The 60948-nt window shown below is 40.8% G+C and overlaps 1 protein-coding gene across 1 annotated transcript; it reads left to right on the plus strand.

Moving 5' to 3' along the window:
• The first annotated feature begins 53211 nt into the window (after positions 1-53211).
• Ccng1 (cyclin G1) lies at positions 53212-59978 on the plus strand. Its single transcript, XM_041676308.1, has 6 exons — positions 53212-53465; positions 54418-54678; positions 56391-56644; positions 57164-57242; positions 57323-57421; positions 57626-59978. The coding sequence occupies exons 2-6, from the start codon at positions 54418-54420 to the stop codon at positions 57815-57817; spliced, it is 885 nt and encodes a 294-aa protein (XP_041532242.1). The 5' UTR covers positions 53212-53465; the 3' UTR covers positions 57818-59978.
• Positions 59979-60948: the final 970 nt, after the last annotated feature.

A 60948-nucleotide genomic window follows, 5' to 3' on the forward strand; every position in this document is an offset into this window, starting at 1 on the left:
TCTTTTTTTCAACATTTATTTATTTAATATTCTGTCTGTGTGTATGTCTGCAGGCCAGAAGAGGGCACCAGACCTCATTACAGATGGTTGTGAACCACCATGTGGTTGCCGGGAATTGAACTCAGGACTTTGGAAGAGCAGGCAATGCTCTTAACCACTGAGCCATCTCTTCAGCCCCAGAGATCTTCTTTTGTTCATATGGGGTCCTTCAAAATAGTGTCAGGAACCATTGATCTTCAGCATTAAGGGCTGTGCAATGGACAGTTAAAAGCTTAAAACCTTTCTTCCCTTTACTGTTTAATAAAATGTTTCCTATAGAAATTATTTTACAACTATCAGAGTTGCCAGTCTTGACTGCTGGGTTGAATTACACATTTAGCATGCATGCTAGAATATATATGTCTGCAGATGCTTATCTACAAAATACTGTGTTCCCCATCCCCAAGAAGAACAGGCTCCTCATGCTTTAATGTAAAAGGATTTACATTTATCATGATAAAGACTGATTCCCTGTATACTCCTCTGTACCAGACACTGTCACAAACACAACTCTGGTTGCAAAGGAGAAAAGCAAGGATTCACTGCCCAAGGTCGCATAACTACCAAGTCACAGAGATGAGGTTTGAATTTGCCATCAGCTGACTCCACACCCTGCGCTATGTGTATTCCCGAAAAATGACCAGGTTCTGGTGAATGGAAATAAGCCCCAGGCAGAGATCCACTAGATAAAACTGTTCTTCCTTCAGCTGGGACACAAAGTGACTGGATAGTTTTGACCATGCCCCTTCTTTGGAATTCCACTTCCTCTTCTATAAAGAGTGGTAATTGGACTACTAGATGAATAATAAAATTGCTTCCAACACTAATATACCACAGATTTAAGAGCGGCCACTTTGCATCCATAGACAATGGGAGCCATCTGGATGTGGAAATGATGAATGGCAAAAGCGGTTGGAGGGGAGAGCCTCAGAATAACATTCTTTGCCAGGGACCCACACACCACACTGCCTCCCCTACAAATTGCCCGCAGCTGCACAGATCTAGAGGCCACTTAGAGCACAGAACCCTTAACAAACTGTTCAAGCCATTTGGTCTTGGGTTTCCCTGGAAGCCTATCGAGGGCTATGAAATTAGAGTCTTGTCACTTGGCCAGCTTTGCTATGAGAAGAGTACGAGAGTTCTTTTGTTTGTTGGAACTCAATTATCACTTCCTTCCAGATGAGAAGGTGGGGGAGGGCCTCCGCAGACTCTTTTTTTAAGTCCTTGGCTGGGGAAGATTTTCACATCCATCAAAATGTGAAAATCACCTAAAGACACCCATAATGATGTAACTGTAGAAGCGAAATTGCCCTAGACTCATAGCTTCTCTGCCTGTCCCCACTTTTATAGTGCTTGCCTCCAGCACTCTAGATCCGGAACCATGATGTGCAGTTCATTAAGGGCTTGCATCCTCATGACTCCTGTTTCCTCTGACTCACACATCCTCTAGAAGTCTTCTCACTCATACAGGCCTCCTATTCTTTTCTCTCTATTCCATATGAACCCAGGTATCTCCCAAACTGTTTCATTAATGTCCTTATGCAAAAAAAAAAAAAAAAAAAAAAAAAGATTGTTGCTTTTGCCCTCTCCTTCCAGCAGTGTCCAGAATCATTTCTCATTCTCAAGGAATCTCTGCCACCAAGAAAGTTCTTGTAGTTCATTTATTTCTATTCAGTCTTGGTTCAACTTTGTAACTTGAATTGAAGTGGGGGTCCATATTGCCCAGTCCCTCTACAGCATATTGTTCATGAAAAAAATTAAGTAATTCCGATGGTGACTCTGTGCTAAGTCAAGAAGCCTCACCGCTGAACATACAATTTCTCTTCTTCTTCCATTTTCATGCTATTGCTAAAAAGTATTCACCTTTATCTATGCTACATTTTCAGGGGGAAATATTAGCCAATATTCCTATCTCAACTGCCAGCCATTTCGACTTTTTGAGGGGGGGTTGGGGGCTTGGGTTTTGGTTTTGGTTTTGATTTTTGGTTTTCCAAGACAGGGTTTCTCTGTGTAAGAGTCCTGGCTGTACTGGAACTCGTTTTGTAGACCACACTGGCCTCAAACTCACAGAGATCTATCTGCCTCTGCCTCCCAGTGTTGGGATTGAAGGTACGTGCCATCACTGCCTGTCTTTAATTTCTCAATATGCTCCAAAATTCTCTTCTGTATTAGGTAGAATATACTTTATTTGTTGTTTTTCTTTATTTGACTTTATTTTGCATTTTGCATGTTTGAAGCAAGATATTCTTTATTTTCAGAACCCTGTGTGACTACCATAATGGGTAACGTACGTAATGGAGATTTGAGTAGAATAAGATTGTAATTTCCATATTGTGAGAAGGGAGTTGGAACTTTAAATACTTAACTACTGTGGATTTTGCTCCTTTCTCAAAATTTAAGATTTCTCAAAAGTTAAGACTATTTTAAATAAATGAAAATAACCACTTATTTAAAGTAAGTCTTGAGTGGTTGCAGACTCCTACAGCAACAAGGATCAGGCCTGAAATAAAGTCTTCTTTGACATAATAAAATGAATTATTGACAAGAGGTTGAACTAGAGAATCGTAGATGAAAAATGATGACTGTCAATTGGTTGGAAAGCGAAGGAAACTAAAAGCAACCATGTTCTGGGCATAGAAAAGAATCCTCTGAATGCTGTCTGTAGCTCGAGGCAATATGCAACAGCAGAAAAACCCAGCATGAAGGGACCAGGTCCAAGCCAGGGTTGACATCGACATGCATATGCACAAAAACATCTGAACTGATTCCAAACAAGAGATCCAAATGCTTTAACAGAAACAGAGTGTGACTATAAAACATGAAGAAATTAACAAAAAGGCTTAAAACTGGCCTTATTTCTCTCCTACCGGAAATTTTGAATTGCGTTTCTTCTACCATAAGCTCAAACTATGATGGCTTGAAATAGAATGTTCACCCATTGGCCCATATATTTAAATGTTTAGTCACCAGGGAGGGCACTGTTTGAAAGGATTAGAAGGATTAGCAAGTGTGACCTTTTTGAGGAGTGTGTCACGAAGGGTGGGCTTTGGGATTTCAAAGGTTATTCCAAGTCTAGAGTCTCTCTCTCTCTCTCTCTCTCTCTCTCTCTCTCTCTCTCTCTCTGTGTGTGTGTGTGTGTGTGTGTGTGTGTGTGTGTGTGTGCGCGCGCGCACGCGCGCGCGCTTTGTGATTTTTTTCAGTTTTGTTTTGGTATTTTTTGTCATATTCATTTTCTTTCTTTTGTCTATTTTAACCTTCATTTTTTTGTTTTGCTTTTTCAGTTTTTTTTTTTTAATTTGAGAGGTTTTTGAAAGATAGAGAACATGAAATTGGGTGGGGAGAAATGTAGGGAAGATCTGGGAGGAGTTGGGGAAGGAAAAAGAATATCATCAAAATAAATTGCATGAAAAAATGTTTTGAATTCAAAAACTTTTAAAAACCAATTGTGGTGTTTTTGAATGAGAATGACCCCCATAGTCACATGTTTTAATACTTGGTCACCTGTGGGTGGCACTGTTTGGGAAGGATTAGGGGGTATGGCCTTGTTGAAGATAAGGCCTCTAATGTTTCATTAGGAATGGTCTTTGAAATTTTAAAAACTGACACTGTTTCCAGTTAGCTATCTCTCGTTGTGAGTCTCTATGTAAGCTCTCAGTCACTGCTACAGCCTCATGCTTGCCTGACTACTGTCACACTCCCTGCCATAATGGTCATCAAATCACACTGTCTGGAATCATGAGCTCCAAATTAAATTCTTTCTTTTCTAAGTTGCCTTAGTATGGTGTTTTGTCATGGCAAAAGAAAAGTAACTAGACACTAACCAAACAATAAAACACACCTACATGACCATCCATTTAATAGGAGCAATTTTGAATATGTATTCTCATATTGCTATATTAATTGAAAGATGATAATCTTTTACATCACAGTCTACAGAGTCTAAAAAAATATTGCTTTGAATGCTTATACCACAAATTTTGTCTCTTATCTATTGTTTTTGTTAAGCCATAGTATAAGATCTCAAGAGCTAGAAGGACTCCTATTGGCCTAAGATGTGACAATTTGAAAGTGTAAAAGGAATAGCTCTATTTGATTGACATGTAGCCAATTCAGGGCTTGGATTATAGCTCAGTAGTAGAGAATTTCCCCAGCATGTACAAGCTCCTAAGTGTATTCCCTACAGTGATGGCCTCTCTCTCTCTCTCTCTCTCTCTCTCTCTCTCTCTCTCTCCCTCCCTCCTTCCCTCCCTCCCTGTCTCTTGCTCTCTCTCTTTCTCTCTATATCTATGTGTGTGTGTACTTGAAAAGCCACACTAACACCAATTAATACAAAGAACTCATTGTCACTGCAATTTTTTATCCCCAATCAATTACTCTGAGAACTGACAAGTAAAATCAATCATTTATATCCCAGCTTTCATGTATAAAATATACTTCAGCCATAGCCAATAATTGCTACAGACAAAGTCTCTTACAAAGCATTTTTAGATAATAAATGCAATAAGGATAATGTAGTTAAGAAAATCACTTCTTTGCAATGATCACAGAAGATGATAGAAGTATCAAATCAGATTTTATGAGGTTGAACTTACCTGCAAGTGGATCATACAAAATTCTGTGTCTCCTCATGTGGCATAAAACAATGAGGAAAACACTAGCTTTTGGGGAGAGGTGGGTGTAAACAGGACTCAAGAGTTCTGAAGTTCTTAAGATTTATTTTATTTTTAATTATGTATGGGTGTCTCTGGTTGAGGTGTGTACATGAGTGTAGATGCCAGCAGGAGCAGAAGGCTTCAGATGGACCTATGCTAGAGCTCTGGGCAGTTGTAATTTGCCCTGTTAGGGGGCCTGAAACTGAACTTAGATTTTCTGCAGAAGTGGTACTCACTCTCAAGCTGAGCCATCTCTCTGGTCTCCAGAATTCTAAAGTTTATCCATGCTTTTAAGAAATACAGGAGCTAGAGAAATCATCAGAAGAAGAAACCAATTAAACATATCTAGGATGTAGCAAATCTTGTAGAAAAAGAGGTTAAATTGATCCAATAAATGGCTTCCTTTAACAAAGAAAGCAGTTTTGGTCGAGAAACTCCAGTAAATTGAATTAATAACATGAAAAAGGAAAGTGACGGGCATACCTTCTTTGGTATTTCAGACAAACAAACAAACAAACAAAAACCTCTATTTATGTCCTCTATGTTGGCAACTGTATAGGCCTGTGGGGACGAGACTTCTAGGACATAAATATTTGTGAAAGCCTGTGGTAAAAAGCTATTTATGATAGCCATAAACTGGGTCTCCAAAGCCAAAGAGAGCAGATGACTCTCCTAAAAACTAGAGATATTATCACCAAGGATGAAACTAAATTCTTTTTTTTATAATATTTCTTTCTTTCTTTCTTTCTTTATTTATTTATTATGTATATAGCATTCCTTCCATGTATGCCTGCAGGCCAGAAGAGGGCATCAGACCCCATTACAGATGGTTGTGAGCCACCATATGGTTGCTAGGAATTGAACTCAGGATCTTTGGAAGAACAGTCAGTGCTCTTAACCTCTAAGCCATCTCTCCAGCCCCCGAAACTAAATTCTACTTGGGCAAGAGACATGCTAACATCTAAAATTGAGAAGAGAAAAAAAGAAAAGAAAGAGTAACTCCAGGTGAACAGGTGGGGGGGGGGGGAATTAATCTTTGAAAAAAGCTAGTAACCATGGAAACAGTAGCATCATCTGTGCCAAATTCCGAATCAAATTTCTCCTTAGGGCCATTTATTTGCAGCAGAATATCTGTAGTGCTGTTCCCTCGAGGATTTAAACTAACAAAAACTAAATTTTTTAAAAGTAGATTTATATTCTTAGAAAAATAATGTTTAAATCATCAAGGAAACTAAAAATGAACTCAAGATAGGCAAAACCAAGAAATGGATGTCAGCTGTGCGTGGTAAAACATGACTTTAATCCCAGCACTCAGGAGGCAAAAAGCCAGTGGATTTCTATGTATGTTCAAGTCCAGCCCAGTCTATATAGCAAGTCCCAGGCCACATAGGGCCTGTCTCAAAGAATAAGAAGAAAAATAAAAAGAGGAGGAGAAAAATGAAAATCAATTTAATTGGTATAATGGCTGTGTGGATGTATTTTAGATGTTATTTTATGACATGGATGTAATTGGGATTCCCCTCTGGATGCTGTGAATACCATTGATGAATAAAGAAACTACCTTGGCTTGTTGATAGGGCAGGATAAAACTAGGCAGGGGAAACTAAACTGAATGCTGGGAGAAAAGAGGCAGAGTCAGGGAGAAGTCATGGAGCCAATGCCAGAGACAGACATGCCAAAACTTTGTCAGTAAGCCACAGCCACATGGCAATACACAGATTAATGGAGATGAGTTAGTTTAAAACATAGGAGTTAGCCAGACATCACAATCCCTGACTTCAAACTCTACTACAGAGCTACAGTACTGAAAACAGTCTGGTATTGGTATAAGAACAGATAGGAGGACCAATGGAACTGAATAGAAGACCCGGATATCAATCCACACATCTTTGAACAACTGATTTTTGACAAAGAAGCAAAAAATATCAAATGGAAAAAAGAAATCATATTTAACATGTAGTCCTGGCATAACTGGATATCAACATGTAGAAGAATGAAAATTAGACCCATACCTATCACCATGCATAAAACTCACTCATGTCCAAATGGATCAAAGACCTCAACATAAAGCCAGCCATGCTGAACCTTATAGAAGAGAAAGTAGAAAGTACATTTGAAGGCATTGGCATAGGGAACCATGTCCTAAATATAACCCAAGCAGCACAGACACTGAGAGAAACAATAAATTGGACCTCCTGAAACTGAAAAGCTTCTTTAAAGCAAAGGACATGGTCAACAAGACAAAACGACAGCCTACAGAATGGGAAAAGATCTTCACTAACTCCACATGAGACAGAGGTCTGATCTCAAAATATACAAATAACTCAAGCAATTGAACATCAAAAGAACACATAATAAAATAAAAAAAAATGGAGTACATACCTAAACAGAGAACTCTCAACAGAGGAAGTTAAAGTGGCTGAAAGACACTTAAGGAAATGTTCAACATCCTTAATCATCAGAGAAATGCAAATCAAAACAACTCTGAGATCCCATCTTATACCTGTAAGAATGGCCAAGATCAAAAATACTGATGACAACTTACTCTGGAGAGGTTGTAGGGAAAAGGGAACACTTCTGCATTACTGGTGGAAATGCAAGCTGGTACAACCCCTTTGGATATCAGTGTGGTGATTTCCCAGAAAATTAGAAAACAACCTTCCTCAAGACCCAGTAACACCACTTTTGGGTATATATCCAAATGATGCTCAATTGTGCCACAAGACATGTGCTCAACTATGTTCATAACAGCATTGTTTGTTATAGCCAGAACCTGGAAACAACCTAAATGTCCCTTGAATGAAGAATAGATAAGGAAAATGTGGTACATTTGCACAATGGAGTACTACACAGCAGAAAAAAATGACATCTTGAATTTTGAAGGAAAATGGATGGAGCTAGAAAAGATTATTTTGAGTGAGGTAACCCAGACACCAAAAGACAATTATCACATGTACTTACTCATAGGTGGTTTTTAAACATAAAGCAAAGGAAACCACAATCCCAGAGAACTTAGACAACAATGAGGACACTAAGAGAGACTCACATAGATCTAATCTACATGAGAAGTAGAAAGTAGAAAAACATAAGATCTCCTGAGTAAATTGGAAGCATGGGGACCTTGTGGGAGGGTTTAAGGGGGGAGAAAAAGGTAGGGAGGGGAGCAGAGAAAAATGTAAAGCTCAATAAAAATCAATTTAAAAAACCTCAAAAAAACTCAATAAATAAATAAATATAGATAAATAATTTTTTTTAAAAAAGAGTTAGCCAGAAATACATTTAAGCTATTGGTCAAGCAGTATTGCAAAAAAAAAATATAGTTTCTGTGTGATTATTTCTAGGCTTAGCAGCGGGTAACAAACAAGTGGCTTCCTACAACATGTTTGCATAACTAGAAATACAAGTTAGGTGACGTGTCCCTTGGTGATTTCTATGGAATGTGAAATGCACATTAGCCAAAACAACAGGACCACCACCAATATTAGAAGTAGCAGGGATAGTCTCTAAAAGAAGGCTATTAAGGTGTTTATGTTGCCAAAAGTGGGAAACAAGAATACTGGAACATATTACCTGTTTGCTCTTTTAAATATACTTGAAAGTTTCTGTAATAAAAACAATTTACCGCTTGCCTCAAAAGCTGGATGCCTTGAGTTCTAGTTCTAGAACCCACATAAAAATTCCAAGCATGATGGTGCCTGCTTGTAAACTCATCACCTGGAGGCAGAGACAAGACGATCCCGGAGATGTGCTGGCCAGCCAGCTTTGGATAAGACACTGTCTCAAAAGAGGTGGGTGTTGTTCCCAAGGGTGACATCTGAGGTTTGTGCTCTGGCTTGCACCCTCAAGTGTGCACCCTCACATTCTCAACTAAGCACACAATTACACACAAACATATAGAAAAGCACACTTTAAACCCCAAATAATGTGGAGCCAAGTCTCATGAATATGATGATAGGTAATTAAATGTGTTATCCCACTTGTCTATAATAGTGTCTTTCTATACTGTGGTGAATGGTTGCTTTGTGTGTTTCTAAAGAGAATTTCAAAATAGAACTAAGTTTGAACTGTCACTCTGGGTGACCTTGGGCACCTCTCTTTCCCTATCCGTCAGCTAACAAAGGTGAGTAACTTGATCATCATGGTCTTTTCTAGAATGTCTAGAGCTAATTTGCACTTTGCTCAATTGGCAGAACGATCAGATAAAGGAATGACTTTTTAATGTCATAATAATACTTTGAATATATATTAATTTTTAAAAGTTAATTTAAAGGATGACTTCCTTATTTATAATGACTATATTTAATATTTAACCACAGTGGTTATATAAGGTCAGAAAATTTCTAAAATGATCAATTCTGGTGAGGAAATTGCTTTAATTTATAATTTTGCAGACAGGTTGAACTCATGCCCCTGAAAGCTCCTACCTACTAATGGAGATCTAATCATGACTTTCTGCCTCGCTCAGGTCACCAGCTAAAGCTTGATTTGAATGGAAGAGTGATAATATCGCATGGCAAAGGTTCTTCCAAACAGCAATCTAGCACCATTATAATAGAAAACATGGCTTCTCCTGCCCTTCAAAGCAGTTGTGTGGGTGCCATGTAGCTAACTTTATGGCTCAGACACATAAAACAAGTGAAATTAACTGTACAACCTCTTTGCATAACAAGGACTAAAAGTTGAGGCCAGCAACATAATCCAGTTTGAAGTTTTATTGTTGTTATCACATTATAGATGTTTTATACATCTTCTCTCTATACTCTTTGGTTCCTAGGAACATTCCTAATTTAAGGTTGGAAAAAATTTCCAGTAAGAGTAACGGTTCTGAAGGCTGAAAGAAGCCTCAGTCAATAAAACACTTGCCATGAAATCAGGAAGCCTGGAGTTCAATTCCCAAGCACCCACACAAAGAACAGGTCTGGTGTAGAGGCTAGTGTGTGAGCCCAGTGCTCAAGGACGCAGAAACTGGATGTTCACGACTAGCTAGCTAAACTAACCAAACTGATGAGTTTGGGATTTGGCAATAAACCTTGGCTCAATAAACTAAGTGGAGAGGGATTGAGAAAGACACACAGCATTAGCATCTGGTCTGTGTACAAATATGAACACATACATACATACCACACACATGTACACATGCAAGAAAGAGAAAAATGGAAGTGGGAAGTGAGAGATAAATAGAGAAGAACAATGGCTCCAGAGAGGCATGGTAACAGACACCTATAATTCTATCACTTCAGAGGCCAAGATAGGAAGATCATGAGTTGGAGACCCAGCCTCAAAATTAAGAGGATAATAGTTCTTACATGTATACCATTCCTTTTGACAACTGAATAAAATTACCAGTGACATGATTTGATTCTTCAGCTACTATTATAAGGGAGCGGTATTTCAAAGTTACTGGTTTTAATTGATTATTACTGTGTGGATGGATGACACGTGTGTGGACAAGATGTATGTGTATGCACACATATGTCACAGTGCACATGTAGAAGTCAGAGATCATTTGTGAGATGGGTTCTTTCTGTCCACAGTTGCCTGGGTTGTAGGAATCTAACTCAGGTCACTAAGTTTGTGAGTCAAACATCTTATAACTCCCTTGCCCCAAGTTACTGTTTTATAACAAGAGGAGAAATATAACTTAAAATTGGGAAAAATAATTAAATATTTGTGTTGGGAAACTCAGAGATAATTCACCACAACCCTAATCAGAATTAAAACTTAAATCTTTGACTGATGGGTAATTACCTTAATAAATAAGTTTTAATTATTTGCCTTTATTACTTTATATGAGTGCTTGTTTTCTTCATTTTAAATATGAACTAATATATCAATAATTTCTAATGTTAAATGGCACAAAGAAAAATAGAATTTCATGATGAAGCCTCTAATGCCTTTAAAATCATTTTTCCTAGGGACTGGAAAAACAGCAGTTACCACCTTGCACTTACTAATCTTTCAGAGGACCTGTGTTTGTTTCCCAACACAAACAGTTAAGCAGGTCACAACTGTCTATCACTACAGCTCCAGAGGAATCTAAGATCCTCTCTTGGTGTCTGTGGGGACACACACAGACACACACACATGGGAGGAACACATATAATAAATATTTTTAAAAGTTTCTCCAGTCTGTCCTGCTTTAAAAATAAAATGAGAACCCAGATCTAGTAGGCAATAGCACTTGTTTTATCTTTTGCAAAGAAACATTTTCAGGGCTTAGAATACAGCTCAGTAGTAGAGTACTCATCTAGTCTAGCCTGTGTAACACCCTAGATTCAGTTACCAGTACCAAAAAATAAAATAAAATAAGAACTCCTGATTGAGGATGTTCAAGACTCAATGCACTGATACAGACTATTACTTGTAGCATTCTTCATGACTTTTCCATATGACTACAAAATCTCTAAAGTGTAACTCTGCTTTGAAACGTGTGAACTCTCGAAATGAATTCCCAAATACACATTTTCATTGTTTGCAAAGGCCTTTGGGGATTCAACTCAAAATTTTTCTAGACCTTAGTTGCTAAAATGCACCATGTCACCAATTTCAACTCCTGGATCCATGGTATCATCTGTCCTCAGGTGGCAACATCTCAGTTTGAGCCTCCCCAAATGAAGTTCTGGGGCTGCACTTCGTGACTTTGTGTGGTGACCCTCACCTCTGATACCCACATGCACAAGTGACTAAAACCTCTCCCAAGAGTAAACAATTAGCTGTTGATTAACCAACCACAGGTTACCACAGGAGCAGATATAATTAAATCTCAACCACAAGGTCTTGATGTAAGTTGAATGACTATCAATTATCTAAATATATATCAGATATGTTGGTTTAAGATAGTAAAATAACTGTACATTGAAACTGAATGAACTATCTTGGAGGTGAGAGCCATGTCTAAACATGAAATGCATTTGTTTCATATTTCCAAAACATATAGCCTGAAGGAAATTTTACATATTTTTGGCAAACCTATATTTAAACTCTGATACCATGAGGCCAGGTAAAAGATTTTTCCACTCGAAGGATTTTATAATTGGCATGCTCAATTAGGAATGTTCCACTTGTGGTAATATACAAAACTATTTGTCAGGGGTTTTTCCCATTTTTAAAGATTTCTTTTTATTCATGTATATGTGTGTATCTGTAACAGGGTATATACATGTGTGTGTGTAGGTTCCCAGGGAGGCCAGAAGAGGGTGTCAGATCACCTGGAGTTGGAGTTACAGGCGCTTGTGAACCTTCCTAGGTAGGTTCTGTGAGCCAAACTCTGGCCCTCTGAGAGAGCAGAGTAGCAAGCAAACCTAACCTATGAGCCATCATCCCAGTCCCTACTTGTTGATCTTCTATTTCACTTAAGAAGATACCGACAAATCAGACTTGCAGTTCAAATCCAATGTGTTAGTGTTGCCTATCCCATAGTTGTCAGTGACCAACCTCGACAAAAATACCATTTGCCAGGGTAGGGGCATAGAGATTAGAAATGTAAGAAAAGAGTACAAAGATATGAAAATAATAAAACAAACATAGAATAATACCAGGAGGGAGTTCTAGTGAATACTGAAATCACCCATGTTTAATTTCCAATTGCTTAAGATACACTGACACCATGAGGTAGGAGTAAGATAAAAAAAAAAACTGCATTAACGCTGGGCAGTGGTGGCACGTACCTTTAAACCCAGCACTCGGGAGGCAGAGGCAGGCAGATCTCTGTGAGTTCAAGACCATCCTGGTCTATAAGAGTTAGTTCCAGGACAGGCTCCAAAAACTATAGAGAAACCCTATCTCTTTAAAAAAAAAACTGCATAAATTGACACAAGGAAATGAACAGACAACTTGAAGGTCACAGGCTACATCCATAGTCAAACATTTTGTTGCTATAACAAAACAAGTCATGCTCACACCCTAGACCAAAACATTCTCTATTCCTTGAGTTAGGAACACAATCACTTGAAGGAATAGAGGTAAGTTCCTAGTCTTTGACCTTTGGTCAAGGTGGAAATGGACTCACCCTTTTTTGTTTTGTTTTGATTTGTTTCTCAGGACAGGGTTTCTGCACATGGCCCTGGATGTCCTGGAACTTGCTTCATAGACCAGACTGGCCTTGAACTCACCAGCCTCTGCCTCCCTGAGTGTTAGGATAAAGGTGTCTGCCACTGCTCTCTGACCTGGAGACCCAAATCTTAAATCTGCCTCTTTGGTTGTAGAATTTAGAGGCATTCATATGATAAAGAAGAATGAATTAATAGGTCTCCCATCCAAGTACTGGCCAGCCCTATCGGGCTCAGCTTCTGAGATCTGAGGAGACTGGGCACATTCAGGATAGTACCATAGACAAGGCTAGCTTCACCAGATAAAACCAGTATCTGACACTGTGAAAGTGGCCAAGAACCCGAGACTAGAGAGAACAAAGGCCTTAGGGGGAAATCTACTATTATTATTCTTCTAAAGGAACATAGCAATAAAATGACTCCTAATAACATATTGCTATACCATAGAGGAATATTCCACGGAAAGATAGCATGGCTTCTTCTTGGCAGTAAGTGGATATTAACATAGAGAGTCGTAACTGGACAATGTGCAAAGAATGGGAGACATTGGAGTACTCAGCCCCAAATGGGATATCTTGATCAAATCCTTCCACTCAAGGTTTCAGGATCCAAAGAGGTTGAACAATTTCTAAAAGTGAATTACCCAAAGGAAATAATACAATAGGACTGATATACTTAGGAACTCACAGAGCCTGAGGAAGCACACGCAAGACCTACACAGGTTCAAACAAGAAAAAAAAATTGCAAGATTGAGAAAAGGGAGTAGCCAGAAAGTCCCGCTCCTCATTTACCACTGATACTCACCAAGAAAGAGAGTTTTACTCAGTGGAGTATCACTGATGTATCAGCCACATTGCTGGGCAGGTCCCATGCCCAGGAGTAGTTGGCCAACACAAAATGGACTCTGGGTTTCTGTGTGTGTGCTTTTTGTGTTTGGGGGCTTTTATTATTATTAAAGTTTTTGTTTGTTTCCTTTGATTTTTTTGTTTGTTTGTTTGTTTTCGGAGATGGAACCCAAAGTTGGATGAGTCCACAGGTGGCGTAGACCTGAAAATAGTTGGCAGAGGGGAAAGAATGGGATCAAAATATATTATGCAAAAAGGATACTAATAAAAGTAAATGAATAAGAAAATAAAAACTTCTAAAGGCATTTGGCAAGGGTGATTGAAGTGTAGGTCATCAGTAGACAGCACAAACATATGCAGTGTAACTGTGGGGGCCTAGAACTTGCTCTCTAGCTAGTGGTGACCTTGACATCTCCTAGCTCTGTCTGCTGAATGCTACTATCACAGACAGGTGCCACAACATCTTGTGTATAATCAATCTTCAGGGGGTTTTGTGGGATAAATGCTTAGAAATGGTGATATCAGTACGACCAAAACGGGGCCATTACAGACTCTTCCATCAGAAAAGCATGGTCTTTGGGATCCTGAAAACTAACATAGGCAATCATTATTAACATAAGCTACACATCATCAAGAATAACTAGAAAAATAACTCATGGGGAATTAATAATATAGCTCATCACTGTGACCTCCAAAATTAGTCATTTGTCCTGACAACCAAAACAAAATAATTAAGGAACTGCACAAGGCTCAGCATCAGGGGAGTATCAAGTGTGAACAGTGTTTAGTCTGTATGAGGCTTGGCTACCTGGGCATTGGTGGTTGGTAGTTAGCAAAGGACTCTGTCCTCCCATGGGGTCCTGGGGACTGCAGGCTTATTCCTTTGATGGTTACATTCCTGAGAATTGCCCTGGGATCTTTAAGGAATGCTTTCAAGTTGCCAAAGATACACATTTCCTATTGGAAGCCCTTCTTTTAATAAACACACAGCAGATGATTGCAATTAATTTAATTGTGTCCATTAAGCAAGGGCTCATTTTATTAGCAAGCATGAGTCAAGCCGGTGCATTGAATATGTGAGTATTCTGCTTTGTCTTTAGAGAATGACATGATAAATACCTCAAAGCAAAACACAATGCAATGCTTTCTTCAAACATGTCACCAGAGACATCTTTTCTTCCCATTCTCCAACAATGGTATGAAGTATGGCTATCAGCAACAATGCTATTCTATTCTGATTATTGCTATTGTTCATTGGGAGAAATAGATTCAAAGAAGTTGAACAATTTAACCTGACCACATAACAACTGGTAGACCTAAAACTGAGAACCATGCCTGCCAACTCCAAGACTTGAGCGTGTGTCACTATGTAAGGGACAGTTCTGAGCCCTTCTTCAGTTCCTTGCATTCTTTTTTCTTAAATGTAAAAGTACAATGAAAAAAAGAACTTGTAATGGTAAAAATAAAAATGCTGTGGATCCCCAAGTAGCTGCAGCAGGCCATGAGTCCCAGGCAGGGAGCTCATGGTGAGTGAAAGACCCTGATGGGGCAGCCAGTCTCATGAGGAGAGATGGGCACATGGGAACACCACGAGACCATGCCGTACATCTCCAAAGGCAGCTGGTTCCGGGCAGGGAGTCACATGGCGGGCGAAAGACAGAGACATGTATAGGCATGCCGTGCAAAGTGAGGTTGGATATTTATTTAGTGGATTATGGAAGGAAAGGGGAGAGGGAGAAGAGCAGAGAGGCAGAGAGAGAGAGAGAAACAGAGGGAGTAAGGGAAAAAGTGGGGAAAGATAGAAGCTGCCTCTTTGAGAGGGAGATGGAAAAGGATGAGACTCAGGCTGGAAGCTAAAGATCAGCTTGCTTCAGTAGACAGGGGAGCGAGTGGGAGTGGCTTGCCTCTTAAAGGGACAGGACAGAATATTATGTTCCCATCTCTTTTTTATACTAAAGGGCAGGAGGTTAGGCACTACAGGTTAAAGGAAGTGGGGCAGCAGATTCTCAAGACTGCTTCCTGCTTAGTTGTAGATGTCATCTTCTGGGGGCACCTGAGAAAGCTGGGTACTGGTCACATCCTGGTGTAGCTGGTCTGTTTGTTTCTGTCCAGTGTTTGTGGTATGGAAATGTCTGGTGTCTCTTGCACCTGTTTAAGGTATTGGCAGAACAAAGAACAAAGTTAAGTTAAGGAAAAAAAATTTTAGGTCCAGGAAATTGAGAGGGTTGTATCTGACCTGTTTTAGGTGGATCCTACAATTCAGCTCTCTAGAACTCACAAGAATTCTTTTGGTTTGTGAAAACAAGTTTTAGACATATACATTGTATAAATTGTAGCATATTTATGTCAGAATGACTGTGACAAATATTTTTACACAATGAAAAGTATCTTAAAGACAATGAAAGGCAGCGGGAGAGAGAAATTTGATAACTTGTATTTGTCCTCACACCTTTATAACTTGCAGGTCTTGTATTTGTATTTTACTGAAATTTGTTTGGTGAGATTGTCCTTTTATTTTTTATTTTTTTTTATTATTTTTTTTTTTTACTTTTTCTTCCACCTCCTCCCAGCCTCCCATTTCCCTCCCCCTCCTCCCCCCCTACGCCCCCTACTCCCACCCTTCTCCCCCTCCCCCCACTCCTTTCCCCCTCCCTCTCCAGTCCAAAGAGCAGTCAGGGTTTTCTGCCCTGTGGTAAGACCTAGGACCTCCCACCTCCGTCCATATCTAGGAAGGTGAACATCCAAACTGGCTGGGCTCCCACAAAGCCAGCACATTAAGTAGGATCAAACCCCCGTGCCATTGTCCTTTGCGTCTCATCAGCCCTCATAGTTCGCCATGTTCAGAGAGTCCAGTTTTATCCCATGCTTTTTCAGTCACAGTCCAGCTGGTCTTGGTGAGCTCTCAATAGATCAGCTCCACTGTCTCAGTGGGTGGGTGCATCCCTCGTGGTCCCGACTTCTTTGCTCATGTTCTCCCTCCTTCTTCTCCTCATTGGGACCTTGGGAGCTCAGTCCAGTGCTCCAGTGTGGGTCTCTGTCTCTATCTCCATCCATCACCAGATGAAGGTTCTATGATGATATGCAAGATATTCGTCAGTATTGCTCAAGGATAGGGTCATTTCAGGTTCCCTATTCTCAACTGCCCAAGGAACTAACTGGGGACCTCAGTTTGGGCACCTGGGAGCCCCTCTAGGGTCAGGTCTCTTGCCAACCCTAAAGTGGTTCCCTTAACTAAGAATTGTGGTTCCGTGCTCCCCTGTCCAACCTTCCTTTATCCCAATCCTCCTACTTTCCCAAGGCCCGACCTCCTTCCCTTCTAACTTTTCTCTCCCCAACTCCCCTTACCCCCAACCCACCCCACCCCAAGGACACTGTCACTAAGACACAAAGGCAACCTACTGACTGGGAGAAGATCTTCACCAACCCCGCAACAGACAAAGGTCTGATCTCCAAAATATATAGAGAACTCAAGAAACTAGACTTTAAAATGCTAATTAACCCAATTAAAAAATGGGGCACTGATCTGAACAGAGAATTCTCAACAGAAGAAGTTCAAATGGCCAAAAGACACTTAAGGTCGTGCTCAACTTCCTTAGCAATCAGGGAAATGCAAATCAAAACAACTTTGAGATATCATCTTACACCTGTGAGAATGGCTAAAGTCAAAAACACCAACGATAACCTTTGCTGGAGAGGTTGTGGAGGAAGGGGTGCCCTCATCCATTGCTGGTGGGAATGCAATCTTGTGCAACCACTATGGAAGTCAGTGTTTCGGTTTCTTAGGAAATTCGGGATCAACCTACCCCTGGACCCAGCAATACCACTCTTGGGAATATACCCAAGAAATGCCCTATCATATGACAAAAGCATTTGTTCAACTATGTTCATAGCAGTATTATTTGTAATAGCCAGAACCTGGAAACAACCTAGATGCCCTTCAATGGAAGAATGGATGAAGAAAGTATGGAATATCTACACATTAGAGTACTACTCAGCGGTAAAAAACAATGACTTCTCGAATTTTGCATGCAAATGGATGGAAATAGAAAAAACTATCCTGAGTGAGGTATCCCAGACCCAAAAAGATGAACATGGGATGTACTCACTCATAATTGGTTTCTAGCCATAAATAAGGGTCACGGAGTCTACAATAGGTGAATCTAAAGAAGCTAAGTAAGAAGGGGAACCCAAGGAAAAACATATAGTTATCCTCTTGGCTAAGGGAAGTAGACAAAATTGCCGGGGAGATTGTCCTTTTAAACTGACAAAATCTCTCAGTCAAACTGTGTGGCTCCCTGCCCGGAGACCTGCGGCATGGTCTTGTGGCATGCCCATCTGTCTGTCTCTCCTCTTGGGACTGGCTGCCCCATTGAAGTCTTTCATCTACCATGTTGCCTGTCGCCACATGGCCTGCTGCCTGCCACTGCCCAGGGACCTCCAGCATTTCTCCCTCTTCAGCCGCTGGGGATCCACAGTATTTTTACTTCATCATTACAGAACTCAGTTACTTGAAAATAATTTTTATAAAGAAAACTACCAAAACTAAAGATATATAAGTCATTTTTCTTACTGATTTGTCCTAGATAGAATAAAGAGCTAATAAGCAAAAACCATCTTGTCATCCCCAGCTGGAACAATGTTTTCTTAGCATAAGAAACACTCTAGGTCCAATCTCTCATGAAAAAAGAAAAACAACAATAATAATAATAATGCAATTTCTTCCTCGGTGACTGACAGCAGCTGGAAAGAACTAGGTTAGGAATAGAAATAGTCATTGTAGCTCGAACTTAGCCAAAGTTCCAGGTCCTCAGTTCTGAGCTCCTCCGTGCATCTCTCTGCAGCTTCTTAGCTCTCCTCTTGGACCTTACGTATCTCACTGAACATCCATCACCTTCTACCTCTCCTAAGGAGAGACTATGGTGGTTGTGGGCCTGGAGGCCAGGGAACTAGAGGAAGGCCTAGGCTATGGCCTGGCCTTCCTTCCATACAGTGGTTCTTAAGTAAAGTGTGGGCTGTTTTAACATGAGCTGTCCCTCTTTCCTGAGTGGCTCTGGACAGCCAATCATTTCACACATTTTTATCTAAGACGTGCCTACTGTACATATTCCTTTCCCCTCCATTCCTGGGCACTTTCCCAAATGAAATGCTAGAAATTTTGGTGGTAGTAGTGTCTCTCTTGTTCTCACCAACTCTTTCAATGGGTTTTCCTGACCTCAGAACCACCTTCCTCTTTCCTGGCCCACTTCTAGGGATCTCCTAGACATTTCCTTATACAATTACCACAGATAAAATAAAAAAGAGATTGAGGATGGATGACAGATAGACATGTAGGTAGATAGACAGACAGATAGATGATAGAGAAAGCCAGTAAGGTTTTTATTGGTGGTGGCAGCGGTTGGGTGTGTCTGCATGTCTGTGTGTGTGTGTTGCAGTTTGGGGGTTGCTTTTTGTTTTAGGGTGATCAGTATTTATTGAAATCCTTGTAAAGCATGCTTGCCTTTAGTTGTTTGGTGGCTTTGTTTTAGCTTGCTTACCTGATTGGTTAGTTGTGTTTAGTGAGAATTTAAGCAATTTATTATCTTACGAACTGAGAAGAAACAACTCTTCCCAAATCAAAAACAAGTCAACCTTTTTGGTTACAGAAACAGCTGAGCAGTTAAGAGAGCAGATGACACCCGTTTAGTCCTAGCACCCACATCTAGCAACTCAAAACCATCTGTAACTCCAGTTCCAGGGGATATGACACCCTCCAGCCTCCGCAGGCGCTTGAACACACATGGTGCATATAAATTCACGCAAGCACATATGCATAAATTAAAATAACAATAAATAAAATCTTTTAAGGACTAACCCGTTTTTATACTATGATAAATGGCATCAAGCAACTGATCCAATTATCTTCAAGTAATTAACCATGTATCTCACCTTGTCTTCCTACTGGCCCATCTGGACTTTATTTTGTAGAGGGCTTTAGGCTGACAACTTGAAAGGGAAGAATCCCCAAATCACTTTCGCTAGCCATCCCTATTGGTGCTGGGTAGTTCTTTATGCTGTCATTGTCACCAGCTCATTCACTCATAGTTCACGCAAGGGAGACGAGCTTCCTGTCTGGAGCTGAGGGAAAGGCACAGATGAACAAGCAACAAATGACAAATGTCATAATGAGCATAGCCTCGGCTGATTGCTTAGGAATAATACTGTATTATTGGATCAGGATTCTAGTGATGGGATATGATTTTTAAATGGAATGCTCTCAGATAACTGAAGCAAATGGAACTAACCCAAGCCTTTCACTTAGTCGTAACAAACCTGAAGTCCAGCTCCCACAGCTGACTCGTATGGAGTCAGAGCTTCTGTTGGCACTTCTTCTGCCTCATGTCCCTGGACACAGAAGCTTATTGAGGTTAGCTATGATGACTCAGCCTCGAGACACAGCCTTCCTACTGTAAACAGGCCTCACTTTCCTACTAAATTGGAATAACCCCGCGTCTTTTTCACTCACCAACTTCCTGGACGCTCCTATTCTCTTCAGTCTTGGTCTCGCATTATAAAACAAACTTGATTGTTAAGACATGAAAAGTACATATAGCTAGAAAAATATTAGAGATTAGTAGGTATGATTAGTGTGTTTTGAGCCGCATAGACTCAGAGGGCTACCCAGTAAGAGAGGGAAACTAATTTTTTTTTTCCCTTTTAGACCAGATGGCTGAAATAGCAAAGAACCTATACTGAGAATTTCTTTTTTTTTTAATTTATTTATTTATTAAGGATTTCTGCCTCGTCCCCACAACCGCTTCCCATTTCCCTCCCCCTCCTCCGATCAAGTCCCCCTCCCTCATCTGCTCGAAGAGCAATCAGGGTTCCTGACCTGTGGGAAGCCCAAGGACTGCCCACCTCTATCCAGGTCTCGTAAGGTGAGCATCCAAACTGCCTAGGCTCCCACAAAGCCAGTACGTGCAGTAGGATCAAAAACCCATTGCCATTGTTCTTGAATTCTCAGTAGTCCTCATTGTCCGCTATGTTCAGCTAGTCCGGATTTATCCCAGGCTTTTTCAGACCTAGGCCAGCTGGCCTTGGTGAGTTCCCGATAGAACATCCCCATTGTCTCAAAGTGTGGGTGCACCCCTCGTGGTCCTGAGTTCCTTGCTCGTTCTCCGTCTCCTTCTGCTCCTGATTTGGACCTTGAGATTTCTGTCCGGTGCTCCCATGTGGGTCTCTGTCTCTGTCTCCTTTCATCGCCTGATGAAGGTTAATATTCAGGAGGATGCCTATGTGAGGATTTCTTTAAATGCTCAATATCGACTACCTTCCAAATGTTGCAACCATCTCACTGAATTGTAAGAACCTGAACTGTTTTCTAAGAAAGTAAAAAACAATAAAATCCAGTAAGCTAATTCCATGCTGAAGCTGAGTCATTGCACAAAGCAACTTCAGCCGCCAGCTTGCTTTCTCCGGGCCAAATCAATTGCTTTGAACAATGAACACAGAGAATTCGTCTAGCTTTCTTCCTGCAGACTAGAAGCGCTTGGCATTGTTCTATGGAAGAATGGAGACAAAGTCAGTATTTTTTGGGTTAACTAGCTCTCCTCTATCTCACAGAATTGCCCAACGAGCCTGCAAAAATGACCCATGAAGACAAGAAAAGAGTTCATACCGTGCCATGAAAGCAGAAGAGTCGGGGAACTGGAAGTTACATTTAGATTGCATGGCCAATGACAAGTGAGATTCCGAAGGATGGGGCACAGGAAAATTCAACGATACATTTACAATGAAGTACAATAGGAGAATCTTATATCTTCTCATCAATAAAGTTCTCCTCTCAGAAGCAAACTGGGGCAGGCAGCCTTGTTCTACTCCTCCCTGAATTCACTATTACCTCGTCTTAGGCTAGTCGCTCAATCTTTGTGAACCACATCCCTTTAACCTAGGAAGGAAGATTACAGCAGTGCCACCTGCTGGTACCCACTGAAGATTAACTGTGGTAGTGCATCTAAAGCACTTAGTGATGTGCCTAGCACCATGGTCACAGCTCACAAAGTGACAGGCACTATTGGGATTATGACTTATTAGAATGACAGCGCTGCTTAAAAAATGGCTGAACGATTACTTCAAAGAGTTTATCCTTGGTGAGGGACCAAGGTAAAGAGTATCCCTGTCAGAGAACAGAGTTTCTCTTAGGAGCTGGGTAGACGGCTTGGTGGTCAACACAACTTGCTGCTCTTCAGAAGCCATGAATTCTGTCCCAAGACTCAAATGGGTGTTGGCATACAATCACTTATTGCTCCATCTCCAAAGGACTCTGACTCCTTCTTCTGGTCTCTATAGGCACTCATATGTATATGGTACAAATACACACACACATAAACAATAAGATCAAATTTAAACTTTTCTCTCAGACTTTTGAGAGTACAGATAACAGATTGAACCTCATTCCACAAACATAAGGAGACATGGGGGTTACAAAGACACACAGAGAAGCAAAACCTGTGCAATGATGAAATAATCAGAAAGAAAAGAAGCTACATTAGACACAACTTCAATACTAAATAAATGTACAAAAGTACCAGGTTTCAAAATACCTTCCAGTTGTTGTTACCTGAGGAAAGTTCACCTTACCAGCCCCTTCCAATGTCTTAAATTTTATTATTCACATTGATGTTTACTCTTCTTTTATGGACGATATTACTGTTGCCACTGACAGAATACTAACAAAAATCCAGCTTAAGCAATGGCTTAACCTTATTGACTCATAATTTTGACTTATCATATTCTCTTTCTTTCTTTCTTTCTTTTTTTTTGGTTTTTCAAGACAGTGTTTCTCTGTAGCTTTTGAGCCTGTCCTGGAGCTAGCTCTTGTATACCAGGCTGGCCTCCAACTCAAAGAGATCTGCCTGCCTCTGCCCACAAGTACTGGGATTTAAAGGCATGTGCCACCACTGCCCTGCCGACCTATCATATTCTTATTCTCTCCCTCTCTTCCTCTTTTCTTCCTGTTTCTCTCTCCCTCTTTCTCTCCCTCTCTGTTTCTCTCCCTCTCTTTCTTCCTCCCTCCCTGTCTCTTTTCCTCTCTATATTCCTGTTTTTCCTGTGTTATCTAATTCTTCCCTATCACTGTCTCTCAGAGGCTTCTGCCTTAAGACATTGAGTGGGGCGGGGGTGGGGGTGGGGGGTGGGGGGAGTGGTTCCTGCAGGATTCATCATCCTCATCTAGTGAGCCCCAGGGGAAAGGGGATGTTTCCCAAATCCCATTCTTAGTATTACCTAAAATCCAACATATGTTTCTGATTAACCAACTGGCTTATCAACACATAGTCAGTACAGTCATTGTTACAAGCTGACAGGATCATATGATCCACTGATGGCCCAAAGTGTACATTATTACACATTGTTACAACCAGCATTCCCAGCTTATCCTATAATGAAAGGAATGACAGTTAAAAAAAATGGATGGAAATAGAAAACACTATCCTGAGTGAGGTGTCCCAGACCCAAAAAGATGAACATGGGATGTACTCACTCATAATTGGTTTCTAGCCATAAATAAGGGCCATGGAGTCTACAATAGGTGAACCTAAAGAAGCTAAGTAAGAAGGTGAACCCAAGGAAAAACATATAGTTATCCTCTTGGCTAAGGGAAGTAGACCAAATTGCCGGGGAGAAAATTGGGATCTTGGGGGTGGGGTGGGATGGGGGTAAGGGGAGATGGGGAGAGAAAAGGTAGAAGGGAAGGAGGGGGGACTTGGGGAAACAGGAGAATTGGGATAAAGGAAGGGTGGATAGGGGAGCACGGAAGCACAATTCTTAGTTAAGGGAGCCACTTTAGGGTGGGCAAGAGACTTGACCCTAGAGGGGCTCCCAAGTGCCCAAGATGAGGTTCCCAGTTAGTTCCTTGCGCAGCTGAGGATTGGGAACCTGAAATGACCCTATCCTAGAGCAATACTGACGAATATCTTGCATATCATCATAGAACCTTCATCTGGTGATGGATGGAGATAGAGACAGAGACCCACACAGGAGCACTGGACTGAGCTCCCAAGGTCCCAATGAGGAGCAGAAGGAGGGAGAACATGAGCAAAGAAGTCGGGACCACGAGGCGTGCACCCACCCACTGAGACAGTGGAGCTGATCTGCTGGGAGCTCACCAAGGCCAGCTGGACTGTGACCGAAAAAGCATGGGATAAAACCGGACTCTCTGAACATGGCGAACAATGAGGGCTGATGAGACGCCAAGGACAATGGCACGGGGTTTTCATCCTACTTAATGTGCTGGCTTTGTGGGAGCCTAGCCAGTTTGGATGTTCACCTTCCTAGATATGGACGGAGGAGGGAGGACCTAGGACTTACCACAGGGCAGGGAACCCTGACTGCTCTGTGGACTGTAGAGGGAGGGGGAGAGGAGTGGAGGGAGGGGGAGAAGGGTGGGAGGAGGGGGAGAAGGGTGGGAGGAGGGGGAGGGAAATGGGAGGCTGGGAGGAGGTGGAAACTTGTTTTTTGTTTATGTTTTTTTTCTTCTTTTCTCAATAAAAAAAATTTATAAAATATATATATATAGTGACTTGAAAAAAAATAAATTATCGAATATTAAAAAAAAAACAGGGAGCCGGGCGGTGGTGGCTCACGCCTTTAATCCCAGCACTCGGGAGGCAGAGGCAGGCGGATCTCTGTGAGTTCGAGACCAGCCTGGTCTACAAGAGCTAGTTCCAGGACAGGCTCCAAAACCACAGAGAAACCCTGTCTTGAAAAACCAAAAAAAATAAAAAATAAAAAAAAATAAAAAAAAACAGGGAATAGTGCTGAAACACTAAAGCAGTAAAAATACTGGTTTTATTTTTTTTTTTTTAAAAAAAAAAAAAAGCTCTCCCCATTACATGGATATAATGAGTGACCTTGTTGACCTTGTTTGAAGAGCTATAGTTAGAGCAACATTCACACTTCTAAGGGCTGTGTTTTTCCCTCATCTCATCAGCAAGACACCAGCTGATGAACACAATCACAGACTCGGAGGGGTTAAACAACTCTGATGTTGCTGCATCCAGAGTCGGGGATTAGCAGAAGCAAGACAGCTCCCCCTCTCTGCAGGCCTCCCATGAGCAGCCAAGGCAGAATGCTCAGGCAAGGGCATGTGACTCCCAAGGATGCAAATAAAAGACGCAGACAAGAACCATGTGGAAAGAGGATAAATTTTCCACTCCTGCACAGCAGATTTTATTTCCAAACATCTCATTTTCCTCCCCAAAACTGCAGTGCAGATTTTGCAAACATGCTGGGTTATATAAGTAGGATTATGTGCTCTTCGTGCAAACTCCACAGCCAGCTGTCCATCCGGTTCCACTTCCCAAATAGGAAAACGGATTACCACCCAGTTCCAACACAATGCTGAGCAGATATTGATCGATTTCAAGTTAGAATGGAAAATTCTTATCCAGCCAGAGTCTTTTCAAAGGCAATGGAACTTTGGTTACATGACTGTAGTTTATGTGCATGTTTATATGTATAGATTCTATGTGTGTATCACAGAACCACACATTTCATTCAAGTGTGAAGAGTTTCTTTCCCCCCGAATCCGAATGTGGAACTGTTGTCCCTTGTTCCTGTGTTTGTGTGGGTTTTTTTGGTAACAGAAGCACCATGGAACCAAAATGCACCCAAAAATAGGTTGTTTGTATTTGTTTGTTTTAAAGCAAGATCTCATATAGTCCAAACTGGTCTCAAGCTTCCTAGATAGCCACACGTGACTTTGAAATGACAATTCTCTTGAATCTGCCTCTCAAATGTTGAAAATAAATTATAGGCTTGCACCAACATACCCAACTTAGAAATCATAACACACCCAGACACAAACACAAACACGCAGACACACACAGATACAGACACACACACACACACACCCCTCAGACTATGACCTTTTCTGGAGATAGGGCCTTTGTGAGGAAGCCAAGTTAAAATGAAGACATTAACATGGGTTCTACTATGAGTACTGTATGATAATAAGGAGAAATTCAGAAACAAGCACATCTATAAAAAAAAATATGATGTGAAGTTAGAAAGGGGGTAAGGAGATGACTCTCCCAAGAAGAAACAGCAAAAGGCAGTGAGAGCCATGGAACCGATTCTCCCTCCTGGTCCACAGCAGGGGCCAAGCTTACGTTCATCTTGACTATGGAAAGCCAGCCTCCAGAATAATGATACAATAAATATCTGTTGTATAAATCCCTTAATGTGTGGTGCTTCATTACAGCCGTCATGGAAATCTACTATGTTAATTAAGAAGCATGTCAGGAATGAAAGAAGGAAGATTGGCTGGGAGAACAACTCGAATATTGCATTATTGTATTTTCCTCTCAGAAAGTCTTTAATCTATTCTCTCCAGATCAAATAAAGATCATTAAGCAAGAAAATCGCCTTTGTAACACAGATCCAAAATTCATCTTTGCTTTATTTGATAAAACTAGATTTGCTCCAGATATAACTCAGGAAGTATCCAGATAAAAATCATAGCTGTCAACTTTGACTGTTAATTGTGAAGTACACATAACCTCATGAAAACTAGTTCAGACCACCTTTGGCCCAAGATGATTTAATTCCTCTAGTTAATCTGTGTACATTGATCCAAAGAGATGTGGACAAAGGCTGGGTTTTCCCTCTCCTAACATGTTTCTGTTGAACAAATGGCTTGGTCCCACCTCTAATGTCTACCATAATCCACTCTTTTTCAGTGCTACCTGGGTCTGTGTATTTGGCTACACTCATGATGGGGTATGAATAAGGATAGCATTGGCAAAAGTAGACCAGCCTCTGTGAGAATCTACTTGCCAGGTACCAATCATCTGCTTAAGAGATGATCTAAGGCGTCTCATCTTTTCTGCTCTGAGTGTATTGGTATCCCACCCAGCCAAGAGAAGGGGAAGACAAATAATTATATAAACATGATAAAACTTTAGTTCTTAACTTTCTGCTCAGTGGTGAATTTGTGCATGAAACATTTTTTTTTCCTTAGTAGGTATCAAGAAAGCAGAACTCAGTGAAGGTGTCTGTCAACTAGCCCCAAGACAGTCATTACAATCTCATTTGGAAGCACAAGCAAATGTAAAGGCAGAACAGGGTTAGGGGTACAGCATCAACCAAGAAATAAGCACAGTTTTGTTTTTGCTATTATTACTATTTTGCTATTATTTTATTAGAAAAGATGGTCCTTCACCCAACTGCAGAGCTGCACTCAGTGATGTAAAGAGCACGACAAATGTTCCTGCACAGGCATTTATGATGACAAATGCCACTCACTCTGTTTTATGTAAGTAGACTTTGAGATACATATGGCGTAAGCAGAAATAAGGCTGCAAAGCCTCAAGGCATGGTTTCCATTTCAGCACCGTCTTTCTCTCTCCCCGAACCTGCCCAATCCAACCAGCAGACACGCTTTGCTTCAGGATGGCTTCTGCCTTTCTGGGTACCCTTGGGATTCGGGAATGCACCTCTCCTTTTGATACTGCAACTCTCTTCACAAACTGTTTCATTTCCAGCTCCCACCTCCATAGCTGAGGGTCATCTCTTCCCTCACTTATGACCAATTAGATGAACCAAAGTCTTTGCTGTCGCTTCATGAGACTTGCCCTGTTTTAAGAATAATAAGTGATTTATCCCAAACGCCATGTTTTAGATGGAAGGGACTGCTTCAGTGCCCACGTAAAGATGGAAGATTCTGAGATCATAGAGGGAAAGAGTCATTCTCACTACAAAATGGAAGAACTACCTGCTGTACCTCCACATCTCTCCTCTGTATCACTGAACTCTAGACTGTCTTAAATTATTACCTCAACACACATGTCATTTCAATCATGTCTTCTTATTTCTAGTTGTTCTTTCACACGATCAAGCCCATTTTATCCATGTAATAGCTGCCTGGCATTGCTCGGAGCTTTGAAAATGAGGTTGACAAATTTAGCTTACAAAAAGACAATGCTAACCTGACACATTATAAAATGTTAACACACGCACTTACACTTAAACCAGATGTCTCCCAAGATGCCAAGCAAAAACAGAATCAAATGAGTCATCTCCACGAAGCAGAAGAGGAAAGAGGTACATTTACAAGAAAGGGTGTAAGATCTGTAGGGTCAAAATTAATAGAATGCAAGGTCTTCAGAAAATGAGAATTAGAATATTCCAGAATATTCTGAAGAAAAAAAAAAGGTGCCTCAGGAAGGAAAGTCAATCTCCTTAATTTTGAATTTCTAAGAGTAGATGTTAAGTGCAAGAAAAATCCTGTGAATGATCTCTGTTAGATTCAGTCCTGAAATGGATGAGCCCTGAAGCTGAAATTCACAAGAAAAAAAAAAATCACATGAATTAGAGCTTCTGTAGTCTATCTTTAAACTTATTGGGGGGAGGGCATTTAAAACAAGCATTTAGAAAAGCATCCTTTTCCTGGCACAATGATTTTGTGTTTCGTGTTGGCAGGAAGGCTTCACTTCCAGTGATATTTTCCAATTGTTAAAAAAGTCCTAACTGCTTTCTTTGTAATCCATAATTTTGTATTTTTAATTTAGATAACTGAAGTGTCTCAAAGTAGAAATAAGCTGCATATTCATGAGCCCTGATTTGTTGTAATCATTATTTCTAAGGCTGCACATCGGTGAAGACTCCAAGTGCTTGAGTTCTATTCTCAGGCTCTTAGATCAGATGACTAGGAACTGAAGGAACGCGGGACCCCCATTCTTCCTTTTCTCTTTGAGGATTTCTGCTGGTTTATCAGAGGTCATCTTTCCTTGCTCCCAACCAGAGCTGATAATTAGTTGTTTCAGCATTGGCAAGAGGGATAAAAGTCTACTTAATATGCTAACTACAGGACTGTAAGCTTTCCAACAATCAGTCTTTCATCATAGACAGCCAAAAGATCAAAGGAAAAATGTTATATTAAAATGAGCTGAGCAAGGGGGCCAGAGAGACAGCTCAGTGGCTAAAAGTACATGCTACTGCAGAGAAAAAAGGTTTGCTTCCCAGCACCTTTGTTGCGGGCACACAGCCACCTATAACTCCAGCTCCAAGGGATCTTACAATCTCTTTGGGCCTCTGTGGGCACCTCATTCACATGCACATACCCACACAGAGAAACACACGTGCACACATAATTAAAAATAACTAAAGTCGGGCTGGAGAGATGGTTCAGTGGTTAAGAGCACTGGCTATTCTTCCAGAGTTCCTGAGTTCAATTCCCAGTAACCACATGGTGACTTGCAACCATCTGTAATGAAATCTGGCTCCCTCTTCTGGCGTGCAGGCATACACGGAGGCAGCATGTTGTATAATATATCAATCAATCAATCAATCTTTAAAAGAAAAAAATAACTAAAGTCTTAAAGAGATGTCACAGATTTCTTAGCCATCATTCTAGAAAAGAACAAGTATCCAATTTAGGTTGGTTCTTCCAAAAAGAAGGTGTTCTGAGAAGAATGGGGACACCATGTATCACCATTGGTTTACCTGCAATAAGTTCTCTGTGGAAATCGTAGACAGAACACACACCAAGCTGCCGAATTCAGATCTATTACTTACTAGATTTAGGATGCTGGGATGCAGCTACTTCATCTGAAGACCGGAGTGAGATATCTATACCACAGCATATTCCATTAGGATTAGAAGATATAAGTTATATGAAGGGATTACAACAGTAACTGAGCAAACAGGGAGCTCAACAAACGATCTTTTCTTTTTTTGTATCTATTCTTACGTTCTATATCCTCCAAGAAAACACTAGCAAGAAGAAACACACACAGTTGGGAACTGAAATTTCCTAAGATTTTCATTATTTGATTCCTTTTTACAGTTGAATAATATTCCCTTGTGCATATGTACACATTTTCAATACTCATTCATCTGTTGATGGAATCCATCTAGGCTGGATTCTTTTCCTTGCTATTATGAATATAGCAACAATAAGCATGTGTCAGTGTCTTTGTGGTGGGGGACAAACTCCCTTGGGTATATGCCCAGGAGTGAAATAGATGGGCCATATGGTAGTTCTATTTTTAATTTTTGGTGACTTTCCATGCTGCTTTCCATAATGGCTGTACTAGTTTGCACTCCCACCAGCAGTGAAAGTGGGTTCTTCCTCCCCCCACAGTTGGTCTTAAAATTTGTTGTCAGATGTCTTAATGACAGTCATTCTGACTGAAATGAGGTGGTATCACAACATAGTTTTAATTTGCATTTCTCGAGTGATTGGGGATCTTGAGAATTTTTAAAATGCATATTGGCCACTTGTGCTTCTTCTACTGGGAACTGCACTGCCAGTTCGTGTTCTGATGGCATCTTTAACATGACTCTTTTCCAAGGTCTTCAGCCATACACTTTCTGCCAGTCACACCTGACAGTAATTCAACCTAATGTAAACAATCCACACAGAAGTAAGATTCAGGGCTGACTCATTTCAAGAGAAAGGCATATCAAAAAGCTACTGGCTGACTATGCTGAAAATATACACTAAAATAAATAACATTCTCTTCTGAACTATTTTAAGACTGATGGTGATCATATTGAAAATGTGCATTCGATAGGTAAGTAATATTCATGGAATAGATAAGTGAATAGATTCGATTCATTTTAGAGAGCAAGAGAAATGGGGTATTTTTGAGCATCCCTGACCCTGAATCTTTCCAATAGTAAATACGCAAAATAAAAACATGTTTTTATTCATGTTAGTTTATATAGAGAATGACCCAGAAATGACAATTCTTTCACGTAAACCAAATTATTATATATGTCTACTTGGTAATAGATATATAGTGACATTAAAATATCTTGCCCTTAGTATGCACACCTGTGTGTGTGTGTGTGTGTGTGTGTGTGTGTGTGTCCAACCATTTGGAGACTTCTTATGTACTAAAACTCTTTTCAAACACCATTATAATTCATTTCAAAGAAATAGTTTACATAAGAAACATATCCTTATATATACACTGGGTTTCTAGTCAACTGCGATTTTTACAAGTGTGCGGCGTGAGATTAAATAACCCTGAGAATAATGTATCCCTCTTCTTATTCCCTAACAATTTGGTATTAGCATTTGATGTGATTTGAAACAAACTTTGTAAAGCACATTGGTGATTAGGTAATTTTCCCCTTCCGCTGTCCATTTTCCTAAAGCTCATCTTGTGATTTGAGTGCATTAATATTAAAGTTTGCAAAATAGCAACCAGGGCATGTATGCTCTAACTTTTCCCCTTCCAGAATTGACTTCATCTGAGGCTGCAGCTATCTGGAGATCAATTGGCTGAATAACAATGACAAAAATTAATATTTATTAAGCACTTAAGATATGCCAACACAGTGCCAAGCACTTAACACACCTCATTTAATTCCTACAGCAACACTATGTGACAAATATTATCTCTGTTCTGTAGATGAGAGAACTGAAGCTCAGAAAAATAGGCTAATAACATTTCATTTCTGAGAAATAGTGCAATCGAAAGGCAAAGGTGGACAATGTGACCCCAAAGGTCACCTACTTAACTGCTTTTGAATTATTTAATTTAACTGATTATTTTCTAGTAAAGAAAAATCTCTTGTTGATGATGGATCTTTTTTCTTATGAGATTCTATAACAAAAAAAATGCTCTTCAGCCTGAATTTTCAATGACTGAGTTCAATATTTTTTATTGTCAATTATTCAAAACAATCCAACTGATAATGAACATAGATAAAAAGCTTTCCTTCCAGTTGGGAATCAAGGCACCCAGGCACCCTCATATCCACTGCATCATCTTAAAAGACATTCCTTCAGAACAAAATGCAGCTTTCTATGTTCAAAGTAAAGATTGATTGACAGTGTGTTTTTTCTATAGCTCTTGAAAAAGGTGTGGAAGAAAAGTAAAGGGGTAAGCAAGGCTGAGAGGAGGATCAATGAGCTGTGGATCAAGGAAGAAAAGACTCCCTAAGACCCATCTATTACAATGTCCAATTGAATAACTGATAGCAGCCCCCACCTAAGCTGGGTGATTTGTCAGGGAAACTGATACTGAATATTCACGTGTGAAAATCTCCATTGCTTCCTGAAACTCATAAACCCAGCACCGAAGTCTTTTAGCACTACAAGTACCTGAGGCAGGGGAATTTATGGATAATAAAACTGAATTGTCTCACAGCTCTATCAGCTAGAAGTTTCCAGACCAAGGTTCAGCAAGTGTGGCTATCTGGTAAGTTTTGCTCTCTTTGCCCAAGGTGGGATCTTGTGACTGCTTCATCACATAATAGAAAGTGGAAAGGCAAAATAGTCCAACATGCTTCAAGTCATTCATGAAGACCTAATCCCATTCATAAGGGGGAAGCTCTGGTAACCTAACCATTTCTTGATGGCTCCACCTATTTCCATTACATTGACCATTAGGTTGAAATATCTGAATTTTGTAGAGGACGTGTTCAACAACTTAGTACAGTGGAAGCAAAAATATGCTCTTCAAGAATTCTGTGGGGATTCTCATGAGATATAATTCTCTCCCTCTCTACTTTCTCTCTCTCTCTTTCTCTCTGTCCTTCCCACACACATACACACAGACATATTGAATCACATATCAGTCACACCCAGGTGTCTTTCAACAGATGTATTGAAAAAAGTCTTAGATCACTTTTTAAAAAAATGTTTATGTCAAACTATGGCATCAATTTACTGCATTCAGAGCCTCCTAATGCAGGTTCCATCATTTTGGTTTTTGTCCATTTGCGAGTTGAGATAACTGAGCTTCAGATAAAGGCAAATAATTTAGTGATATACCCAGGATAACAGCCATAATGATGAAACTGTTGCTAATGCTACTAGCCCATACTTATTATCTACTGTATATTTTCAAAATGCATGAAGCACCTTCTATAGTTTCTTTTCCTTTTTTCTTTTTCTTTTTTTTTTTTTTTTTTTTTGAGACAGGGTTTCTCTGTAGCTTCGGAACCCATCCTAGAACTAGCTCTTGTAGACCAGGCTGGCCTTGAACTCACAGAGATCTGCCTGCCTGTGCCTCCCAAGTGCTGGGATTAAAGGCATACACCAACATCACCTCCTTCTATAGTTTTTTATGTAATCCTATTATTCTCATTATATTAAGATGAAAACATCTTTAATCCAGCACTCTGGAAGCAGAAGTAGGCACATATCTGTGAGTTTTAGGCCAACCAAGTCTACATAGCAAGTTCCAGGCTAGCCAGAGCTAAATAAGAATACCCTTGTGTCAAAAACAAAGACGCTAACCACTGACTCTCACCATGACGGTATAATATTATGATGGTAACATGTCCATCTTCCCAGTCAGGGGGCACTAGTGAAAAGAATATTCCACAGCCATGGTTTTTTTTAGAAGCCATAACTTTCTACCCCAATATACAGTTGGATTCTGGGTTTACAAAATCAGCTGAGAAACAGGGTTCCATTCAAGAGCACCCACATCATTTGCTACCTGATGTTCAAGTAAGTAGCTATTAATGAATCATCACCTAGCGATACCGCTGAACCCTGGGCCCTCATTTCATTCAACGCTATGATCTGAGAAATTAAAGCCGTTTACTATGGTCCCAAATACTGAACTAGAGGTGGCACACTGTGGCTAGCCAGTAACTATTACTGACAGAAACCGAAAGGAAAATATGTCTAGTGCAAGCGCTTCGGTGCACTTCAGAGGCTGGCAGATGAGAAACAATTGATGCACCTGTCCGGGTACAAATTTAGGAAGAATAGAAAGATTTGTTTGCCCCGCTCTGGTTCTGCACAGCACTAGTAGGGGGTCATGTATTTGTACAAATTTGCTATCTTGCTCACAATGATAATTTTGTATTAATTTTTTTTCTCGGTCTGAGCTCTCATGCTCTGGCTGTTCTACCCCACCACCTGCTGGCTGTTATATTACATGGGGGTTAAGAGAAACTTCCCTGATGATGCTCTATCTCTTCATGGATAAAATAGATGTGAGATATTTAAATATTCTATTGTCATAAGAAGTGACTGAGATAACAGATGTGCAGTCCCTGCTGACAGCTGGAATTAACTAGTGCTCAATACATGCAGCTTTCATCCCTTGAGGTAGAAGTGTCTGAAGTGGGTTTTTTCTTTTTTAACGTGGCTCAGCCTTTCATTCAACTCTTTCTATAATCTAAGAAGATCTTTATATTACCTGTCATTCAACCTGGAGTTCTTTCCAAGTTGAAAGCTGTGTCAGTATGATGCCAAGATAGTATTCGATTCAGAAAACTTGTGCTTGGGAGAAAGAACTATTGCTGTGCACATGAGACTAATTTCCACAATCCATGACATATACCCTGTGGTTTCACTTAACAATTGAATACATAGTCCAGACCCAACATAAATTCTTTCACCAATCTCACTGCATAAATCAGAACTCTGTCTCTCTGAGAAACAGCAGTCCAGTAAACAGGACGTTTTCAATGTTAGAAGGTAAGGTCCCATGTGACCTTACAGATTGCCCACATACTTCTGCTCCCTTTGACTGAATTTTAGACATACTACAGGAACATATATAATTACACAATACATTTAAATACTTACAGTTAAGAAAAGTGAGTACAGGGGAAAGACAATGCATTGTTTTCATGACAATCCAATGCTTTGAGCAACAACAAAAGCAGCAGAAGACATGAATATGGCAAGCAAACTCAAGGACAAATCCCATCATTCCAAATTTATATACTAAAAATTTAATACAAAAAAATAGTATTTGTACAAAACAGAAAGTGATGCACGCTGCAAGAAAATCATAACTACATCTCTGTGCGGTTTAGAGAAAGGAAGTTCTAATTACAGCATTCAGTTAGAGCAAGGAATTTTAATTCTAAGTCCTCCTAATTAATAAGAATCAATAATAAACAAATGACAATACTAAACCTAGAATAAACGAGCTAAAGAACGTATTACGTTGAAATGTACAGAGGAATTATTTTGAAGCCTTATTGTATGATTTCTATCTTTAAAAAGTTGTATGTGAAGACAGCTGGAATTTACTGGGATGTTAATAAAAACCAGTAAATACATAAGAGGATTCAGTGTGTACAGCCTGTTGGCGAGTTAAGCAAACAGGAGCTCCAGACTCAGGTTTGCCATCCAGGAGAGTGGTTGTGAATTCCTTACTAAGCCTGGCTCTTGGTGCCTCTTTGCATTAAATGAGAAGCGATAACAGCTGTCTAGGGGCGAGGTTGCAAGGACCAGAGGGAAGGATTTACATAAAGGCCTAAGGACCTTCAATTCCCTTCTGCTTGAATCCACCTCTCTAGGGGTTTAATTACAGCTGTGGCTTTCTTCTCGGTGAACAAAAACTTTGAGCGTCAAAATTAATGGAGAACTCTTCTAAAACAAAGTGTTCTAAAAACAGAATGTCTTAACAATGTGCTCGGTAGAAAGGTATGAGCTAGCTAGCATTCTTTTCAAACGCTTGGGCTTATTTTTCTCCTAAATCCGGATGGTGCTCGTTTCTCTGAAAGTGGCGCTATGCTGCCATCTAGTGGTCCTTTAGAACCTTCCAAAAGTTTCTATAATTAAAAAACAACGTATGTACTCTAAAGAAGTCTCAGTTAGCAGCAAAGTGTCCACTTCCTCTGTCACAGCAGCAGAGTTACTGTCCAAAGCAAACAGTTTCCTCGAGTTCTCTTCCATCATGTGCCCCACCTTCCCATCCGGGGTCTAGCTGAGTATAGTCTCCGTCTTTACTCTGTGAAATCCTGCAGTCAGTCAGCTATGGTGCTGATAGTAGTCTGCTTATTTCGCGATGATGTCTGGTAAAAGTCTATACTCCAAAGTCAATCCATGGGCACTTGCATGTTGGTTTGAGTTCATTTAGATCCTATTTCAGTTTTCTTTCTTTTTTTTCTTTCTTTTTTTGGTTTTTCAAGACAGGGTTTCTCTGTAGCTTTGAAGCCAATCTTGGAACTAGCTCTTGTAGACCAGGCTAACCTCGAACTCACAGAGATCCGCCTGCCTCTACCTCCCAAGTGTTTGGTTTAGAGGCGTGTGCCTATTTCAGTTTTCATCCTGGTTTATTCAATACATAGTTAAGGAGACATCCTTGAAGTAATCTCTCTCAAACTTTTGTGTACATCAAAACATCTGGAAAGTTCTCTAAGGCTCAGAACACTGGTCTCAGCGGCTATGCTTTATGAAATGTGACATTCTAATAGGTCCTGGGTGACAGGATGATTCTGGTCCATGTCCCAACTTTGAGTTCCAGTATTATCAACTTACGGGCCTCGGGACCTAATTCAAACACACCTTTTTAGATGTGTTATAATTTAGTCCTTCCTCACGTCCACTCCAAGCCTGGGCAGCCCTGCTCTTTATTCAGTGTGTTCTTGATGGCACATGATTTCTCAAATCTTGTCTCTTTGCAACAGACAGAGAGCGCTGCAGAAAATGACAACCAATCAAAATGAAGAGTTGCAAAGCCCAGTCCCAGTGGATACGTCTACCCAACAACTCCCACACCCGAGGCTCAGAAACAATGGGAAAGAGCGTGGAAAGATTTTTAGCTCATTTTTTATTTTTATTTGCTTGTTTGAATTCTTTAAGACACTATCTCCCTATGTAGTCTTGTCTGTCCTAGAACTTGCTATATAGGCCAGACTGGCTGTGAACTCACAGAGACTTGCATACCTCTGTCTTCTGAGTGCTGGGCTTAAAGGTGTGTGCTGCCACACCTAGCACGGTGGGGGGGGGGGGGGTGGAAAGACTTTTAAGGGCCAGGGAGTTTGCTGTAAGATTGGGTCCTAGTAATGTCAGAAGACCCAGAAAATCTCACCAACATGACTGTCCAAACATGACCAGAGCAAGAATAGCACCAATAGACACGCCAAGGTGAACTAGAAAAACCAAAGAGGCTTCAACCCTACACAAACAACTGTAGGCAGCTAAGAGTGCCGAGAACGGAAGAAACCGTCTTCTCCAGGGACGAGCACACCAACTGGCTACTGAATACCAAGCGGCCAGACCCGAAAATACACATACGAGCAACATTACACAGATTGAGCAAGATATATTTAAGAATATATAATAGTAATTACCAAAAAAAGAGGACACAGATCTAAAAAAACATAAGAGGGTATGTGGGAGAATTTGGGGGGAGGAAAGGGAAGGGAGAAATTATGTCACTGTATTATAATCTAAAAATGAAAGGAAATTTTTAAAAAAAAACAGGCAGAGAGTGATAAAGACCTTTAATATTGATCTCTGGTCTCCACATGTGAACACACAGGTGAGTATGTCTGTACACTTATACCACACACAGAAAAGTGAATAGATAGATAGATAGATAGATAGATAGATAGATAGATAGATGATTGATAGGTGATTGATAGAAAGAGAAAAAGAAAGAAGACACAAGTAGGTAGAGAGAGTGAGAGATGGATAAGTAGGTAGATGGGTAAGTGGGAAGAAAGAAAGAAAGAAAGAAAGAAAGAAAGAGGAAGGAAGGAAGAGGAAGGAAGGAAGATGCAAGTAAGTAGATAAAAAGAGATGGATAGATGATAGATAGATAGATAGATAGATAGATAGATAGATAGATAGATAGATGTATATATTTGTTGTCCAGGAAAATAATAAGAAAGAGTTGGTGTAATGGCCTGTTTAACTGACATTGCTAGGATTTGCTTGCCTTTCACATATAGTTCATGAGAAAAAACGAGAAATTAAAAACAGGCAGTAATATTATAAAGGACAACACAAGGCACCATGTTTTACTTCTCAAGTCAGGATAACAACCATCTCACATAAGTGAGTATTCATTTAGTGCTCCTGTCCAGTCGATTTCAGATTTTTAGTGCAAGACTGGAGTTTGCATAAAAACATAAAATGGGTCCATTTCTAGAACTCTGAGGATGACATCTAAAGTGTCTCTTTCTCCTCCTCCCACTCCCACCCCAGCCCTGAAATGCTTTCTCAATAGGTGTGTGTTTAATGAGGAAAATTCAAATGCCAATCACTCAGTCAAAGTTCAAACCCAGCACTAAAGTCTCTGCCTAGAATCTCAGCACTCACCGGCAACACAATCCTCCTCTGCAGACTCCTGCATGACTTTTAAGTCCATTTCTTCAGTCTTCCTTGACACATTACTATTTTCAACATTCATCTTTTTCCTATTTTTAGTAATCATGCTTAGGAAGTGTTGAGAATAACGGGTTTCTTTGTCATTCTCACACGTGTATAGCATTATACTTCGATCATATTTACCCCCACATCACCTTCCCTTGTCTGATTTCTTCTCCCCAAATGATCTCTTCTCTCCCCAAATGTGTGTATGTATGTATGTATGTATGTGTGTATGTATGTATGTATATATGTGTGTGTGTATATATATATGTATGTATGTATATATATATATATTTCAAATGCATGATGAAGAAAGGCTCTGAAAGAACCTAATTATAACGTTAGTAAGATGAGAGAAAGATTTGTGAGGCATTCCTCTTTCAAAGTGTCTCATGTGGGGCTGGAGAGATGGCTCAGCGGTTAAGAGCATTGCCTGCTCTTCCAAAGGTCCTGAGTTCAATTCCCAGCAACCACATGATGGCTCACAACCATCTGTAATACAGTCTGGTGCCCTCTTCTGACCTTCAGGCATACACGCAGAAAGAATATTGTATACATAATAAATAAATAGATAAATAAATAAATAAGTGTCTCATGTTTTACTCTTTATTTATTCTCGCAAACATTTCATCCTAATCCCGGTTTCTCCTCCCTCCACTCCTCCCACCACTCCTCCCACCCCCTCTCTATCTCCCCTCTGCCCTAGATCTACTCCTCCTGTGTTTCCTTCCAAAAATAAAAAGAAGAGCCCTCCCAGCGATATCAACTAAGCATGGCATAACAAGTTACAATAAGACCAGATATAAAGCCTCGCACCAAGGCTGTACAAGACAACCCAGTAAGAGGAAAAGGGTCGGAGACACTCCCCAGTCCACTCCCCCTGTTAAAAGTACCACAAGAACACCAAACTACACAATCATAGCGTGTATGCAGAGGATCTAGCTCAGGCCCATACAGGGTCTCAGGTCGCTTCAGTACCTGAAACTCCTATGCGCCCTGCTTAGTTGATTCTGTGGGCCCAAGTTCTCGTGGTGTCCTCTACCTCTCTGAATCCTACAATTCTTCCTCCCCCTCCTTTGAGGGGTCACCCCTGGCTCGGTCTCACGTTTGGCTGTGGGTCTCTGCATCTGCTCCCATCAGCTGCTGGATGACACCCCTCTAACGACAGTCAGGCTTAAGTAACATTACCATTAGGTTGGTTCAAAGCCTGTAAGAAGAGTCTGCACTGATGATACCATGGCCACTTGAAAATGTTTCTAGACAAATTTAAGCAGCAATGACAAAACAAAAAATCTATGGGAACATCCACGTCGTGACTTTGAAAATACATATACATATTATGTATGTATGTATGTATGTATGTATGTATACTTTGCAAAGTTCTGCTTAGCAAACATGCTTCAATTAATGCTAAAGGAAGTATATTATTTTCAAACAGAACTAGTCCATGTGTGTTTGCCAACCTAACATTTGACCATTATTGAATAGGCTGTGTAAATAATTCTTCCATAAGTGCCCAAAACACCCACCATTTTGATTTTTTTTTTAATTCACAGTTTCCTTTCTAAAAATTCATATATTACCATTGAGGTGTGTGGCAGATTGTGTGTTTTCTAAAAATAATCACTGCAGTATTCGTGAGTCTCACGTTCTATTCCAGAGCCTTGTCACTCACTTACAGAAGGGGAGCCACTTTTCCTTCCCTTTGAACTAGCTGTATCTCACTGCTCCATGGGTAGAGAACAGAAGACTGTGTGTTCTATTCAAGACTAGTTCAGAAAACACTTTGTAGCTTCTGACTCGTTCTGTTCCGTCCTCCTCACATCTATCTGAATGCTGGACCTTGTAACCCAGCCGCTATGCTGAGAGGAAGCCAAATAGCCACACGGAAAGGCCTCAGGTAACTAAGTACTCTGGCCAGTGTGGAAGTTCCACAGAAAAGCCAGAATCAATGACAGCTGAGTGAGTGGGTGAGCTTTCTGAGAACTGAAACAATAAGGACCTCAAGGGAGAGGTCGTGAATTTGAGAGGGAGTAGGGCAGACATTGGAGAAGTTGGAAGGAAGAAGCTAAGTTGGAAATTATGGAATGCCTTACAAATGTATGAAATTCTCAAAAGAAATTTATTTTTAATTTTTTGTAAATAGGAAAACTATTTCAAATCAAGAAGAGATTGGTGTTTGTGTCAGTAGAATATGGATAAAGAAGATCTACACTTACAGGCTTAGTGAGCATCAGTCTTTCTGTTGAGGGGCTAGATAGATAGAACAAAACAGAAGGGGAGGAGGAGGGAGAGAAAGAACTAAAGGAAGGCCGGGCGGTGGTGGCGCACGCCTTTAATCCCAGCACTCGGGAGGCAGAGGCAGGCGGATCTCTGTGAGTTTGAGACCAGCCTGGTCTACAAGAGCTAGTTCCAGGACAGGCTCCAAAAACCACAGAAAAACCCTGTCTCGAAAAACCAAAAAAAAAAAAAAAAAAAAAAAAAAAAAAGAACTAAAGGAAGGAGGGGAAGAAGGAAAAAGGAGAGAGGGAAAAGGAAGGAGAGGTGGAAGAAAGGGCAAGAGGAAGGATGGAGGAAAGGAGGAGAGAAGGAAGCAGAGTCTAAACAGAATGGAGACTTAGCTCAGCAGTTAAGAGCACTTGCTGCTCTTTGAAAGAACCTGAGGTTCCCAGAACCTGCATTAGGCAACAAACAACAGACTATACTCCCAGCTCCAGGAGATCCATCTGATGGACTCTGCGGGCACCTGTGCTCATATATTTACAGACATGGTTTTATAGACATAATTTCAAAAGTTTTTAAAAGTTAATAACAAGAGGGAGAGAGAGAAAGAAGGGGTGAGAGAGAGGAAAGGGGGATGGGCAAATCTGTATGTATTCTTAGGACATTGATGTCCTCTTGCCCTTGAATATAAAATCTTCTTATTGATGATCCCAGATAAGACCCTAACCAATAGTGGAGAGGGTGCCTGAATAGGCCTTCCCTTGCAAACAGGTTGATGACTACCTTAATTGTCATTATAGAACCTTTATCAAGCAACTGATGGAAGCAGATGCAGAGATCCATTCCTAAGCATTGGGTCGAGCTCCCACAGTTCAGTCGAAAAGAGGGAAGAACGATAATATGAGCAAAAGGGTCAAGACCGTGATGGGGATACCCACAGAAACAGCTGACCTGAGCTAGTGAAAGCTCACTGACTCTGGACTGACGGTGGAGGAACCTGCATAGGACCAAACTAGGCCATTTGGATACGGGTGACAGTTCTGTGACTTGGGCAGTCTGTGGGGCCACTGGCAGTGGGACCAGGATTTATCCCTAGTGCTTGGGCTGACGTTTTGGAGCCCATTCTCTATGGAGAGATACCTCACTCAACCTAGATACAGGGTGAGGGCTTAGTTCCTGCCTCAAAGTGGTGTGCCAGACTTTGTTGACTCCCCATGGGAAGCATTACCCTCTCGAAAGAGTGGAAGTGGGGTGGGGAGAAGGTGGAGAAGCAAGAGGAGGGGAGGAGAAGAAGAGGGAGGAAGTGGGAACTGGGATTGGTATGTAATATAAGAAAAGATGGTTTCAAAAAATAAAATAAAAGAGTTCCTTGTTACTGACTGGACTCCAGGCTTATACCAGACAATCCTTGGTTCCCCAGTTCTCAGACCAGAAGCTATAGATTGAGTCACTGTCTGCTTTCTTACTTCTTGAGCCTGCAGAGGGCAAACGGTAAGACACTGGAGACTCTGTGACCACCATTTCTCTGGAGAATCCTGAGCAACACGGTTTTCTAACTGTAAAGGAAACGAAAACCTGCATCTGCAGATGACGCTGTCCGGAGAAAATCCTGATGGCTTCACAGGAAAAAAAAAAAAAATCAGCATAATAAAAACATCAGAGTTGCAGATTAAACACACACACAAAGATAAAGATCAAAATACTAACAACAAATAATCCGAAAGGAAATTAATTAAGAAAATACTTCTATTTCTAATAGTGTCAAAGGGAATAAAATGGGAATGAGAGAGATAGCTCAGTGATTAAGAGTGCATACTGCTCTTGCAGAGGACTGGTTTTGCTCCCAGCACCTATGTCAGATGGCCTATAATTGCCTGTGACTCCAGCTCCAAGGAATTCAAGGCCATTTTGGCCTCCTGGGCTCTGCACTATTGTAATGTATATATATATATACAAGCAGGCACACACATCCACACAAATAAAAATACACAAGTACTTTAAATATATAAGCATACAAAAATCTTGTGTGTAAATGTAGAACTATAATAAAACGTACAAAAATAAATATCAACTGGTGAATGAATACACAGGATTTACACATACACACATACATTACCCCTTCTTGGGAGAAATATCACTAAATAATACAGGCTATGTAAATGTCTTCTTTAAAAAAAAACTTTATTTTATGTGCATTGTGCATTGGTGTGAAAGTATCAGATCCCCTGAAACTGGAGTTTCAGGCAGCTGTGAACTGCCATATAGGTGCTGGGAATTGAACCTGGGTCCTTTGAAAGAACAGCTAGTACTCTTAACCACTAAGCCATCTCTAAATAAATGTCTTCTTTTTTAGGATGTAACAAAGATGTACAGAGAAGGCTCAGTGGTTAAGAACACTTGCTGGTCTTGCAGAGAACCTGAGTTCGGTGCCCAGGACCCACGTCAGGTGACTCACAGCCACCTGTGACTCCAGTTCCAGGTAATCTGACATCCTGTTCTGGCCTCCATAAGCACCTGTACACACCTGCACATACCCATACATCTACCCACACATATACAAATAACTAAAAGTAAAATATCTTTTAAAATACTACAAAATGTACAGAGAGTCAGAAAGAAGCTTGCATTAAAGATCTTTTCATTTAGTCAATGAATCAAGGTATAGAATGTAAAAAAAAAGTGTAATTAATACCTGATTAGAAATTTTTTTTAATATTTATTTATTTAATATTATGTCTGTGTGTATGTCTGCAGGCCAGAAGAGGGCACCAGACCTCATTACAGATGGTTGTGAGCCACCATGTGGTTGCCCGGAATTGAGCTCAGGACCTTTGGAAGAGCAGGCAATGCTCTTAACCACTGAGCCATCTCTCCAGCCCCAGAAAAAAATTTTTTTTTTAAATAGTACCAAGTTCTGTCCCTTGATGCAATAAAAAGTATTGATTGGGGGCAGACAAATTTTTGTGTCGTCATTCAGACTTATATAAACTTCACTTTCTTTACATAACTTACAAGAGTCACCATGCTGCGCATTAGATTCCCAGAAGAGTAGAATGTGGTTGCTGGGGACTATAGTGTGTGGGAAACGGGAGATGTTGATCACAGTTCTAAGCTTTCAATTATAAGATGAAAAGTCTGACATGTTTGGGCCTTGTGTGAGGCAGGAACCGAGAGGCAGCCTGCGCCTGCTAAACTGCAAGATGGGGAGAGGCAGAACCAAGACTCTGTGCTCTGCAGTGAATACTGCATTTGTTTCTATATACACACAAAGTCCTTAGGAATTTCCCCATTCAAAAGGAAATTTTAGAATAGCAACCTTAATCTGACCCCAAAGGGGCTCTTCTCATACTTCTCACCAGGAATTACATAATTAGGGCTACTCCTACTTTAAATGTTTCCTGCCAGGGATCTGTGTGCCAGGGAGTATTTGAGTCAACTAGTCCTTAATATCTTACTGTGAAGTGGCCATCTAAAGATAGGGACAACTTAGACAGTGGGCTTCATTGAATAGAAAAAAAAAAAAAAAGGACCAAGTCATGATTCTGAGTGAGTGTAGATTTCCTTTGTGGATAAATGATGCTCCTTTGTCCATGAAGTTGAAATTATCTTATGAGCACAAGTCACGAAAGAAGCAATTCCAGAAGGGGTTGTCATCATCTGATGAGGAAAAAATAGGACTGTGAACATTCTGAACGTTAGTCCTAACTTGGAATTCAAGAGCGATGTGACCCTGAATACATCATTTCACGTCTTTACTCTTTCTGTCTTCTCCCCCGGAAAATACAAATTTCAATCTGTTATCGTCAGAATTGTGGGCTTCAAAATTTTCATGTTGAAGCCTTATTCTCTAATGTGGAAGAATTTGTCCTTATGAATTGGAAGATTCCAAGCCCACAAATCCCAGGAATCTGGTACATACTTATAAAATTGACCTGGTGGAGGTGGGAAAATCAATAGCTAAAGGTCATCCTCAGCTATACAGCTAGTTGAAGGCAATTCTGAACCATATGAAACTCTGCCTCAGAAAGAAGGGGGTGCTGGAGAGATAACTCCATGGTTAAAAGCACTGTCTGCTCCTCCAAAGGACCTCAGTTTGATTTCCAGCACTCATGAGGAGGTTAATACAAACTTTAACTCTAGTTCCAGGGGGCCTGACACTCTTCAGTCATTTGCAGGGACTGCATTTACATGGTACACAGACATACATGCAAGACAAGACATGCATATGGTACACAGACATACAAGCAAGGCAAGGCATGCACATGATACACAGACATACATACAAGACAAGGCATGCACATGGGATACAGACATACACACAAGGCAAGGCATACACGTGGTACACAGACATACACAAGGCAAGGCATGATATACAGACAAACAGACATACATAAAAGGCAAGGCATGCACATGGTACACAGGCATACATGCAAGACAAGGCATACACATGGGATATAGACATACATACAAGGCAAGGCATACACATGGTACATAGACATACATGCAAGGAAAGACATGGCATACAGACATAAATACATATAAGATAAGGTATGCACATGATACACAGACCTACATGCCAGGCAAGGCATGGTATACAGACATACATACAAGGCAAGGCACCAATATACACAAAATAAAACTTTAAAAAAGTGTTTAAAAGAAGAAAGAGGGAGGGTAGTGCACAGAGATCACATGGAGACATGTGCCAGCTAAAGAGAGACCTTGGAAGACCGAAGTTTAATGAACACTGTATCTTAACCTTTCATCCTCCAGATATAAACCTCTCTCTAAGCCACCTGGGTTAATGGATTTTTGATTTAGTTATGTAAGTCCTAGCATGTTGAAAGGAGCTTCTTGTTTTCCAGCTGCCCAGCAGCTTAGGCCCAAAAATAATCACACAGAAACTATATTACTTAAAACACTGCTTGGCCCATTAGCTCTAGCTTCTTATTTTCTACCTCTTACATCTTAATTTAACCCATTTCTATTAATCTTTGTATCACCACGAGGTCGTGGTCTACCAGCAAAGTTTCAGCATGTCTGTCTCCTGTGGTGGCTCCATGGCTTCTCTTGACTCTAGCAAATGAATATACAAGCACAGACCTAGAATTGTATCCAATATTCTAAGAAATTTGGATGGAAAGACATATGTAAATGGACTTTGTGAGCTTTAAATGTTACCAAAAATAGAAGACACAACCCTTGGTGAGAGACATCAATCACTTTGCTGTGTATGGGCAGTCCTCCCCAGCCCTTTTAAGCCTCCATTCTACTCTCATGTTCTGTAACATGTTTATAGTCCCACTGTGAATGAGACAGCTAGTACTCACTTTTCTGTGCCTGGTTATGTCACTTAGTATAATGACCTCCATTTCTACCCATGTCGTTACAAATCAATGGATTTAAGACTTTCATGGATGGAGTGTGTGTGTGTGTGGTGTGTGTGTGTGTGTGTGTATTGTGTTGTGTACACCATGTTTCTTTATCTACTCATCCACTGGTGAACAGTAAGACTAGAAATTTCATTGTAATACTGCAATGAAAATGAACATGGGCATATAGATATGTCTTCAACACACTCATCTCATTTGTTCTTGCCATAATATCATGCCTTAGTTTAGTTTTAATTTTTTGAGTACTCTCCATACCACTCTCCAAAAGGGATGTGCTTGTTTGCATCTCGTACCAAACACGCATAAGGGCTGTTTCTTCAAATGAGGTTTCAGGGTTTATTTTTCTTTATATTTCATTATGTGTACACATAATGGTGGGAGGTAGATGCATGGGGAGGGGGATGGCAGATATGTACATGAGTAAGTGCAGGTGCCCATAGTATCTAGAAGGGGGCACTAGATACCCTGCTGCTACAGTAGAGTTATAGGCAGTTGTGAGTTGCCTGTCATGGGTATTAGACTCTGAACTTGGATCTGTTATAAGAAGAGTACAGTCGGGTGGTGGTAGTGCACGCCTTTAATCCCAGCACTCAGGAGGCAGAGGCAAGTGGATCTCTGTGAGTTCGAGACCAGCTTGGTCTAAAAGAGCTAGTTCCAGGACAGGCTCCAAAGCCACGGAGAAACCCTGTCTCAAAAAAAAAAAAAAAAAAAAAAAAGAGTACATATACTTTTTTATTTTACGTGCATTGGTGTTTTGCCTGCATGCATGTCTGTGTGAGGGTGTCAGATCTTGGAGTTACAGACAGTTATTAGCTGCCACGTGGGTACTGAAGCTGGGTACTCTGGAAGCGGAGTCGGTGCTCTTAACTGTTGAGCCATCTCTCCAGCCCCTGAGTATGTATTCTTAATTGATGAGCCTTCTCTGCAGCACTAAGTAGAAAGATTTTAAATCAAAAAGGGCACATTGAACCGGGTAGTGGAGGCACACACCTTTAATCCTAGCACTTGAGAGGTAGAGGCAGGTGGATCTCTGTGACTTTGAGGCCAACCTGGTCTACAAGAATTAGTTCCAGGACAGCTAGAACTGTTACAAAGAAAAACCCTGTCTAGAAAAAAAAAGGGGGGGATACTTTAAATAATTTGAAAATGGAAATTAAAAATACAAAATAGTTACAAGGAACAACATTTATAAAGCAATTTGTGGTGTTTTTTAGTATCTATTTAAGTAAAATTATTTTCATTTTTATTTTATGTAGTGGATGCTTGCCTGCATGTGTGTCTGTGCACCACTTGCTTGCCTGGTACTCGGTAAGTCCAAGAATTATTGCCTTTCTCTGCTTTTGGCTGTAGTTGTGAGGCCTGCCCTTCCTTCCGCTGTCCGTTCTGCTGCTGGCTGGGACCATTGGGGTACCCCTCCCTCAGAATGCTGGTGGTTGGTCAGTGCGTGTAGAAGAGAAAACCCTGAGTTAGAGTAACATTCCACATTGCAATGTCTTTAAAATAAAAGCAGTCAGCTGGGCATAGTAACTATGCCTACAATCCGAGTACTTGAGAGACTTATACAGGGGAATTACTGTGAGTTTGAGGCCATCCTGGGTCAGATAGGAGGTCCAGTTTTGAAAAGAAAGCAGTAGCAAACAATGATGAAGATATATGAATGTCTGAAATTCTCAAAGAATAAGTAAATGTATTTTTTCACATCAAGGAAACAGACCATGTGGTAAACGCTATACAGAGCTACGCACATTATGCTAAAGGGAGACGTGGGGAGATTGAAATCAGGAGGGAGGAGTCTCAGAAAGGAATCAGCTTTTGGGATTCAGGAAAAAAAAAATGTTTCAAGGAGAAAATGAAGACAATATCTGAGTCCATAGTGAAAATAAAACGCAAGAACAAGACAGCAAAATAAACCAATGAAAATATGAACCACTCTGCAGGGCACTTGGTGGTAAGGAATAAGAGCCAGAGGATGGGCATGTAATGAAAGGTGGTTTTCTTTTCAAAGATCAGCCACACTTGTTTAAATAATGTCACGAAAGTCAACAGGAAAAAAATGAAGCATGTAACTGCCACATTAATCAGAAGCTTCATCTAATCCAAGGCATTGAATGGACACAAATCTACTTCTCTTGTTGTAAGCGGTACTATGATAGTCAAAACTCACAAACTGGGGCTGAACCAAGAGGCTCAAAGGAACATCTCGGCATTTGTAAAACTTGGAGGGCTGGAGAGATGGCTCAGTGGTTAAGAGCACTGACTATTCTTCCAGAGGCCCCCGCCACATCACAGCTCACAACTGTCTATGACCACAGGTCTAGTGAGAGGAAACAATCTTGGGATTTGCTGAGTATTAGGAAATTGGTGTGTGGGAGAAAACAATGATGAGGGCAAAAAACAATGATGAGAGAAAAGCAGTAAAAGCAGGGCAAAACAAACAAAACCAGAGGCAGAAAGAAGAGGAAAACACTAGCAGATAATCAAGGTGATAACCTAACTCCAAAGGGTTCTCACCAGTTTACTATCAGCCTAGGGAACAAAGGCTCTGGCCCATCAGGTCCCTTATCTGAGTACAATGCAAAGGGATAAGAAGTTAGGTTAAAGCAAAACACTTAAGCCCATGCCAACCAGCTATCTGCCAATGAATAAAGCAGAAGAAACTGACTAGAGGAGAAGTGGGCTGGAAAGGAGACTACATGAGCCAGGAAGAAAACAGAAAGGTCTCAGCTGAGCTCTTCTTGACTCTGACTTCCTTGGCCTTCATTGAACATGAACAAGCTTACATTAATAAGGGATGAGCAGAGATTAAGGTGCTGGCATTTTGTGTGTGTGTGAGGAAGGAAGAGCCCCTTCTAGGATGGAAGCAGACAAAACCAATTAGAGATTTCCCTATGGGTCAGGACATTTAGCATTCTGCCTTGGTTTTGTTGCTTTTATCCTCTCTCTCTCTCTCTCTCTCTCTCCTTTTCTTTTTGCTGTTGTTGTCATTGTTGCTGTTTTGAAAACACTCTGAAAAGGCAACTTAATGGAAAAGGTTTGGTTTTGGCTCACACATCAAGGTACACCACATGGCAGTGAAGACAAGGAGCAGGAGCTTGAAGCAGCTGGTCACACAGCATTCACAGTCAAGAAACAGAGAGCCTGCTGAGTGCCTGCTGGGGCTCAGCTCCCACTCTCCACTTACATAGTTCAGGACCCCAGGCAGGGAATGGTGCTGCTACCTACGTGTGTGTGTGTGTGTGTGTGTGTGTGTGTGTGTGTGTTTGTGTGTGTGTGTGTGTATGTGTGTGTGTGTGTGTGTATGTGTGTGTGTCTCCACACTTCAGTTAATCCAATCATGATAATGCCCCATAGGCATGCCCAGAGATTCATCTTCCAGAAAATTCTAGATTTTGGGGCAAGATGACAACTAACACTACGTGTTACAGGAACCATCACTGTGAGATCTGTTTGTTCTAATTCCTGTTGTTCAAGGGCACTTCTTCAGACTGCAATAGGCAATGTGATTAAATCTTCCTGTTGCTGACTGGATTCTTACCCTGCATTGCAGTCATTATTCTGATTTGTATTTAACTGTTAATTGAGAAGAAAGTAGGAATATGGAAATTAAATGTACCATTGAGCCAGGTGTGGTGGGGCATTGGCACATGCCTTTAATGTCTGCACTAAGGGGGTAGGGGCAAGTAGATCTCTGTGAGTCTGGGGCCAGTTTGGTCTATATAACAAGTTCTCAGGTTCTAGGACAGATAGAGATACATAATAGAGAGTAGAGAGAGCGTGTGTGTGTGTGTGTGTGTGATTGAGTCATAACATTCTAGAAGTCAGTCATTTGAAAACTTCCTGATAGGAACTCATGATAAATTAATATAACCTTCTTGAAATTAAAATTTTAATGAAGGACTTGTTTTTCTTCCTTTTACAAGAATAGATAGTTACTTGTTTTAAATTCTTCAGTTCTTTTAAATTATTCAAATGATGGTGTGGAGTTTGAATGTAACTGGCCTTCATACTCTCATAGGAAGTGGCGCTGTTAGGAGCTGTGGCTTTGTCAGAGTGGGTATGGTCTTATTGGGAGAAATATTTCACGGTGGGGGCGAGCTTTGAGCTTTCCTATGCTCAGGATACTGCCCAGTGTCTCAGTTGGCTTTCTGTTGCCTGGAAGTTGTAGGACTCTTAGATACTTAGCCAGCACCTTGTTCTGTCTGCACACTGCCATGCTCCTGCACACTATCAAGATGAAAATGGGTTGAAACTGTAAGCAAATTATCCCAATTAAAAGATTTTCTTATAAGAGTTGCCACGGTCACGGTGTCACTTCACAGCAATAGAAACCTTAATTAAGACAGAAGTTGGTACCAGGGACTATGTTATTGCGGTGATGGGCCTGATCATGTTTTTATTTGGAGTAATAAGGGTTTGGGGAGTTTGGGTTAGGATAGCAGTGGAATGCTTTAAGTGCTGTTTAGTGGCCATACTAGTACTACGAGCGTGAAAGACAGCGGCGTAGAATGTGATGTGATGAACTGTGGGGGGCTTGCTCAAGAGGTTACAGAGGAGAATTTTAGTATGTTGCCTAGAGAATGCTCTTGTGATGTTTTTGTGAAGTGGCTGCTTTTTGCCCTTGTCTGAAGAGTTTTCCTGGGGATTAAATGAAGAATTCGGTTTAATTATGTTGGAAATCTCAAAACATTCTAGTGTAGACTATGTTGTGTTGTTATTAGTGTCAACTCTGATGAAGATTTATAATGAAAAGGAGCAAGCTGAGCAAGGAAAAATTATTGAGGAGAAAAAGAGCACCAGAAAGTGTAAGGGAGCTAAGTCCATTTGTTCAAGGAGATAAACAGATAAGAAATTGAGATAAAAGGAGTGATGACCTCGGGGAAAGAGCCTATTAAGCTAAATTTCCAGCTTGTGAAAGGGAATTAAAGAAAAGTTTAGAGCAGTTTGTGGTGGTGCATGCAGTTCATCCTAGCACTCAGAAGGCAGAAGCTGGTCTCTGAGTTTGAGGTCAGCCTAATATATAGAGCAAGTTCAAAGATAACTGTTAGGCTGGGAGCCTAGGCCCCAGCCCCTGGCATCTATCTCAGCCCCCAGGCCTGGTCTGGACTTTAAATCCCAGCAGGCTAGATCCTGACTCCTCCCCTGGTACTTAAGTGATCCCCCAAAAGAAGAACAAGTGTTCCCCCTTCCTCCCCGGGGTCGCGTTCCTGCGGCTTCCTGGTTTCCCCCCAGGGCTACCCGAGAGCGCAGATCTTCCATTAAACCCGGATATTTCTTACTTCGGCTTGTTTTGATTGGGAATTTTTGCGTCGTCAGAGAGCTCGTATAGGAAATATTCCTAACAATAACCAAAGTTGGCAGTGAAGAAAATCATGGAAAATAGAAAGCTGGTAACAATGTAATTGAATGAGGGGATATGTTCCAGGCCCAGCAAGCAGCAGAACTTGGCAGCTTCAGCCACAGGGTTCTGCTTTAGAGTTAAGGATAGAAGGAACGGGTTATAGAATTTGCCTCAGAGTCTAAAAAAAGCCTAAAGGTCAGGCATGTGTCAATGATGTCTCCAAATGGAGGCCTAGAGAGGCTATTTTGTGAATCTGTGATATTCTATACGTATATAAAATTGTCAAAACAAAATATTCATATTTAAAAATTGCAACAGAGGGATGGAGAAATGTCTCCAAATTTAAGAGCACCCATGTTAGGTAGCTCATAATCACCTGAACTTCACCTTCAGGGCACCCAACACCCTTTCTCCACCTCTTAGGGCACTGTGCACCCATGCATAGACATACCTATATACATAATTAAAAATGAAAAAATGAGTTTTTTATTTAAAATTGGAAAGAAAAATATGCAAAGAATATCTATTAGATTTGATTTATATTTGTTTCTTCAATGTCAGCAAAATAATTTTATGTAAACAATTCAATAAACAGGCTTCTGAAAGATATTTTTGTTTATTTGTTTGTTTGAGACAGGGTTTCTCTGTGCAGCTTTGGTGTCTCTCATGGAACTTGCTCTGTAGACCAGGATGGCCTCAAACTCACAAAGATCTGCCTGTCTATGCCTCCTGAGTGCTGGAATTAAAGGTGTGTGCCACCACCACCCAGTAAGAAAATATTTTTTAATTTATGGCAAGATATTGCCAATAGTTCTCAACGGAAAATTTAAATGTAAGTTGTAGAAAGTAATAGATGCAATTTAGAAATTCTTATTAGCGTTAAGCAATTCTAATACTCAGATTGTCCTAGGTAGAGGTGACTGAGAACAGAATAAATAGAACCAACTATTTATATAAGGGATTTAAAAATAAACATAAGTTAAGAATAAAGGCTGCTATTTACCAATGCTTTCCATCATTTAATCCTCCCACTTATCTATAACTAAGATATTTTTTACTGTCTATTTTTGAGAAACCAAAATAAGATGGGACTGCTTTTGTGGATTTACAGTACCAGGAATCCAAGAGATTTAGGCTTCTAGCACCCACGCTGGGCAACTCACAACTGCCTGAATCTCCAGTTCCATCATCATCTCTGGCTTCTGTGAGTACCCTCACTCATACGCACATGCCCACACACAGAATCACACGTATAGACATAATTTTAGAAAACAAAATAGAACTTTTTATTTTATATTATATTATTATTAATTTTTTTTTCTTTAAGACAGGGTTTCTCTGTAGCTTTGGAGCCTGTCCTGGAACTAGCTCTTGTAGACCAGGCTGGCCTTAAACTCACAGAGATCCACCTGCCTCTGCCTCCTGAGTGCTGGGAGTGCGCCACCACCGCCCGGCAGAACTTTTTATTTTTAAATAAAAGAAAAAGTCCAGGCATGACAATATCCATCTTTAATGGCAGTACCACAGGAGCTAGAAGCAGGCAGCTCTGAGTCAAGACCAGCCTGCTCTTCATCTAGAGTTCCAGGACAGCTAGGTTTGTATAGAGACCCTGTCTCAACAAAACAAAAGTTGTAACTAGTTTATGACCTCTACAGCTGACCAGCTGGCTTGGCCCTTGGTTGTTTTTCATGAAAGTCACGGGAAGTCCTGCACCCAGGGCCATCTCTGAGAATTAAGAGCTGACTCCCTCCTCACTGCTCCTGAGGGGACACCCTTCTCAACCCAGGAGAAATAGTCCAGCGGGAATTACAATAATACATTAAAAATAAAAACAGACAAGAGGGAGAATGGCTTTCCCGTTCACCTGTGAGAGAAGATGCAAAGATGTAATGCTCCTTCACGTCCTACCCCAAGCCGGAGAGCGCAGTTTTCCACGTACTTTATGTTGTTTGAGCCACGCATTTCATTTCAAGCCACTGGTGACTGCCTGAGGACACTCCATCAAGCTTATAATTTAAATTTGTTTAAAAACCAAATTCTGAAAACTAGTAGAGGATCAAGAAACTACATAGTCCAACTTCTCTATAACATGTTTCACAAAAAAGCAAAATAATAAAAAGATCAACTGATTTCCAAAAGCCACTGGGATGTTAGTTACTACATTCTAGAGAAGTCTACCACCTCTTTCTCTGTAAAGAGAACGGACGCCAGATTTGTTTTCTTCTTCTTTTTAACTTGTCATTGTATTTTTAGAAAGAGGGGTCTGAACCACTACAGAACTGCTAAACTGCAGAGAACAAACAAACAAAAACCCTCCCAGTACATTCTGGAACAGTACCCAGGCCATGCTGACTACTAGCAACCAGACCTGCCCGGGCAAGCCTTGGCACCGAGTGTTCAGTTCCGTGGCTCATGGAAGGACGGAAATGTTCCAACGATAGAGGCTGAGAGATCCGGGCGTGGCGTCGAGGGGGCGGAGAATTGGAGTCTGGACAATGGCAGATGCACGCTGATTGGCCCAACTTCCTCAGATGCCATCCATCAAAAGGAGCGCACCAATCCGCGGCTAAGATGCGCCCCCCCCCCCCCCCCCCCCCCCGCCCGCCAGCCCGGTCCCCGGCCTGTCTCCCAGCTGCCGGGCGCAGCTCTTTCGCTGCGCGCTGACCCCCGGGGACGCCGCGCCAATTCGGGGCGCTGCGGGACCCTCCACCCGGGACGCCCGCCCCTCCCCGGGCCTCTGCTCGCTTTCCCGCCCGCGAGTCCGTTCCCCTCGTCGGCCTCTCGGTTCGGGAACGTAGGGCGAGCTGAGAGCAGGCCCGGGGAGGGTGGTGACCACCGCCGAGGAGCTGTAGCTGTCAAGGTGAGAGGGAACTAGGGGTGGAACTCGGGGTGGGGTGGGGGGGCTGTGCAAGCCCCAGCTAGTCTGCTCCAGGAAAGGCGCAACCGGAGCCATCGTCCTGGGATGTTCCTGTGTCATGCCTCCCAATCCCAACTTGCACCGTTGAACTGAGTTAGTGGTTCTTCACCAGGGCGACTCTCAGCTCCTCTGTTCTGTCTTTAAATTAACAAGAGAAGGGTCATCTTCTGTCTCCAGGACTTAGCCTGTGACCGGGTCTCAGGGGAAGTGCTGTGCGTGCTTACACCAATGCGACTCCCAGCTTCACCGAACTTTTTCTTTTGGTCTTTAAATGATGTTGCACTATTAAGAGCATGTGTGCTAAGCACCGCACCACTTGAGTCATGTCGTGTGTCATTTCCAGCCGGCCCAAGAAACAGATGTTGCTGTCCTCAGTTCACTGATGTGGAAATAAGCTCATAGATAATGAGCTTATTATCTGTAATAAGTAATTAAACATCTATCTATGTGCTAAGCGGTTTGTGGGACTCCAGTTAACCCACACAATCTATGAACTTCGGCAATAATCGTCTTTCTACTTCACAGATAAGGAACTAAGAAGGTGAATGTAGACGGCAGAGTATTATGTACTGTCATTTTCACTTTTTGATTTGGGTGTCTTGTGCGGTAGTATCTGTTTCTGGCTGTGGACTGGTAATGAATAAGTTTCCTAAAGCTGGGGGAAAAGTTATTTTTGTTCTTGTTTTTAAGCCATAGTTCATGTCCTGCACAAACTCATAATTTAGAAATGTGACCAACTAGGAGAAGGTAAAAATTACCTGAGAGCCCTTTGCAGGGTCTCAGACTTAGTGGGGGTGGGGGAATTGCGCATTGTAAAGCACTTCTTGGCACAGCGCACAGATGGCGGGGCAGGAAGGGGCTCTTACCCTCTTTTCTGGGTTTGTTCTATATATAGATGATAGAGGTGCTGACAACTGACTCTCAGAAACTGCTACACCAGCTGACCACCCTGTTGGAACAGGAGTCTAGATGTCAGCCAAAGGTCTGCGGCTTGAAACTAATTGAGTCGGCACACGATAATGGCCTCAGAATGACTGCAAGACTCAGGGACTTTGAAGTAAAAGATCTACTCAGTCTCACTCAGTTCTTTGGCTTCGACACTGAGACGTTTTCCCTAGCTGTGAATTTACTGGACAGATTCTTGTCTAAAATGAAGGTATGTTCGAGCTACACTATCCCCTTTCTTCTTCTTCTTTTTTTTTTTTTTGTTTTTTCTTTTTCGTTGTTTTTTGTTTTTTTGTTTTTTCGAGACAGGGTTTCTCTGTAGCTTTGGTGCCTGTCCCAGAACTAGCTCTTGTAGACCAGGCTGGCCTCGAACTCCCAGAGATCCGCCTGCCTCTGCCTCCGGAGTGCTGAGATTAAAGGCCTGCACTACCACCGCCCGGCCACTATCCCCTTTCTTCATTTTGCTCAGCATCTGTTTAAGAGATCAAATTGCAGAGGGCTGGAGATGGCCAAGGGGTCAGAAGGCTTGCTGGTCTTCCAGAGGACTTGAGTTCTATCCCAAGCACCCAGGAAGGCAGATGGAATCTTATGCTTTCCTCTGGCTTCCTCCAGCACCTGCTCAAATGTAGCAGACATCACACATATACACATGGATACACAAAATCGATACTAATTTAAAAAAAAAAGCTGTCAAATTGCTGGTTTAGACCTGGTATTAAAAACCATTTTCAAATGTAGTAATGATTCTTTCTTATAATCAAGAGTAGTAATACATCACTTACTAGTTGTGTACGGAAGAAGAAAATTGTCGGATCTAACGATTAATTGTAGTAGTCCAGTAGGAAATCGGGCTGTATTTAAAAACCTTTCTTGACTCAACAAAATGATCCATCAGGTAAAAGGAACTGCTGCACCTGCCTCAGGTGGTCACATCCGAGTTCTGTCCCTGGAACACACAGGGAAAAGAGGGAACCAACTCCCAAAAGCTGTGCACCATGCACACAGTTGCCCTCCCATCTGCCTTTGTCCCTTACACACACACAAACACACACACACACTCACGCACACACGGTAATAATAAAAATTAACGGCCTGGCATAATGGTGCATGCCTTTAATCCGAGCATTTGGGAGGCAGAGACAGGTGGATCTGTTAATTTGAGGCCATCCTGGCTTATACACAGTTCTAGACCAGCCAAGGGTACACAGTGAGACCATTTCAAAAAATAAATTTTTAAAAAATTAGAAATCTTTCTTAAAAACTGTTTTATGTATAGTTATATGTTTGCATGTATATGGGCACACTCACGGTACATCATGTATGGAGGTGAGGACCACGGCAGCAACTGAGTCCTGGGGATTAAACTTGGGTTGTCAGGGTTGGTGACCAGCATCCTTACCCACTGAACCATCTCACTAGCCCTTATCAAAGCCTTTCTTGATAGACTGGGTATTTCCAGTCATCTTTACATGTTCATAGATGTAAAGACATTAAAATCAGAATGTTAGGTTGTGGTTAAGAATTAAGATGCATTTCTTAATCACTGCCCATATATAAAAGTTCTAATTCCTTTAGCTGTCTGGCATTTTCAGCTTCAGTTTGCATGCAGCAGAAAGAGAAGTGCTGTCTGAAGGAGGATCATCTATAGAGTTATTCCCCAGTAACTGACAAAATACTTGTATGGCTTTCAAAGTTTAACTGTTAAAACTGAAGCTATCTCCCCTATCCACCAAGTTACTGGTTCCAAGAAGGGCACATAAGACCGGCAGGCTTCTCTCTAAGTGGGGAGACGTTAAATTCACTGTAGCTCAGTTGTTTGTTGCAGACTTACTTTCATAATGGTAGCTCTGAGTCCTAGATGTCCCTTCGTGTTCTGTTTCTTGAGAAGTGGTAAAGACACACTGCCTTTGTTTGTGTTTGTAGGTACAGGCGAAGCATCTTGGGTGTGTTGGATTGAGCTGTTTTTATTTGGCTGTTAAGTCGATAGAAGAGGAAAGGAATGTCCCCTTGGCAACTGATTTGATTAGAATAAGTCAGTACAGGTTCACGGTTTCAGACTTGATGAGAATGGAAAAGATTGTGCTGGAGAAAGTGTGTTGGAAAGTCAAAGCTACTACTGCCTTTCAATTCCTGCAACTCTATTACTCACTCATTCAAGAAAACTTGCCATTTGAAAGGTATGTGGATTTTGTTTTGAACAACAACAACAAAAAAGGTTGGAAAGCAAAAGGATACCGTTTGGCTGTTGCATAAAGTCGGAACCTTCACAGAATTCTTATCAGAATAAGTGTACGTCACCTGTCCTTTGGACTTTACTGCCTAACAGAAGTGAAAAGATGGATAGGTTATTGAAGGCTTTCTTAAGATAAAAGGATATATGTCAACTTTATAAAACCTAGGAAATAAGCATCTAACACAAATTTTAGAAAGATATTCAGAAGATGGAGAAATTCTTATTAAAATAAAGTCATATTTGTGGTATATTACTGTTCACAATGATTTTTACCAGAATAATTTAAAACTCATGCTTAAGAAGTTTCTATCACTGACAGAAGAGAAATTCCTTTCCTTCAAATAATTTTCTATAAGAATATGAGTTCCATTTTAAAAACGGACGTTAACATTTCTAAAACTGTCTGCCAACTAGATATACTAAATACTTTCTACATAAAACCAATCCCATTTTCTTTTTGAAGGAGAAACGATCTTAATTTTGAAAGACTAGAAGCCCAACTTAAGGCATGCCACTGCAGGATTGTATTTTCCAAGGCAAAGGTAAATATTTCCTAAGAGTACGTGTAGTTACAGAGACCTATTTTTACACTTGACATTTCCTTCCTATTTCTCTTTTTCAGCCTTCTGTGTTGGCATTGTCCATCATTGCTTTGGAGGTCCAAGCACTAAAGTATGTAGAATTAACAGAGGGAATTGAATGTATTCAGAAACATTCCAAGGTATGTGAAGGTTGTAGCGTCAACCCCGTTAGCCATCTACAAAAGAAATGTATCCACTGTACTTCTAAAGTAAAATAAGATGCCACGTATTGATTTGAAGCTTAAATGGTTCTCCCCATTTGGAGAGAGGAACCATAATAATGGGTTTACATTTATTACTATAAATAAGTGGGGCTTTTAGTAATTTTTTTTATTTATATACAGATAAATGGCAGAGATTTGACCTTCTGGCAAGAGCTTGTATCCAAATGTTTAACTGAATATTCATCAAACAAGTGTTCCAAACCAAATGTTCAGAAGCTGAAATGGATTGTGTCTGGACGTACGGCTCGGCAACTGAAGCATAGTTATTACAGAATAACTCACCTCCCAACAATTCCTGAGACGGCTTCATAGGTGGTAAATCTGGCTGCTTTCCAGGTCTACACCTCAAGAACTGAAATACTGTCTTCAATAATAAACAATATGGGATTAAAATAGTAAAGGGCAGAACGACTCTGTTGATCTAGTTCGTGAATACTGGAGGGCATTTACTGTGTACAAGACGCAGCGGTCTCAAGAGAAACGGCTTAGCGAACCTCTAAACATATGTCAATACTTCTGTCACCTTATTAGCTCAGGAAAGAGAATCTTCCAAACCTGAACTTTCAAAGTAGTTAATGAAACAGTATTTTTTAAAATTACACATCACCTCACTGTAGCTCATTTAAAGCTACATAAACCCAAGCAGAAGGACGAAACAAAAAGTTTGACCCATATATGAACAAGTTTGAGTCTGTTCGTTGATTAAGAAAATGCAGTATGCACTTGGGTGATGTAATTACAAAGTAATATAGGGCGGACAGTCGCCACGTTAGATTTCTGGAAATTGCTGGGGTCTCTCAATTCTATATTTAGTAATTTTTCTCTATAGCAGATGAGTACCATTCCAAAGTAATTAGGTGTTTAAAAAACATTAACTTGGTTCCTGATACATATACATTTTTGCCATCTAAATTTTTTAATCATAGCAAAGATTTATCGTTTATGATTAAAACTAAATGTTGCCAGGCTTTGTGGCGCACACCTTTAATCCCAGCATTCAGAAAGCAGAGGCAGGTGGGTCTCTGAGTTCTAAGCCAGGCTGGTCTACACAGTGAGTTCCAGCTACATAATAAGAGACCCTGTCTCAAAAACATTTAAAAAAAAAAAAAAGTAAATGTTGCCGAAAAGATGGTTCAGCAGGTAAGGGTTCTTGCCGCATGCCCCTAAGTCAAGCAACCTGACTTAATTTCCTAAGCCCCACATGACGGGAGGAGAGAGGAGAGCAAACATGTGATCATTCACCTTGGATATCAGTTCGGGTTGCCTTTAGCAGCTCTCAGTAGGGAGGCAGATTTCTGTCAGGCTGGGTTTGTGTTGTTAGCTTAGGTAGTAGGATTGCAGTAGCAACAAAAAACTGTCCCAGGTCCTTCTCTGCCACTCTGACCATGAGTTTTAAGCTATGAAACCTCATAACATCACCACCTTAGCAGAATGGTCTCAGTGTTGGGAAGACTCCTGATTCCAGGCTTGGTAGAGCTATGCTTAGGTTTGAATTCACCCACGAAACATTCAAATCAAGGCAAAAGACATGAATGTGAAATAAAACTGTGAACCTTCATTTTAACATTGGTCTAACATCCTAGATTGGATCAATATATACTTAGGTGGTATTGAAAACGGTAAACTACTTAATTTAAATCTCAAAATTTAAATTACGAGGTTTACATCAAAACCAACATTTCACAAATGCACTTTTAAGGTATTATCGGGTAATTTAAGCAGTAAATGGTTTCTTGGCACCCATAACCAAGTACTAGCTAATTTAGAGGTGGGATTTTTATTGCTATATGAGAATTACATTTAAACTTGTGGGTGTTTTATATAAAGCAGATCTCTCACAAGTTTTGAAAATCTATTGTTACCTTTAATGTTTCTGCTAGAGAACAGGTGGTTTGTATCCGTAATAAAAGAAACCTACAGAGCTGCTGCTTCAATCTAGCCGCAACTGAGAAAATTTGTTTCTACTGTGTTAATAACCGGGTGAATTATCACTCTGAAAATTTATTTATTGCATCAAACTTAGTTCAGGCTTAAAAAAGCAATGCTGAAGGTCCTCCCCCCGCCCAAGTTTTATTATAAAACTGCCACACTGCTTCTAAGGCATTTTGTTTTAAAAGGAAGAGAAAATTTGGAAAACGATTACTGTGTCTTAAGGGAGGCACTCTGTAAAACCACCAAGGTTGGCCTTGAATGTAAGATCTACACTGTTAAATTGTAGCTGCTCCTCAGTGCAGCCTGAGTCCACCCAGCGTGACTGTAACCATTTTGACACCTAATGGGTAATGACTAATGGAAAATAAACCAAAGAACAAGAACGGGAGTATTTTATCCTTAACCTTTGTAAACCATGTTTCATGGTTACCTTTTCAGTTCTTCCTGAAGGCTGATTTTGAGTGGACAGAAGTAAACTAGCCAACTACCATTATGTTTTGAACTAAGGAATGCACCTTTCAATAAAATTATTGAAACGAAATCCTTCCCTGGGTGTTTTCGTTTCTTTGGCCTTCTTTATGTTGTATTGTTGTATATTAATTTTACTAAAGTAAGAAGCACAGAAGCAACAAGAAAATCTTTTTCAGTAATGCAGCTATCATGCTGGGTATGGTGGCACACACCTTTAATTCCAGCACTGGAAGGCTGAGACTGGTGGATCTCCAGAAGTCCAATGCCAGCCAAGGCTACATCATGGTCACTTGGTTTCTCCCCCCTCCCCACCCCCTTTTTTTAGACAGTGTTTTTCTGTGTAGCCCTTGCTGTCCTGGAACTCACTCTGTAGACCAGCTGGCCTTGAACTCACAGAGATCAGAGGTTCACCTGCCTCTGCTTCCTGAGTGCTGGGATTAAATGCTTAAAGGCTTGTGCTACCATGCTAGGATAAGTATGTTGATTAAATGTATACTAAAAGCTATATTTATGCATTTTTGTTAATCAGGTTTTTCATCTAGATACACCACTGCTATGGCTATTATTCATCTTAAGAATTTACCCTTAGATCTTACCCACCTGAGGTTTTGTCCAAACCCTCCTACCTAATTAAATAATATCCAAGCAGAGTGAATGTTACTGATGCTGATAACCTGCTTGGATCAAATGCTAATTATTATGGAAGAGAAACTATAGTTAGAACTCTTCATACTTGAATTTTTTATTCTTCGATAGCTTCATACATGTATATAATGAATTTTAGTCACTGTCTCTACCATTCCCATTCCACTTTTTCCATCTCCTCTTCCTGGTAGAACCCCTACTACTTACCGTACACATGCGTGTGTCTGTGTGTGTGTGTAAGCACACGCACATGCATGCCAGAAGAGCACACAAGTCCCATTCCACTCTTTCCATCTCCTCTTCCTGATAAAACCCCTAGTGTGTGTGTGTGTGTGTGTGTGTGTGTGTGTGTGTGTACACTGTCAACAGTCCCTTGGGGATGCGTGGGGTCTCAT

This window comes from Microtus oregoni, unplaced genomic scaffold (genome assembly GCF_018167655.1).
Source record: "Microtus oregoni isolate MIOR12 unplaced genomic scaffold, Mior012 000027F_ref0000203, whole genome shotgun sequence".
NCBI classification, from domain to species: domain Eukaryota; kingdom Metazoa; phylum Chordata; class Mammalia; order Rodentia; family Cricetidae; genus Microtus; species Microtus oregoni.

Excerpts from the sequence above, each read along its gene's own strand:
- Ccng1 (XM_041676308.1), top strand. The coding sequence starts at position 54,418 with ATGATAGAGGTGCTGACAACTGACTCTCAGAAACTGCTACACCAGCTG. Across the intron at positions 54,679-56,390 it reads GATTCTTGTCTAAAATGAAG|GTACAGGCGAAGCATCTTGG; the intron begins GTATGTTCGAGC and ends TTGTGTTTGTAG. Across the intron at positions 57,422-57,625 it reads GTATTCAGAAACATTCCAAG|ATAAATGGCAGAGATTTGAC; the intron begins GTATGTGAAGGT and ends ATTTATATACAG.